Below are 58,893 nucleotides of genomic sequence, written 5' to 3' on the forward strand. Positions count from 1 at the left end.
TTACCCTCGATTCCGCCTACCATATTTGTCGATCCAGGTATGGTTTCTCATCCTTTCAATGTGATCTAGATGATGGTTGTGTTGCATTGGATTGATTTTGAAGTTTTGCTACTCGTTTTATGATCCAAGTTTTGGCGGGTTTTTGGCTCGTATTTCCAGCAAGCTCCGGCCACTTTTTAAGCATGGCCCAAGAACAAAAGTTGCTCCACTAGTTGTCCTCATCACATAGGTAGGTATTGTTGGGTGTTTTCAGAATTTTCCGGTAGCCGAAATTTTCTCAAGCCGCCACACGCTTGTGGGCCATGTTTGGGTGGCTCATTTGTTCCTAAAGGTTCCTCATATCATCCCGAGCACAACGGTATGCTAGGATTTTGAATTTGGTTATCATTTGATCGTCGATTGGATTTACGCATATTATGCGTTATATATTCGGACCGTTGGATCGATTCCATTTCCAAATATGTTGATCTAGGTACCTCTAGGATCGTGTAGGAATTCACGGATCGAGAATCAAAGACCCGGATGCTTCGATTTAATGATTCAAAGATTACGTAAAATAGTGACTGTCCAATCATGCGATTGCGAGCAATCCGACTGCTCGATCTGGACTAAACTTGCAGGACGTGTTTAGTAAGCTTTGTTGAACCCGTAGGAACTTTCGGATAAAAAATAGAGGGTCATGGACCTTGCGGGCCTGATGGACCAAATTTGAGAAGTTTGACCACTCGATTGACCGAACATCTTCCAAGGTTAGTCCACCATTCGAAACACGTAATTGGACCTTAGGAACTTCTGGTTCGTCACTCACACACTTGGAATCCCGGGAAAACTAAGAATTTATTTTAAAGTTCTCATTCGAAGTATTTTATTTTAATCTAGTTCTTGTTCGAAATATTTTATTTTAATATAGTCCTCGTATTCTTCAATAGGTACTCTAGCTCAGCGTACTCAACAAGTGGGACCCTCTCAGGGTCAAGCAGCTTTGAATTATCTGTGTGTGACTTTGTTTTTAAATAATAATCATTATTTTCAAGACGTAAAACTATGCATAAGGAGTTATATGATTATTGAGCCTATTATATATTTAATGATATAATATCATTATAAAAGTATTGGTAGTATATTGGATATTTTGGATTATGATTATCTTGAATTAATATGTGCTATTTTTGAGAGTTATTATCTATACTTGGATGTGTGTTGGGTACAAGGGAGTGTTGGAAAGAGTTTATGGAATGTGAGTTGGATTGTGGTTTAAGTCAGTTTTGAGTGCTATTAGCACTACTCTATGTACCTCCCCGACTTTTGAATAATTGGATTGGATACTTGGAATGTTGGGATACTTGGTTATGTCGTCACCCAGGCACCCTTGACGGGGTGTTTCGTAGACCCTTAGTGGGGTTAGTTTGCCCACGTAAGACTTGTCACAAGCTTACAAGTATTGAGGATTCTGTTGTACGTGTTGGTAAGCCAATCCCCCCGTTGGACAGCTCGTTCCCTAGCCACATAGTCAATTGAGGATTCTTCCATGTGGTCTAGTCAAACAATCAATCAGTTGGATTGTTTCCTTGTTACAAGTTTGGTAGTGGTCATACTTATGTATATATAAAAATATTATATATATATATATATATATCTATATACACTTTTGTTCTTGTTCATTAGTGAGGATCCTTCCTCGCACGAGGTGCCAACGTGCATGCGTTTTGGGTGAGGGTAGTTTGGAGAAAATGGGAAAGGTTTTGAGTGGGATGGGATATATTAATGTGTTTTGACAGGTCAAATTTTTTGGGAAAGTTCATTTTTCAAGGGAGACTTTGCGCCAAAATTTCTGCAGAAAGTCTCATCCCTCTTTTCCTTGATTTGGAAAAAAGGCTATAACTTTAGTATGTGGGCTCGGCATCAGTTTGAGGTTGGAAATACCACAGGATCCGTCACGGATTCCAAGAAATTCGAGACGGGTCCCGTCAAGGTGAACAAAGAAAAGTGCGGGGTTTAAATAGAATATGAAATTTTGACCCGTAATTAATTAATTAATTAATTATTAACTTAATAAAAGAGATTGATAAAACTCTCTCCAAGGGAGTATGCAAATGAAGTAGGCAAAATTGTATTATAACAACCTAGGTGGCATGTTTTGCCTATTCATTTGCCTCATGAAAAAAGTTGGTCACTCCAAGGGACTTGGTAATGCAAGTCTACAAACTATTATTATATTATTTATTTGTAACTTTTACATTTACTATTATATTTTGTAGAAAGTAAGTGAGACAGTGTAGATGGTATTTTATTAAAAGCAAGTGGGGTTCAATATACCTATTCACTTTGAAGTAGGCAATATTGTCTTGTTGGGGGAGTATGTATTTTTGCCTACACATTTACTTCTTCCTTTAGAGCATGAAAATACTGATGTGGCAAGGCAAATTAGGTTTGCCTACTCTTTTGCCTTTTCCCTTGGAGATGCTCATGGGTGTATCTAGTTCAAACTTTTAGGGCCCATTTGATAACCATTTCAATTGTAGTTTTAAGTTTTCATTTTTTGTGCTAGAATATAGAGAAAAAAAAATAGGGAGAATGGAAGTGAGAATGAGAATGAAGATGGAATTGAGAGGGAAGAAAAGAAGGGAGGAGGATGAGAGGGATGATTAACAAAAGTGAAACCCAAAACTAAAAGGTGAAATCTATTTGAAATGTTTACACTTTTCAAGTTTTTGTTTTCACTTTTGTTACTCCTCTCTCCTATCATCCCCTCTCATCCTCGCTCTCATTCTCACTCTCATTTTCCTTTATACTCTAACACAAAAAATGAAAACTAAAAACTAAAATTGAAATGATTATCAAACGAGTCCTTAAAGACTTTTATACAGTTTATCGTGGTTTCTATCAATGGTATGGCACTCAAGGTCATAGTGCCAGACGCTGCCCCCAACTCCAATCTGGACCTCACAGTTAGCCAGTGGTCGGTTAACCTCTTCTCCAACATGGTTGCTTGATTCCAGTGCCTCTCACCATGTTACCTCCAACGTCAACACTCTTTCTAGTGTCTCTACATATGATGGTCCTGATGAAATAATTATTGGTAATGGTTTAGGTTTAGGTATCACTCATGTCGGTTCAACCACTTTACCCTTCTCATCCACCTAATCTCTCAGCTCATCAAATGTTCTCTGTGTTCGTTCTATGCAAAAAGACATTATTTCTATTTTCTAAATTTAATAAACAAAATAATACCTATATTGAACTTTTTCCTAATTTCTTTCATGTTAAGGATTCGAGCACGGGGGCAGTTCTTCTTCAAAGCCCGAATAAGGATGATGTGTACGAGTTTCTCCCAAATCTTTTTGTCAACCACAAGCTATGGTGGGTGTGGTGGTCTCTCCCAACCTTTGTCAACCGCACCCCAGCCACAAAACTCTCCAACAAGTCCTTTGTTTGTCTTCCATTAATGTGTCTTCCAAGTTGTCCGAGTCTATTTGTCATTCGTGTCTATGTAATAAAAGCCATCAACTCCCATTTGATACTTCGTTTCTCACAATTATGGTCCATTAGACCTCCTTTATAGTGATGTTTGGGGCCCTGCTCTGTACTCTTCTATTGATGGTTTTTCCTACTATGTTATCTTTGTTGACCATTTTACAAAATACATATGGCTCTACCCTCACAAAAAGAAATCTTATGTGTTTTCCACTTTTGTCACCTTCAAAGCACTTGTTGAAAATTACTTCAAAAGAAAAATCACTAGATTATACACTGATGGTGGGGGATAATTCATCAAACTCCAAAATTTTCTCTCATCCACTCTCGTCTTCGTACCTTTGGGTGCTTGTGTTTTCCTTGGTTATGTCCTTACAATTCAAATAAATTACTTCCTCGTTCCCGCCCTTGTCTCTTTCTTGGTTACTCATCTAATTAAAGTGCCTTCTAATGTCTTGATCCTTACTCCAACAAACTTTTTATCTCTCGGCATGTTCAATTCGATGAGTCTACTTTTCCTCTTGCCAACCTCCATTCCTCCATTCCCCCATGTCACTATTGATAACTCTTACACTTGGGTCTCCTCTCTTCCTCCCCCATGTCATCATCATCAGCAGCATATGCCCTTGTCTCAGAGCCATCATAATTCGTTGCCCAGGCCCTCATTGCTACTACTACTGCTCCTTTCTTACCATCACCCAACCCTCATGCCTCGGCCCCTACCTCCACCGCATCTATATTCACCACCCGCACATTCTCTAGTCTAAACTGACCTGGCCCAGCCACTTTCCCACCTCATCCCAACTCGTACATACACTAGAAACCCTCATAGGACTATTGTCACCTTTCCATCCTCTAACCCACACCCTCCCAACCCCCTGTACCCGCTGTGCTCCATAATCATTCCATGGCTACCTGTGCCAAAGTAGGTATCCACAAACCTAATCCCAAGTATGCTATGACTGCTACTAAACAACCCATTCTCTCCTCAGTTGAACCGACATGTGTTTCCCAGGCCTTCAAGTCTCCCTTCTGGTGACAAGTAATGTCCAATGAGTTCAATGCATTAATTCATAATGGTACATACGAGCTCATTCCTTCGATTCACACTCAAAATCTTATTGGTTATAAGTGGGTGTTTCGTATCAAATGACATCCTGATGGCACTATTGATAGGTACAAGGCACGCTTAGTTGCCGAGGGTTTTCACCAACACCCAGGTGTTGATTTTTCAGGTACTTTTAGTCTGGTGATCAAACCTACTATCATACAAATTGTTTTGCATCTTGTTGTGACTCATGGTTGGCCAATACGTCAGTTGGATGTTAACAATGCTTTTCTTCATGACATAATTCGTGAAAATGTCTATATGCTCCAACCGCCTGGTTTTGTTGATTCTAATCATTCATCTCATGTGTGTAAATTGAGGAAAGCCTTCTATAGCCTCAAACAGGCTCCCCAAACGTGGTATAAGAATTACACATTTATTTCTACTCTCCCATGGATTTGTCAATGCCATCTTTGATGCCTCGCTCTTTCTCTTGAAAAATGGGACTACTGTAATTTATTTTTTTGTTTATGTTGATGATCTTCTTATTCTATGCAACAATTCCTCACTTGTGGCGAAGTTCATTTAACTTTTAGCCACTTGGTTCTCTATCAAGGACTTGGGCTCATTACATTACTTTCTTGGTGTTGAGGTCCTTTCCATAGCCACTAGTCTATTCCTCTCTTAGCAAAGTACATTCATGATCTTCTCATCAGTGCTAAGATGTGGATGGTGCAAAGGTTGTTAGTACGCCCCTCTTCACCACTGACTCACTTATGCTCCATGATGACTCCTCCCCAATGGATGCCACTCCCTAACCGTCGTCTTGTTGGTGGTCTTCAACACCTAAGCCTTACACGCCCTGACATCTCCTTCGCAGTTAATAAGCTTTCTCAATTTATGGATTCTCCTTTCGAGACTCATTGGGCTAGTGATCGTGATGGTTGCAAGTCTACGACTGGCTATGTTGTCTACCTTGGTGAAAATCTGATCTCTTGGAGCTCCCATAAGTAGGGGTTCTTATCTCACTCCTCGAGCGAAGCCGAATACCGGGCCATTGTTGCCACCACTGCTGAACTCACATGGATTCAGTCCTTACTGCGTGAACTTGGCATTCCTCTCCTCATAACACTGGTTGTCTCATGTGATAACATTGGAGCCATGTTCTATTGTGCTAATCCTGTCCTACATTCCCGTATGAAACATATTGATATTGATTTTCAGTTTGTACAGGATCATGTCACTTGTGGTCTTCTTCAAGTGTCTCATGTCTCCACTATTGATCAGCTTGCTGACGCTTTCACCAAACCTTTGCCGCGTCCCCGTTTCCATCTCCTTCGTTCCAAGATTGATGTCTTTAATGGTGCTACTGTCTTGCAAGGGCGTTTTATGGAATCTCCTACATCAAAGGAAATCAGTTCATCAACAACACAATCTGCTCCGTCAACCACATAATTGGCTTCTCCGTATGAAAGTCAACTATAATATATGCTCAGCTGTCTTTCCTATTCTATTTGATTAGGATTGATTTTGTCATTCAAGTCTGATTGTATTTACCTTATTAGGATTGTATTCAAACTATATATAATTATAGACTTGTACCTGTAAATATATCAATGAAATATACCAATTAATCTCAGCTCTTATATGTTTTACCTACATGTCAAACAAAATCTCCATAGTTGTAATAATGTAAATTAGTCATTGACCTGAGGCACCACAGTTATCTTGTGGAAACATTGTGAATCTTATATCATACCAAATAGTTGACTTATCTTAAGAGCATGAATTTACAGTATGGTTGGGATTCATAATCAATCCATAGAGGCAGGTGAGTGTACAACAAGATATTTCTATCTTCAGTAAAGAAGGAGAATGCTCTAACGATATGATTCAGGAGTCTTTGGCCGAAGCAATAATGTGATTGAGAATATAGATTCTAATCACACTTGTATGAGTCATATAAACTTGGAGTTCTCATTTGGGGCTTGTCATATTTTATGTGCCCTAATGATGCAACCAAGAGCATTGAGTTGGAGAATGACTGCATTTCATTGTAATTCCAATTGAATAGGTTCTTCACCTTATTCTACATTGGCTTGGGTAACCATGCCATGTTGCTAGACGTCATTCAAGGTTCATGGAAGCCCTGAAGACATACTATAATTGGGTCCTCATAATAGGGAGAATTAAAAATGAGGTTTAATTCACAATTGATTAAGGAAGAGTCCAAATCGCCCACTGCCTCGCCAATTAGAGTCTAATGGATCTCACACCCATAAAGGTAAGGGATGGAAATTAATTAGGAGATGATGAGCAATGATTAATTAATTAATTGATCAAAGCTCGAGAATTGTATTGGGCGTAAAATTAGTTTTGGGGTTCGAGGTTCATTGGGCTTATAAGATGAGTTGTAAATGACAACTTAACTAAAGAAGCCCAAGGGGCTCAATAAAGAACCCACAACCGACTTGATGACTCACATGGGTCATTTTAAGTTGGATATGGGTCACGGGTGACTCAACTTAAAATCTGTAGCTTATAAATATATAGTTAAGCCTTGAGTCATCTTAAGGGATTGAGTGAGGCGAGTAAGGCAAGTAAAGCACTCTCTCTCCCCTCTACCATGGCCGACAACCCAGGGGTGTTGAACACTAGCATCTTCAACCCCTAGCCTTCATCTCCTTCTCTCTTCATTGGTGTGTATGAAATTAAAGGCCATGCACTTGTGTGGTTTTCTTGGAGAATCTTTTGGTGAACGCCCTCATTGGGTAATCAATTGTATAAAGAAATCTCCTTTCTATCTCTAGTAGTGTTTAGAAGAGTCTAGGTGTTGCAATGACTTTAGGCTTAAAGATATGGGAAAATATTAGATTTTGAACTCATGTTTTTGTATTTAAGCTTCTGTTGACATAATAGAGATTATGTATGCATGTATGTTCAAATGATTTTTAAAAACTACAAGGTTTCCTTCAATCAAGTATTTGGAAAATAAACAAAATAATAATATTGTGGGGAATGAATTTCTCACGTAGTTTGTAAAATCTTTTATGAAGTCTCTTGCTATATGTAGCTAGGCATAAAATGCATCACCATATGAACATGAACATGAGTTCATATGAATTTTCATGCAAAAAAATTTAAGCTTTCATTGCATAGAGAACTAGATTTTTCCCTTCTGTTGAAAAACTTAAAAATTAACAAACAATATGGCACAATCTTATCTATAGGAATATATGTCAGTGTGTGACTTCGGTGCTCTGCGTTTTGCCACACAAGAGGACACCTGACATGTTCTGTTGCTTCAGTTGTGGGGAATTAATCTCTCCGCGCTTGGAAAGACCTTTGTTCCCTAAAACTCTGAAGAAAGAGACAAGGCTAAGTCTAAGATAGATGAGTGTGGTGTGAGCCGAAGAGTATACGATGCCAAAGTTAGTTGTGAGCAACGAGCAAAATAGCGTTTCTCGGTTTGAAGGAACATTTATCTTCTTCTTAGGAAAAAAGTTGGTTTATATATGACTTTGTCTTGGCTACTTTGTTGTCATAGGTGCCTGCATGTTGAACTTTTATTAGGGGTGTTAAGACTCATTAGCCCATATGTCAAGTCAATTAGTCGTTCAACTTGGGGTTTGTAAGATAATTACCCAAATTAGGTGAGCATAATCTCCTTAATTATTGCTACCGTAATAAACAATGACTCGAGGATTTGGACTGATTCATCGGAGGTGGCTACCTAGGGAAGATTTCTGTCGGTACCATGACTAATCTAAAAACTAACCAAGCAAGATCAGCCACGTACCATGCTCTGAGAGATCATCACCTTAGCTAAAGGAGCCTTGCCACAAGTCATAACTTTAAGCAATGTCAAGAGTCCCACATTTGAAGACTATAAGCGGTAGAGACTCCCCTTCAAGAAGGCCACTCTCCACTTAAAATGGGGCTTGATCTTTGGACCCTTTAGTCTTGAGTCTTGACTCTTGGGCCTTGAACTGTTGGGCTTTATACCTTAGGCCTTGGGCCTTCGTCCCCTTATCTTTGGTTCTAATCCCCTTGTACAAATGTAAACAAACATTATCATAATGATAACATTCTTCTCCTTGGACATAGCCCATCATTCGGGAGAACCACTTATACATTGTCTTTTGCATACTTATTCACTTATACTGAACGTACGAGCTCTTGAAGGCACATACACATGCTAAAGGCCCACGTCTTCACACATCGTCCACCACTTTATATTTATCTAAGTTGAACCCCATTTTGGGAGTCAACAACTTCTATTGGGCTCATCCCTCTGAGCATATGCAAGCCTTATCTAAGGCCCGTAAGGCAAGAGGGGTCATGTTGAGCTATATTTTCATTTAGTCTATCTTGGCAACAAGCCTTGCAGGGCCTTCCTATGTGATGTGGGCTCATGCATAGCCACGCATTCCTTATTAACCTGTTAAAGGAAGCATCATCTGCCAGCTCGTGAGCAATTAATCTTATCGCCCTCAATTAACACATGATAAGATGTATCCAACTTTCTTCGGCCTTTAACTAGGGGTAATTTAGTCCATGTGGATGTCTCTCTATGAACGTGGCGTCTAGTCATTGGTGTGTGAATATCTACTCCTGTATCCGTAGATATCGGAGTAGCAAATCATCCGTCGTGTAACACAAATTATAATCTAGCCAAAATTACAAGCATTTTATTATCATCTTTCGCTGCTTGGACACGTGTGACACATTCGCCAACTATAAGTTAAGTTGTGAACCCGTCTCCATAACTCCTAATCATTGTGTGTATTTTAAATCTTACTCTTCTTCTTCTTTCTCCTTGTCACTTGTTCTAATCATGTAGCTTTCTGTCTGAGGCTTAGTTTCCAACCTAATTTGCTTAAGGTAAAGGAAACCAGATTTGGGGAGAACATTTTCCCAGAGAATCTTCTTCTTTGAGCCCAATTTTCTCCACCAATTCTCGATCAATCTGAACACTTTCAATCTACTTGAATTTCGAGCCATTCTCACTTTGTGATCCTGGACACGAGATCTACAACTTGAGGTAAATCTTTATGAGTTTTTAACAGGTTTCAAAGTTTCCCCAATTTGGATTTATTAACTAATTAAGATTTAATTTTGTGAAATAAGGTATTGATTGAGGATTGAAGAACCTTTTGGAGAGCTTAAGGTAATGTTTTTGATTTGTTTTGTTGTTAGAACCTAGATTGAAAGGTGAAAGTGGTAGAATTTTTCACATAATGAAAATTTTGAATGTGTTTATCAATTATATGGAAACTTTTGATTTCGTTGGATTATGAGGAGAATTAAATTAACTTGAGGTGCTGAGCACAAAGTTTATTTGGAGATTTTATTGAATTAAATGAGTTGTTAATGTTATAAGAATCAGGAATGATATGTGAAAAAGAAAAATTATTGGAGTTGAAAGACGAGTCTAAAATGAATAGTTGAATATATTTTTTCCACTATAATAGAGGGATTATGCTTCATGGGTAGAATTGAGGACTCAAGTAATTATATTAGATGATAATTACATTCTTCTTTAAAATATTGATAAAATGTATTGACATTTATATAATTTCTTAAGTGAATATTTGGTAATTATTCTTAAAGATGATGAAAATTTATATAGCTAAACGAGAAAGTAAGCACGCATAGTTTGAATATTATTAGGTGGAGAGTTTTCTACTCTTGTTAGTGGTTTCTTGGTGTATGATGCCCCATTTATGAAGTTTGCATTGTTTTTTGTTGTTAGAGTGCATGTTATGGAAAATTCTTTTGTTTTTCTAGCATGTTGTGTGTTGTTACGATGGTGATATTTGATGACATGAGAGTGAAGAAATATGTGTAATTACCTTATGTTTCGATCCCTCAAACCTTCAAAAAGGCCTATTTGAATGAACTTCGAATAGGCTATATGTATGTAGGTAAGTGTAGTCAATTGTAAGAACTTGTCTACTACTTTGTGATAATTTTGTACATGTATAGTATCATACTATGGATGCATGAAACACAAATTAACTCAACCAAATTTTTTATTATTATTGTGCATTCTTTCTCTATACTTAGTAGTTAATACTTATTTTCAAACCTAACTGCGGTGACATCTTGTGGGGAAAATAATCGTACATGATGATCAACATATGTTCTCAGGTACTACGTTGAGCAACTCTAAAATATCAAATTAAGATGATCAATTTTGAGTGTTTGTGATTTTGTCGACCCTTTTTTTAGAACTTTACTTTTGATTTTGTAAGGTTTAAAGTTAATCTACTTCTTTCCTTTTGATGATAACCATAAATTTTGTCATAAGAGGTCAACCTTAAATAACTATATGATTAAAGAAAAACATAACAAACTCATCTAATAATACTTTGTATTGATTCATAAATCATTAGAAATATCATTGAAATCTTATGAAGTACATAATTCATAATTTGAAATTAAAAGAAAAATCATCAATAAACAACTCATAACATATATATTAAGTCACAAGAATAATTATAAATAAATTGTATAGCCAAGTCAAGGTGTTTACTTTTTTTTTTTTTTATAAAAAAAAGGGTAAATGTTCACTTTTATGGTTTTATACATGGGCTAGAAGGGTCAAAGCTAAGAATACAATATATGAAAGTAAAAATGCAAATATGTGTTTAAAAGGGTCAAGTGACACTCCCGAGCCTTCATTGGGTTCGTAAGTGAACTAGAGAACTTTTCACATTTGTGTTATCTTTCACATTTGTGTTATCTTTATTTTGCTAGTTGTAATTTAGTATTTGTGAAAAGAATTTATAAATATTTTCACTCATGAGATTTTGTAGAACATATAATTTCTTGTAATTTGTGAAGTGTGCTTTTGTTTTTGTCACTATTATGCATGTTAATGTGAGAATTTTCTTGTTTGTTCAACATACTGAATATAAACTGATGCGTAACTAAAATTTTTATCCCAGCATTCTCCATTTATGTAATTTCTTACCTTGTCTTAGTTGTCACAATTTCAATTTCCTAATATTTCTTTATTATCACTAGCCACTGGGAGTTGCAAAATGGACTACATTGTGGATTCCCTAGAGAATGCATACCAAGAGTTCGTCATTGCTGCAACTGATGTGCTCGAAGCCAAGGAAACTTCTAGTGCCCAAAACACACCAGCCATAGAAGTTGCTCTTGAGGCTTTTAAGCATAAATGGGAACTTTTCAAAGTCGCTTGTGATCGAGCTGAGGATTTTGTGGAATCCATGAAGCAAAGGCTTGGTTCAGAGTTGCTAATGGACGAGGCAAGTGGCCCAGTGACAAGGAAGTCTGGGCAAATTGGACCAATTGGTCTTCCACCCATTAATGGAGTTAGGTTGCAACATATGTTTAAATCAGTTCGACGACTTCTCACAGAACTTCAACATGGTTCTGTAGCTACTGAAGGCAATGGAACTCCTGCAAGTTCAACACATTCTCATCCATCAACTCCTTTTGATGGTAGATTCTCTGAAGATTCAATGTAGTATATATGAAGGTGATTTTAACCTTATATTGAGACGATAATAGAATTTATTGGAGGCATTTTTCCTAAGAATAAGAAGACATCTACCCCCTCAGTCGAATGATTTTGAAGAAAGCTTTAAGCAGTTGTAATTTCCTTATTCTTTTGCATTTGGGTTATATCCCCTTTGACATTTGTAGTGAACTTATTACTTATGCAAAAGATGGAGAAAACACAAAAACCTGTTGTGTCTTAGTTTTGTTTTTTGGGTTTTTCTAATCTTTTTTATTTCCTAAGAAAGCAAATGTGAGTAATACGTGTGTCATGTCATTATGTTACGGATGTTTGGCGATCAACCTAATAGTATAATCACATCAAAGCAATGTCGAAAGATACGTAACCTAAAATGTCACAATTGAAAACATAGGTAGTAACGTGCATTATGGGGGAAAATTCACAATACTTAAGTGCAAAATAATAATAATAATAATAATAATCACATTTGAGCTAAGACTAGATGTGTCAAACAGATCGGGCCGGCCCGAGCACGATCCGATTAAATAAGACCCAGCACAACATGACTCGTATCTTTAGATGGACCGGAACAAGGTAATTAGGTCTAATGGGCCGGACTAGCCCATTTAAAGCCCATTTATTAAATTATATTTGTTATAGACAAAAATTATACATAATATTATTATATTTATATCTTAACTTCAAGTATATTTCTTTTCTATAATAATATATATTAAAATTTAATATTTTCTTTATATATAAAATAATAATTTTATTTTTAAAATCCCAAAAATAATTTAGTCATTTTCTATTTAAATATATTTTAAATAAGAGTGATTTTATTGGTATCCCATTATTTGCTCTTTGCACCTTGTACTAATTTTAAACATGAATAACCTATTTTATCCTTGTACATAATTACTGTAAATGACTAAAAAATTTAAAATTAAAATTAAATTTGCTCACTACACCCCACATATGTTCCTACAACTCTAGTTAGACTTTTTTCTCAAACCATCATGTTCCTACAACCCTAATGAGGTTTATACACTTATATTGATGAAAAAATATTTTGTATTTATTCATGAATGGTGAAATTGAAGTTAGAGAGGCTTTAAATGAGGTATGATTTTATTTTTTTGGCATTTTTCAAATTTAGGATTTCATTATGGTCGTTGGTTGGGTTCAGCACACCAGTACCAAATGCAATAGGTAAATTCAGTGGGATGCCACTGAAATATTGTACCTATTTCGGTTGTGTTTGACCAGTCGTTAACTTAAGATGCGGTGGAGATCCACCGTAACATGGAACGATGTTCGGTGGTGTATTACCAAATTTTTACCTACAATTCAGTGGCAACGAACCGAAATATACTTATTTTTCGTAATTTATTGTCAATCACAAATTTAAAGTAAACTATTTTGACCTTACTCCCATTGAAGGAACAAAAACAAGGTGATGCCAAAATAGACGACACATCATCCAATGTGATGGTCATCTCACCAAAAGGCATGTCAAATATGTTTATTTCGAGATGCCACCTCTCAATGAAGGTAGATACAACAATCTTATCTGCATTCCGATAAGAACACTTAATAAGTTGCTCTATTCCAGACTTCTAAATGTACCATTTGAATATACTATTATTTGGATTAGCCCACCAATTCCACTCACGAAGAGTAGATGCCTTTGACATGCACCTAAGGGGCTCACGTTCCCAGTCAAATACAAAAAAATATTTAAGTTAATTACCATGAACTATACTTATATTCTGCTTTCTATTGTTACAATAAAACGACTTACCTAGTTATTCCAAATTGCAGCTACTATGTAAGTTTTAAAACTCGTAAGTAAAGATTAATCAATGGGACTTACTCGAGATGGCTCAGTAGGCTCGACATTTACCTCAACATTACTATCATGAGTAGCAGCTACATCTTCAACCTCTGTAGTATACTCAAAGTAGTTCGGGGGTCCATGCTGGGGTTGGTCCTCTTGAGGGGCTTATCTCGCCGCTTTATGTCTCCTCGTTGAGGTTGTGAGACATTGTCTATCAGGTCGAGATGATGAAGCCTTAGTAGTACCTCTACAAGTCCTTTTCATATCTAAAAAACATTATTAAGTACAAACTCAGTAACGAATTTGGAAGATGATCATTGAAACAAGAAACAAATTCAGTAGATTACCATTAAAAAATGGAAACAAATTCGGTGGAGTACCGCTAAAAAATTGAAACAGATTCGGTGGACTACCACTAAAAAATGGAAACACATTAGGTGGACAACCACTAAAAAATGAAAATAAATTCACTGGACTACCATGGAAACAAGGTAACGATTTCGTTGGGCTTTACACAAGTAAGTTAAGGAATGAGGTTCATGATGGCAATTTAGGAAGAAAAATTAGGTGTAGTGAGTAATTTTAAATTTAACTAAAATTCAATGGGGTGTAAAGAGAATGTGGGATGCAAAGAGCAAATTTTGGGGTGCCAATAAAATCATCATTTTACAAATAATAAATATATATAACTAAAAAAAACTATTTAAATGATATTGTAAAAAAAAATAAAAAAATGCAACACATAAGTCAAATTGGCATAGGCCTAAATTGGCCCATTTAGTGGCCTAATAGGAGCTCTGCCCAATCTCAAATGGGCTAAGACCGTGAACTTGGACCAAAATTGATGGTTTTCCTAAATAAGAGGTCCGTCACGACTCATTTATTAAAGGATTAATACACTTTAGTCCCTAGAGGTTTAGTGTCAATATCGAAATGGGCCCCAAGGTTTCATTTAAATCAATTTCATACAAAACATTTCGAAGTATTACCAATTTACACCCGCCGTTACATTGACCGTCAAAGTCAAATGTTAAATGCTGACGTGGCAGTCGTGTGACCCACATCATAACCAAACAACAGTTAGAAAGAGACGAGATGAAAGGCAATTTCGGAAAGAAAAAAAAAACCAACGTTCACCTTCTCTCTCCAATGCACGTGTTCCAAGGCGTGCTTCGATTACCCAGGCTTGAAAAATCAAAGAAACTCAATTTATGAGTTTTGTTAGTGTTTTGGTGAGCAAAGATAAAAAAGAAGCAAGAAAAAAAGTGGAGAGGAAACTAATTGCACACACCTTGGAGGCTTGCATCTTTTCTTTAGGGTGCTTGGACCACCAACTGGAGTGGATGCATCAGATGGATCAATAATGGTCTACAACATAAAAATGCTTGTTAGTTAGCAACAAAAGCTTAGGGTTATTAAGGGAAAGAATTGAACAAGATTGAGTTGCTATACCTGGGTATTTTCAATACCCCTCTTCCTCTTACTTGCAGGTTTGGCTTTTGGGGGAAGATTCCTATGGCAAGTCCTCTTATTGTGCCTATTTTTACCACATTACCTACATTTGAGAGAGTCATGTGTGTTGGGAATGCTAGACAATGCAATTTCAGCTTGGTTGCTTAACACTCTCATCTTCATTTTGCTCTTATGCTCTCCCTCTTCTTCGTTTCTACATTCTCCATCTTCTTCGTTTCTACATTTTCTTGGCCTTCCAGACTGTTTAGAGTAAGACGGAGGAAGACATGGCGGAAAGTCACTCTTATCTTACATATCCATCCCATTCATAGGCAATATGAGATTATCATATGTTTTCAAGTAAGTTGTTGTCAAATAGTAGTCATCCACAAAATCTCTGACATTAAGACCCCTTTATGATTTATGGCTGCAACAGCATGAACACAATGCCATCTCTGCAAATCCCAAGCTCTACGAGAACAAGTCCTCAATTCTAAGTCCACAATATATTGTGCATGGCCACTAGCTGACACTGGGAATTTACCTCCACTTGACCACATTGCCACGCAAGCACCTGCATTGGCTGTATTTCCCTCCACCTTCTTAAATATTCTTGGGCAGATAGGCCTGTTCCATTTCAGCATTTTTTCCCTTATTCCTTGTATTCTCCTCATCAGCTTACGTCTATTATACTCAAACATTGACAGAATTGATCTATCCTACATTCCAATATGGTAGCATTGAAAGACTTGCTCAGATTATTCAACAAACTTCAAATGAGTGTTGAAGTGTGACTTGGCCATTCCTATGCATCATTGGACAGTTTTTTCAGGTCTTCCATAGCCCTTGTAAAGTGGGGGACAGTGGTTGCATATGATGTTTCCCAAAACTTGTCTCTTAGGCTTTTTGCTTTGAACAATATCCTATAGTTGGAAAATAGGTGTCTTGCACAGAACCTGTGGTCGCAATTAGAGACCACTTGCTCAAAAGTAGGCAATAAACCTTTTTGTTTGTTGGATATAAAGGTGAAGCCAAATTGATTAACAATTTTACAAACCTTAACCAATAGCTCCAGAAACCAAATCCAAGAATCCTTGCACTCTGATTCCACAACTGCATACTCAATTACCTAGGTTTTATTGTTGGCGTCTATACCCACAGTAGTTAACAGTTGTCTTGCATAAACACTCTTCAAAAAGCACCCATCTAAACCTATAATAGGCCTGTACCCAGCTTTGAAGCCTTCCTTAGCAGCTCCTAAACAAACATACAACCTTTGAAACTTTGGTTGCCCCAATTGTTGTTGGAAATCACACTTAACCATTGTTGTGGTTCCTGGGTTACTCTTACTTAGTTTCTCAAAATAATCTCAAATTCTTGAATATTGTTCATTGAAACTGCACTCAATCAGCTTTAGTGCCTATCCTTTGCCCTATACACTTGTTGTCTTGACACCTCTGTATTATAATCCTTCTTAACAGTCTGCTTGAATGACCTAACTGGTCACTGGGGATTGGACTTCAATGTCTCAATATATTTCTTACTTATCCATGTTGACTTCACAGTAGGGTTCTCCCATAACTGTGTACATATGTGCTCACCTACATATGTCTTCACTTACAATATGTTCTCATGTTGCATTTTTGAAGCATATATCATCCACCCACAATCTGGGTCCCCACAAACTGGCTTCAGCTTCAAAGCCTCATTCTTAATAAATACAACATCCCTATTCTGCAAGATGGAGTATTCTCTGACAGCGGCCCTAAACACCTTACAATCATTAACAACATGTCAATCTTAAACTTTGGATCTGCCATGTCAGCTGCGGCATTGAACTCTGGCCAATTCTTATCAACTTCCTTGTCAGAATTATACTTGGCATAATCCTTGCACTCAGAATTTTCAGAATCCAATTCAAAATCTGTAGGCCAGTCAGGAGCAGCCTCATTCTTAGTTTGTTTAACCCTTGTCCATTCAGTTTGGTCATCCACCCATTCATAAAAAATAAAAAATAAAACATCATCTTCATACTCATCTTCATCTTCACTAAAGTTCTTAGAAATCATATAATCTGAATCTTCACTATTAGGAGCATCATCATCTTTATCTTCAAAATCTGCAGCATTTGCAAATCTTCTTCCACTTCTCAACATCATGGAATGTCTTTTGGACTCGGTCTTGATGACATCAACCTTTCCCTCCATAACTTTTTCATTATGGTGAACATTCTTTGTCCTCCTCAAACTGCCGCATCTTTTTTTTTACTAAAAGCACACTTTGCCCTATGTGACATGTCTATATCCTTGCCTTTGCCTTTATCAAAGCAACCCTTATTTGGCTTTTCTTGGCCCTTGTCAGAATTCTCCTCATTATTCACAGTGGCAGATTCTTTGCCTTGTTTAGAAGCTTCATCAGTCAACCATACTTGATTCAACCCTTCTTAATTCAACTCTTCTATTACAACACTTATTTTTTTTTCACCTTTTGCACCAAGGATACTCCCCCACCCACTGGAACAATGGCACCATAATTGTCATCAAGCTCTTCAATCACTACCCTAATGTTAGTCCCAAAATCATCATCCAAATTTATAAATATGTTTGAAGCCACTTGACCGTAAAACTGCTCTTGACTGCATGTCAAGACATGTTCTAGGAATATATTTATCAACCTAGTGTCTGACACAAATACTAGCATGTCTAAGACATTTGCATCCTCACTTAGCTTAACTAAGTCACGATCAAAATTATCACCTGGAATACTGTACCAATAGTTAATCAAACCTTCGTGCCCTAACTCCTTTACCATGGCATCTATCTTAGTCATTGACATTCTATCCTAATCACAATAATCGAACCAATCAACAGACCCATTCACATAATAGTTATCTCTTATTTCACCATTGTGGTACATCTGAATAGAAAATCCTGCCCCATCTCCTACATGTCAAAAGCCACACATGAATTTTACCAAACAAAAATACATGAAAGGCTATTTAAAAATACACACATACAAATACAAATACAGACAGACACATACGCATACACACATACAAGTACAAACTTTCTATGTTAGTACACACATACACAAAAGGTAAGATTCCCAGTGGTTGTAGGACCACATACAAAAGCCAAAGTTTACTTCCGCATACAACCTGCCATTCACACCATTCCATCTACCAATTAAATAGACATAGTGATACTGACACCTAACTCGAAACTCACAATCCATTATAAAAACCAAACTTTCACTCGACCCCAAACTCGAAACTGAGACTCTCTATTTGAAAGTTTTACTCGAAAACATCACCTACCAAAAACCTTAGAATAGTAAGTCATACATACCGTAGAAAGGTTCTCCATATCCTTTGGGACGAAGTTCCCAACTCATATTTTTCAGATCTTTCAAAAACTCCGTTTCAGTTTGATTTTTGTAGTCTATTTCAAATCTTTGCTCTCCAAAACACGAACAAACCCTCTCCTCTATGTCTCTCTTAGTACACGAACAAAACTCAAAAACTGAGTTTCTTTGATTTTTCCAAGCATGGGTAATCGAAGCATGCCTTGGAACGCATGCATTGGAAGAGAGAAGGTGAACATTGGTTTTTTATTTTCGAAATTGCCATTTGTCTCGTCTCTCTGTTTGATTATAAGGTGGGTCCCACGATCGTCAAGATTTAACGTCCGACTTTGTGATCAATGTAATAACGTGTAAATTGGTAATACTTCAAAATGTTGAGTATGAAATTGATTTAAATGAAACATTGAGGCTCATTTCGATACTGACACTAAACCTCTAGGGACTAAAATATAGTTAATCATTTATTAAATGTACAATACTGGCCGACACATCCCATTTGACACCTCTAGCTAGGTGAAAAAGCCCATTTGGCCGAAAAGAAGAACGAATAAAATCTCAATGACCAGACCCAACCAAACCGTTTGTGTATTTTCTCAGCTCTGGGTTCTCACTCTCGGGTCCTGAGACTTCATTCACGTTCAAGGTCAGAGAAATGGAAGCTTCTTCTTCTTGTCCTAGAAGAAGTGCTACCTCTTCTCAGGTTCCTTCTTTGCCTAAACACGCTGACATCTCCAAAGACCAATTGAGCTTTCTGAACCAACAATTCCGAACCCAAGAAGATGTTCTTAATAAAGCTCCTCATCTTTTAACAGCCCTCCACTCTCACTGCTCTGATTTGACTTCTCATCTGCTAGATTTCCAAACAACTCTCAACCGACGCACCGTTTCATGGATTTGCCGCTCTTTTTCAGCCAAAACCGCCCTCCACAATCTCAACCTCAGCCTTCAGAATCTGAGCCTCCTCACTTCTCAACGTTCGTATACTCGTTATCTCCATCTGGGTTTTCGCAGTTTCATTATCTTCCTTGTTTTCTACTTTTTTTCTGAAATTTGGGTCTTCTTTTTTTATCTTTTGGGTTTTGTAGGTGGGAGTGCTTCAAAGAAGTTGCATAGAGTTTTAGGTACGGAACTGCCTCGACTTGCTAAGGAAGTGCTGCGAATTGAGACCATACGCAGTTATCTTGGTGAGTTAGGAACTCACTATTTTGTTTTATACGTTTTTTCGATTTGTTCGAATTCATGGAAAATTTACCATTTTTGTCAAATGAAGCTTTATGACTATAACCATTACCAAATCCAATTCTAGCTGTTGTATGCGAAACGTGGGTTAGGACAGAGCCCGCCCCCTTGCACTCAAGTTCGAGTCCCCCTCCCCGTAGATTAGATTAATTTAGAAACTATTACTTGTATAAAAAAAATTAAATAACCTACCATTTCAGTGCTACTTTATTGAATTAACTAAACCAATGTTTAAAGCATTTATTCACATTCCATAATGTTCGTTTGAAGTATGTAATTTGTCAATCATGGTTGAGGATATTTTGACAAAGCAATGCAAAAAGGGAGAGTGTAGTAGATTAATAATGTGACTGAACTCTGCGATTGTTTAAATTAATTGTTTGAGGTGGCTGCAAATTATAGCTCATCTATGTCTTTCCTTATGGAACTACGTTTATTCTTATGAATTTTCCTGTACTCTTTTTCTACTTTTAGGGCCACAAAATGCTTAAGGGTTCATAGCTCAAATGTAGCAGATATGATGTCCCTGGTAAATTTCGTTCAGTGACCTATCCAAAACTATCTTGAACATTTCCTGCAAAGATTGAAGAATAAAAGGCTCTGATTTTTTCAATTATATATATATTTATTTAATAACTCTGTAGTCATTGCTATCTGCATTCTCCAGACATAATTGCAGTTTACCCTATTACCATGATTTGCATTACAGGGCTTATTATCATATTACAATGGTTTTCTTTGTACACATCACTTCATCACTTATCTAGTTACATCCAATAATTCTTTAAATCACATAATATATTCTACAAACCTTACCATATAATATTTGATCTTCTAAAAATGGGACTGCATAAATGGAAGGGTAATTTTTCTTGTCTTGGCCTACCTTGATTTTTGTCCCTTCAATTCATTCTTGTGTTTTATGGTCACAATGTTTACAACTAAATCCAAATCTCATTTGTTTTATTGCTGTCATTATTTTTTGAACTTTGTGTTTTTCCCAAAATGCTTGATATTGAACCTAACCTCATTTGTTATGATGCTAACATTGTTTTCCAACTTGTGTTTTCTTCAAAATGCTTGTGGTATTGAACTCCCACATAGTGATGTTACTGCATTATTTTCTGATTTTCAATTCTCTTTGGTATGTTTTTTAATCTGTGATGTATGTGTATATTTTGTTTTCCCTTGGAATCCATAAGTTGTATATTTCACTGCTGGATGCTTGTCATGCCTGTCATGTTTGATATTGTTTTCAGTAATTGTCCTTACTCTTTTCTTGTTCAAGTTGTTTACCTATTAGCAATTTGTTTGAGGCCTATGCTTTGTTAACCTATTTGCCGATGTTTATTCAATACTGTCTGTGCTCTCTCTATCTCTCTCTCTCTCTTCATATCGTAGAGAGTCTCAAGCTAAACTACCTCTTATTATTTCAGAGACTACTCTACAGTTAGAAGCTCTGGTTGGAGATCTAGAAGATGCAGTTCTCTGTTTTGTGAATAGCCACAGTGGAAAAATGTTCTCTGCAAATCCATCAGTAGCTACTGGAACAATTTTGCTATTTTTTTTCTTATATTTCAATGCATATTTGAATGGCGGATTAATTGACAAGGGTCAATTAATCATTACCGTATTTCTGAAATGCAGGACTCTGGAACAAAGCAGGAAAAGTTTCTTCAAGCCATAAAAGCGTTGAATGATTTAGAAGTATTGATTGATCTTCTGAAACTTCGACCACAATGGCATCATCTTCTGAAATCTGTGGATACTAGGGTGGATAAAAGTTTGGTTATTCTTCGCCGACAAGTTTTTGCAGATCATAGAGCTCTTCTCACTTCTCTTGGATGGCCACCAAAACTTTCCACATCGCAAATTGAAAGAGAAAAATTCTCAGGCCTTCCAAACCCATTAGTTTTAATGCAGGGAGATAAAAGAAAGAGTTATTCAAATAGCTTTCTTGCTCTTTGTGCTGTACAGCATCTACAAACAAGGAGGGAAAAACGACAGCTCAATCTCTTAGGACAAAATGTGTGCAAGGAACAGCTTTGGGCCATTGATGAGCTGGTGTCTCCTATTGCATCACGGTTGGAATACCATTTTTCAAAGTGGGTTGATCAACCTGAACTTATATTCGCTCTTGCATACAAAACTACAAGGGATTTTATTGTAGGAGTGGATGATGTCTTGCAGCCCCTGATTGATAGAGCAAGATTGGGAAGCTATAGTGCTAAAGAAGCTTGGGTTTATGCCATGGTGCAACTGCTTTCTGAATTTTTGGAGAAAAGAATATTCTCTGCTCTTGCTGAAAGATACAAGGAGAAAGAAATAAAATCTGAAGTTATAGAGTCATGGCTTCATCTCATTGACCTCACTGTTGTATTTGATAAACAATTACAGTCACTTGGAAGTTCGGAAATCAGTCTATTTCTGGGAGAGTCAGAAAGGGTGGGAAGTCCCTCAGGAAGCATTTCAGTGTTGATGCTGTTTTGTAAAAGGCCAGATTGGCTCAAGATTTGGGCAAAGATAGAGCTTGAAAATGGTTGTAAGAAACTCAAAACAGATTTGAAACATGAAAGGGCATGGTTAGTTGATGATAAATATCAAGATGAGTTGCATTTTGATACAAAATCAGAGCACTTTCTTCTTTCGACTAGAATGGATTATAGAGCTCCATTAATTGCAGAATCTGCGCTTGGAATCACATGGGAAATGGTTGAAAGATGCCAAACTATGCCTGCCACTTCAGCACGTATACAATTTGTTAGGTCAGCTGCTGTCAGATTCCTCTGGTACTTTTTTAAAGTGCTGCTTTTACAGTGCAAGAGAACTGAAATTCTTCCAGACAATCCTGATGATGATGCCTTAGTTAGAGTCTCTGGATCAATTAATGCTGCCAAATATGTCGAATCCAAACTTCGCCAGTGGAGTGATGACGTGAACTTCTTGGAGATGAAAGTTGCTGAAAATGATACCAGTGGCCTGGGCAAAGATGAGAGTACTGATTTCAGTTTTTTCGGAGAAGAAATAAAAATCTTGGCCGAGCTCGCAACCAACTGGTTGATGGAGATAATTTCTGTTCTTCTTCGTCAGTTCGAAACTCTTTCAAGGGCATTTGTGCAAAAGTTGAAACATGACGAGCAGCGGCTAGAAGGTTCAACTCGTGTGGAAGTATCAGCAGCCATGGATTTAAGTATATCAGTTGAGTTTATCGAACCGTTGGATGTTTTGAGAAGTCATCTTGTTCTTTTGAGAATGAGTCTCAATCCCAAAGACTTCTTAGATCTATGGAGATGTGTTGCTGAAGGGCTTGACCATTTCATATCTCGTAGTGGTATTCAATCTCTTGACAATGTGAGCAGTCAGTTTGAAACTGATATGCAAGCTTTGTTTTCTGTTTTCCAGCCTTTCTGTGTTCGGCCAGACGCATTTTTCCCTTGTACTAGAGAGACTTTAAAGCTATTGAAAATGAACAAGGGAAGAAGGTGAAGCATTTGCAGGTATTTCTTTTTAAGTCTTAGAATGGTGACAATGGAACAAAATTCTCGATCTGGAGTTGTGCAGTTATCTTTTATGAAATTGGTATTTTTATTGAAAGAAAATTGCATGAAACGGAAAAAAAAATTGAAAGCCACTTGTTTCATAATAATTCACAACTTGAAAATTATGAAAGTCGATAGGAAAGTTGGGCGAAATATTGAAAAGATTAAACTTTGTTAAGACTACATGCAATTTTTTTCAACTGAAGCCTCAACTTAGTGCTACATTGTGGTGACAAGTTTTGCTGCGGCTCTATCATCTTTTGATTACAAGAATAGCTGAGGATGAGGAGCAGTAAAAGATATGTGCCAAAACTATATATAAATTTTGAAATCTATATCTAAGCTGCATCCGTATGACGCTGTAAACACCCAATGCAGTATAAAATTTGGTCATTGTCATTCCAATTGAAAAATGGTTTGGTATATTCTTAATGGAGAATATCTCAAGTAAATATCATGATATAATATTAGTTTTTCGAAAGATAATTGGTGGGGTTGTGTAACTCTTGAGCCTTTTGCCATTAGGCCTCTTGGCCCTGATATGTAAAGTCAAACTAGGCTTATTTTGCCCCAAATGCTCTTATTGTACTTGCACTACAAGAAAAAATGGCAACAGTTACCATTATTTTGTGACTTTTTGTGGGGGTTACTAAGACTTTAGTCACTAAATACAGCAAAAAAGGTGACTAAGAGGCTTTTTAGTCACCAAAAAAGGAGATTAATGCATTTTGTCACGGCCATAAATGTAACCAAATAATGGTGACTGCTGCCACTTTTTTTACTAGTATTGCTTGGTTGAATGAAACTCTTTAGCACTTATTCAAGGGCTTTACCGCAATTTGAAATCCTCATCGAGGTTTTCCTAGGCTTTTAGCATTGAATTTGTAATCCTCCGGAAATGGAGGTGTAGTTATCTTTTCAATGCTCAGTTCACAGTTGCTTCATGGCCACAAAACATTATAATTCAATATGCTTGAGATTGGTTTGATGCTAAAAAGTAACAAGAGATTGGTGTGGCAGAATAATACGCTGAACAAAAGGGTTAATACACACCTCAAGGAGTTATGTGAAAACACGAAAAACTTCAGTGGCGTCGGTGTAATTAAACTCGAGAATAAAATATAGTTACAAACCAATTAAGCCAAGATGAGTCATACGTTGTGTGCAAATCTTGCCACCAAATCAAAATCACCAAAAGATGGTTCATAAGTTGGACTTGGGGATCACTGTCATGGACTCTCCTCCCTCCTCAATTGTAGGGCCTAATGCTGATGCACAGCACCAGTACGCGACTGTTAGGAAACAGAACTCTAGAGGAAGGATCAAATAGGGTAATCTCAAAGCAGGAAAAAAATATATATATATATATATATTTAGTTATACACCTATTCTTAGCATTAAAACTATAAATAAACCCTACACTATTTAATTTCTATAAACAAACAAAAAAAAAAACTTAAAAATTAACAGCTGACCTTATTGAATTTAATTTTGATTATTAAATTACTTTAATGCCCTATTGAGTGTTTTGTGTTTTTTTATGAGATTTTGGGTTGGATTTGTTTTAAAAAATCAATGGTAGTTTTGTAATTTAAAAGAAGTTAAAAGCCTTTTTGTTTTGTTGTAAATGGGTTTTGAGTGTTTTTAAAATCCATTTCATATAGAATTTTTTTTATAATTTGGGCTCTTATCTTGGATATAATAGTAAATCTCCAAAAAAAAAAAAAAACCAAATAGTGAATCTCCCAAAAAAAAAAAACCAAATTATGAATAAAATTAAATGCATGAATAAATAAGAAAGACTTGAATGGCTTCCATCTCCGTACTGAATTGCTTGCACCTTTTTAACCTAGATAAAAGAAGAAAAGGAAATTGTGGACATTAAACACATCATTTCTTAGGGATTGTGAAGTACTTGTATTCTAGAGAGCCAGAAAATTCGCTACTGAAAAATAGATTACATTTTCAAAGATACTTTTACACATCACATATTAAGATTACTGATGTTTTAACTGGGGTAAGTTTCCTATACAGTTTCTGTCTCTGCTCAATATATTCTATTCAACAAGATGATTAAGTGCATTTGGTATCCACTGTTGTATATCATTGTACAGGGAATGATACATTTGCTTGCCGCAACTCCAAATTTGCAGCATCTACAACATGGAAACAAAAAGGAATTTGCACTTCCAAAAAAGAGTGCTGCCCCTACTTCTTAAGAAGAGTGATGATCTCCAGGAGGCCAAGCCTTTTCCCATACTGGATAGCCAGCCAACTCATAAAAGAGATGTATGCCACAAGAAAACAAGTGCGCCTGAAGCGGATCATATAGAGAGGAAGCACTCTTGCAGCAAAAAGTTGAGGCAACCGAGATTTCATTTGTTGCAGGAGGCTAATAAAGCTTATGGAGATTAATGAAGTCGAAAAACCAGCAATAACTCCAGCTATGGTTTCCCACCTCCAAAACCCAGCTCGTTCCTGGCCGACAAACCAGGAGTGTAAAATCTTCGTCGCACTGAAAAGTAGATGCATTACTAAGACCATACTACAAGAGCAAACATAAAACATATCTAGATTGAGACTTTTATTTAAATGCAACTCAAGTACTCGACCTTTGTTAAACAGAGAGAAATTCTCTCAGAAATATAAAAATGATACCTCAACCAAGAGAGAATTATTGGACTAGTTATGATTATTTCCTACTGGAGAGAAATGCCTGAAGCTTATGAAAATAATGTGGAAAAGCTTATGAAAATAACATACATGCTAGAGATTATGGAAAAGCTGGAATAGACGTGCCATTAAAAGGATAACCTGGCTACACATCGAAAACATGTAAATGTAGTAGGGTGACATGGGAAGAAGAGAATGGGATGAGACTTAAAACACTTTTGTGAGAAACAACCATGATAAGAAAGAGTACATGCACCATATGACAAAGATAGTGATATGACAAAGACAGTGATGGCAGTTGTGTGCCATCTCTTTCTCTGCATTACAACACGGATACTTCCTCCTTTCCTTCAATAGTTCCTTTTATGGAACTAGCATTCTTGTGCCAATGTAGTAGTGTGAGCAGAAGTTCTGCAAGAAGACACTGGTAGCAATGACCTCCGAAGAGGAATTGGGGAAGAATGGCAGTTTCTGCCATTTTGTGTTATTTCCATACTCCCCAATTGAGGAAGAATTCAAGCTGATGTAGGACACGGGTGAATTGAGAATTTAGGTAGTTTAGCGGAAGCGAAAACAATGGAAAACAGAAAATATAACAAACAAGGATAGGTCTGGAATCACTCCAGGGGTTTGGCTTCACACCAAGTAGTCCCCAATCTCTGGAAAATAAACTTTTCTTTATATCTCTACAACTCAACTCCATAATGAATTATATGAGAGGGGTATTTATAGCAAACTAAAACCTAGAGATAATAGGTTAAAAAATCCCTTGCTAAAACAGAAATTCTAACCTAAATAAAATAGGAAACTTATCAATCCTACTAAAATCTGGAAAACTTAAAAATCTTACTAAAATCTGGAAAACTTAGAGAACAAGTCAGAAACTAATTGCAGGAATAAAACATTGCCAGATTTGAAGACCAAATTAAATGACTTCCTCTTCCATCTCCTTCTTTTGTAAACCCTAATGGGTTTGACAAAGATGTCCTCATCACAAGCTCTCACGTACAAATGTCCTAAGCATCATCTCCAAGCATTTATTTTTATATGAAAGATGTCGTTCGTATGTGTATAAATCCATGCAATTATACACATAAATCACATCACCCATCACAATCACTTATTATGGGATGAAACCAAGTACCTAATCATGCAAACAGATGACTACAGTCACAGACAAAATTAATCAGTGCCCTGATCATACTATCACTACGAGCAGAAACAAGCACAACCAATACAAGATTCATACATCTTGTTTGGTAATGACTGCAAGCAAACTCACATGGAGATTGTTAGTTGATAACTATTCTTTACAATATGCCACACTACACAGAGATGATGAAGATAGTAAATCCCTTCTTCTTTTTCGAAAAGAAACATGAATTTCTAGGAGCTATTAGGGGCACTCCAAAAAATTCATCACGCACTCCTCCTTTGTAAAAATTTTGGGAGTGCAGGATGACTTTTTTGGAGTGCCAATAATAGTTCCCTCTTTATATAAAGAAAATAATACAGTAAATCACAGCAGACAAGGTGGACAAGTAGTCAACAAAAATCAAATAAAATAAAAAGAATCCAAAAAAGAAGAAAAACAGAAGAATTCTCACTACAAACAGAACCTCAACCAAAAATACACTATTAACTTACTATTTCTTTCTGAGCTCCAATTATAAAAGAAAGCAGCATATCCCGAAATGCAGATGAAACGGAAACCCAAAGTGAAGACAAAAGTCTACCTCTACCCCAAAACACCTCAGCCCAACCCACATGATTCTAAAAGATCCAGTTAGTCCTCTCCAACCAAATAACCGAAAAATTGCTAAGACACAGAAACTCCATAACTCTATTGGCTGTTTTCCTAACAAACACATTCTGCCTTTCACAAACAAGAGAAAATCAACCGGCCGGAAATACCCAACATATATGCATTTCTCTGAACCTGAACCAAAAATTTAAAGTTACAGGACAGTGAAGAAAAAGATGATCTGCACTTTTACCCTTTCCTTTGGGACATAATGCACCAAATGGAAGAAAGAAAAGTACTCTTTGGATCAAAGCACAGGTATTAGCCCTCCCATGAGCAATTATCCAAGCAAAAAATTGCACCTTAGGAGGTACTGTACTCTTCCAAATAAAAGAAGAGGTAAAGTGGGAAGAGATGAATTAACACAACTCTCTAAAGTATGATTCGCATGAAAAACCACACTTACTAGAATCCGACCTAGCAGCTTTAAAAAAGAAAAATTACCATTCTCCAATAAAGACAACCTAGAAGTAAGCTCTACATTTTCCAGTTTGTTTAAATTTTTCTTAAGTATAATAAACCGCTAAGAACTCTATGTGGTATCCATTGCTTGTCTAATTCACTATGCTAAGTATAAAGCGTAAACAATTGTTTAAAATTAGTATAATGAAAATTTTAAATATATTCAGTCCAATTCCATTGAGCATTGAATAGTTTAAGTAGAAATGTCTCTCACCATGCACTGTATTTGACCTAGATAATACAAATCTATAATACACCTATGTTTTTCTTTCTTTTTAATCAAATGGTAGATGGTTAAATCTCTTGAAGTTTCATTCAAAATTTTCATATTTTTCTCTTATTTTCATTGTTTCTCTTGTGTGCTGTTATCAATGTTTCCATCTTTTGGGACCCGATATGTGCATCTATGCCAATATTTTCCCTTGCGTATGAGATAAGTTATTTATCTAGAAGAGTATCCTAATGTGTTCATAAGATTAAGTGAAGAAATCCATAAAGACACAGCACACCTGATTAGATAAAAGGAAAAACAAAAAGAGAAAAAGAGTCAGTTTGCTCACAGGATGAAATATCTTCTAATCATCTCAAAGGTAGACGGATCTTTAGCTTGGCAACTGAAGAAACCATCATGATATAAGCTTACTTTGGAAATGCCATATGTGTACCAACAGTCATAAGTTTCATTGACCTGAGCAAACAAAGGTGAGAAAATGAAAAATGTCTATCAAGGAGTTACGGACAATGATGTTTCCTCATAGTAAACTTAATATCATATAAATATCAAATTTTACCAAAGTGCAATAATAATTTCAACCCTGAACCACACCATAATTAAAAACTTTGCAACTTACCTTGAACTTATCTTTGGTCAACCATGCAGCACCAAAATTAGGTCTGCAATCAAGAGGAAGGGCCTCATTTGGAGCCTCAGCCAATGCAAGCTGAGTCTGACCAGAAGACTGATCTTTGTATTCCACCTGCAAACAGGAAAGAAAAGAATTAATATTTGACTGAAGAGACCCATATAATTAGACTTAACATTACGTGTTTTAACTCTTGTCAAGTTAATCATCATAGCATGACTTTAAAGCAGAATTTCATCAACTGAAACAACTGTGGCACTACCAGCTCACCCATAAAGCCCGCATACCAACTATCTTTTTCAGCCAAGAAGGCTTCAAAAATGTCATTTGACCACCCCACAAGGAATCTTTCATACAACTCTTTTGGTTCATAGATGAACTGCATTTACCTCAAACTTGAAAAAAAAAAAAAACTAATAGACATGCACTCTACTCCAAACCTCCAATAAAATAAATTTCTAATTACAAATTGCGTGTAAAGGTACGATCCAGAAATTGCTAATATTAGTTGCATATAATACAACAATATGATAATATATACAATTTGAGAGTAAGGTAGGCTAACCTTAAAAACTGAAGCCCAATAGTAATCATAACGACATCGAAATCTTCTTCCTTCAAAAGGATAAAACACATGCTTGGCTTTGTAATTGAACAGTCCAAGCTCACACACCTTAGATGACTTAAGATCAACACCTGTAAAAAGGAAGAGCAATGCCTATTATGATTTCAAGATAGGTACCACAATAATAACGGATCTTCCAAAAACATAACACTAACAGAAAAAGGACAAATGCAACAAAAGTTTATATCGAAAAATGCACTAAGAATATTATATGTATTATGCATATATAAAATTTTCAGTTCATATATGATCTCAAACAGTTGAGAAAGCTGACTTAAATTATTTAAGGACCTCAGAGAGAAGAACCCTGTATATGTATATATAAGAATAGGAGAATTACCACTCCATAAGACATGAATTTCAGTTAACACACTTGTATTCATGAGAGAGCAAAGTAACATACTGAGTACATAGTTTCAATGCACCTTCCTTCAAAATGCCAGTAAAACTCATGAAAGCAGAATAAACTAACCAGAGAAAAGCAAGCAATTTTGGTCATAGCTCCAACAATCAACCCGGATGATATCTTTGGCATATATACCAAATTGCAAACATCCTAATTTTCTTATTCCTATTCGCAATTTTAAGTCAACCAAACAGTGACATTCAAGCATCCAAACAGACCCAACTCAATTTTCATTCAGAACATACAAATTTAATATGTATTCAATTTTGAAAAATGACTTACTGCTGGAGACGATCCTGCACTGAGAGGACACGGAAATTGGGCTAGGAACTGAGGAATTGGCGACGAAAATGGCTACGAAGCCGACGAAAAGTGATAGTGCAAAGATAGCAACGATAGGTAAAACGAGAGCCAGAGACCACCGCAGTATTAAATAGGCCATGTTACCCTTCTCAGAGACCTCCTGAGAATCCATTAAGCTTGGTATTTCCCGAAAATTAGAGGGAATTTGTGGGCTTTTCTGTGTAAGGTCCGGCCACCGGAACCATTTATCCGGTGATCGGAGTGCCCTCGCGCACTGAGCAGAACAAACAAAAGGAATTGATGGTCTTTTGTGTGTGTTTTTTTTTCCTGCAGGAGTTCAAATGAACTGTTGGTCTTTTCGCTTCTTTATTTGTTCTTTCCCAATTTTTGTTTTGGGAGTCTTCTTTTTCATTTCGTTTTTGTATTCTAGTCAATTCTACCTGAATTTTCCAAAATTCCTTATTTCAGTATATAAATTTTCAAATCAATCAATATGATCCTTAATTTTTAAATCAATTCCGATATCTGAAAGTTTCGAAATCAAACATTCATAAAGTAGTTGAATTGAAATTGGAATGTTTCTAATATATTGGGATTTCAAGGTTAACTTGCACAAAATAACTAATTTCATGTTGAACTATATATAATCTAATGACCATAGACAAGTTGTTCTATACCCCTCCGTTTGAAATTGGAATGTATCTAATATATTGGGTTTTCAAGGTTAAATTACATATAATGACTAATTTCATGATGGGGTGTATCCAATTTAAACTTTTAATGACTTTTATAGAGTTTAAAAGTCTGGATGTATTCAATTTAGATTTTTGATGCTTTTATAGAAAGTTTAGTGGTATTCAATTGTGACTTTTAAAAAATTTATTAAATTGCGCATATAAATCCCGTGAGTGGTTTGCAGCCTCTTCCATATAAGCTTGAGGTTTACCGTGGATATAAGAGTTGCGCACCTGCCATACTTTCCAACAATAGCATATGAAAGACTCAAACTTCAATCTCGTTAAAACATGGGCAGCCTAATCCAAAAAATATGCAAAAGAGCCACCCACCACCTTCACCCTATTCCCAAAACAAAAACAAACGCCAAAACTGTTTATTTCCCTTGCACTATCAGAGAGGATGCATAGTAGATTCCCCTTTCCTATCACACCTGGAGCAAAGCGGAGAAGGAGCCACTTTCCTCATAAATAAGTTAACTGCAGTTAGAAGGATATCGGACGCAGCAAGTCACAAATAACTTGATTTTATTCGGAATCTCCAACCACCACAATCTCTTCCAAAATGCCATATGAGCTTCCCATATCTGAAGGACTCCCTTCCCCTTCGTCACATAAATTACTCTGTCGTAAGGCAAACCAATAACTCGATTTCACAAAATACTTACCATTCTTCTCAAAAAACCAAAATTGTCTATCACTTCTCTAAATCAATGAAGAAAATGGTATACTCAAAATAGCCTCCTTATCCTCATCATAAAAAATCTCATCAATTAAAGATATATCTCAACCCCCAGTAGGCGTTATCATATTCGAGATTGTTGCGTGTTGAGGAAGCCCATTTTTAAGGAGAGGCTTGAAATTAAAAAGTTTAGGGATCCATTGATCTTGGAACACCCTGATAGACTTTCCATCATTAACTCTCCACACCAGACCTTGCTCAATGACTTGTCTGCCCTAAACTATAGCTCGCCAAACTAAGGAAGGGCAATTCCCCACCTCTGTGCGTAAGAAATTCTCCGCAGAAAATATTTTGCCTTCATAATACGACCGACTGAAGAGTCGGGATTCTCCAAGAGTCTCCATGCTTGCTTCGTCACCATGGCTTTATTAAAAGCTTCACCATTTTTGAATCCAAGCCCCCCAAAACATATGGGCCTACAAAGTTTTCGCCAACTCATCCAGTGGATACTGCGTTTCTCTGCTTTCCTCCACCAATAACGAGCAATCATTGTCTTCAAATCCTGACATAAAGCCTGCGGCAGTTGGAAAACCTCATATTATAAGTGGGAAGTGCCTGAGCCACCTATTTGATGAGAACCTCTTTCCCAGCTGAAGAAGGCAACTTGGAATTCCATCCATGTAGTTTATTCCACAACATATCACGTACATGTTTAAACATCTTAGAGCGGCTTCACTGCGTAACTATAGATAAACCAAGATAGAGCTCACGACAAGGGATAATACTCACCCCAAACATACTGGAAATTACCTGCTGCATCATTGGATCAGAGTTTAGACTAAAACAAGCCGTTGATTTATCAAAATTAATTTTTTGTCCAGATGCCCCTCTCATATGCCCTAAGAATAGTCAGCAAGGAATGACAATCAGATAGATGAGCATTAAAAATAAAAAACTATCATAAGCAAAAACAAATGTGTCAGGGTAGGAGCTCCCTGGGCAACATCAACACCTTTGAGTTGTTTTTGCCGATGTGCATAGTTCAACAAAGCTGATAACCCGTCCACGCATCTTAGAAAAAGATAGGGTGATAGGGGATCCCCCTGCCTAAGACCCCTTGTAGGATGAATTTGCCTCATAGGTGACCCTATAACCTGAACATAATACATCACAATAGTAATACAATCCATAATCAAATCCACCAATCTGTCATGAAAACCCAATTTGCATAGCATGCCTTCCACAAAGCTCCACTCAACCCGATCATAAGCCTTTGACATATCCAATTTAACTACCATTTTCTTCATACCACTTCTCCCTCTTCGTTTAATCGCATGAATTGTCTCAAAAGCCTTGTGGAACGAAAGCACTTTAGGCACTCCGAAATGACAAATGACATAACCTCCTTTAACTTGTTAACAATAGTTTTCGGCACTAGCTTATAGAGCACCGAGCACAAATTGATAGGCCTATACTTAGTGACTTAAGAAGGATGAGCAACTTCAGGAATCAAAGTTATTAGTGTATGATTAACTTCCTGAACACTGGCTCCTCCATTAAGAATGTTTAAACAAAATTGCTCAATATCAGTGCTAGGCATACGCAAACTGAAATTGTGCTCAATAGTAACCATAGACCGTACCTTCTCTAGAATAGCATGACAATCCGTAGACCCATTAGTCGAGAATAACTCCTGAAAATAACTACAAAAAGTAGCACCAATAGCCTCCTTAGTCGTACACCACGAATTTTGTTGATTAAAAATACCTTTCAACACATTTTGGCTACCCCCCTGTCCGGCTTGCTAATGAAAAAAATGCATATTCTTATCACCCTGCTTTAACCAATTGATGTGCACCCACTGATGGCATAAAACTTCTTCCCGTTCCATAAATACATCCATCTCCTTTGCTAACCTTTTATGCTCATTAAAAAGCTTAGATGTTGACGCTAGCCCCTGCAAATCATCAGTTCTATTTTGTAAAAACCAAACTTTCCTTGGAATATTGCCAACATGTTCATTGTTCCACCGTTTTAGGGCTAACTGACAGGAAGAAAGTTTAGCCACCACAGATCCTGGCGTATCTTCCCAAGCTTGAACTATTGTCTCTTGGCACCCCTCAATCCCAATCAACATCTCTTCAAACATAAACCATCGTGACCTTTGTCTTGTGGAGTCTCAACCCATCGCAAGCAAAATTGGTAGATGGTTAGGCACCAAAGAGGTAATATGGTGAACATATAACAAAATATCGATAATTTCGCCGATATTTCGGAGAAATTATCGTTTTTTTGGGGCAGCGATATTTTAGCACATTTTTATATATATATCGTCAATTTATCGATAATTTCCTCGATAATTTCGCCGATATTTTAGTAACGATATTTTCCTTCAAGTTGCAACTTTAAATGGACAATATATCGCAATATGAACTTACAAAATTAAACTCAGCCTTCAGGATGAATCCTTCAGCCTCCGAAACTCAGCATTTCTCTGTCTCTCAACTCAATCTTAACTCAACTCAGAAAAAAAAAAACAGAAAGAGGAGAGCGAGAGAGAAGGGAAGAAAAGGAAAAAAAAAATTATGGAGTGGGTTTTTATATTTTGCTGTTTTGGATTGTGATGAAGCAAGAGAGGGAAGAGGAAGTAGGGAAAGAGACGGAGAGATAGAAGAAGAAAAGGAAAAAAAAAAAGCAGATAGAGGAGAGCGAGAAAGAGAAGGGAAGAAGAGGGAAAAACGTATGGAGTGGGTCTTTATGTTTTACTGTTTTGGATTGTGATGGAGGAGAGAGAAGAGGGAAGAGGAACAAGAGAAAGAGAGGGAGAGAGACGGAGAGAAAGAAGAAGAAAGGGAGAGAGAGAGAGTGTAGAATAAATAAATAAAATAAAAAGGGAGAGATGGGTGAATGCCCAAAAGAGAGAGAGAAGGCACGTTGCATGTATCTGCAACCTTGGGAAGTTCAGACAAAAAAAAAGGAAATAAAAAAACGTTGGGAAGTGGGAGAGGGAAGTAGGGAAACGTGAAAGTGTAGAATAAATAAATAAAATAAAAAGGGAGAGATGGGTGAATGCCCAAAAGAGAGAGAGAAGGCAAGTTGCATGTATCTGCAACCTTGGGAAGTTCGGACAAAAAAATGGAAATAAAAAAACGTTGGGAAGTGGGAGAGGGAGGTAGGGAAACGTGAAAGTACTTGGGAAGTGGGAAATGTGACTTAATTACTTAATATAATTTATTTCTTTTCTATTTAATCCATTTAATGTTATTGATTATTTTATTACTCATTATAAGTACTTACATTATTAAATTCTCTTTCAAATTGTTGCTTAATTACTTAAATCTCTATAATCATTTTCATTATTTGCTATTTAATTCTTCCTTGTATAAATTTATTTATGTTCTTAGATAATTTTCAATCTTCACTATTATTTTTTAAGCATGGTAAAGTGCCTAATTTTCATGACAAATCAAATTGGTTTACATCTTTAATTATTTTTCAATTTTTGATAAATAATAAATAAGAACGTGTACCATGTCCAATGAATAATGTGAAATAAATTGTTGCTTAATTACTTAAATTTCTATAATCATTTTCTTTATTTCCTATTTTATTCTTCATTGGATAAATTTATTTATGTTCTTAGTTAATTTTCAATCTTCACTATTATTTTTTAAGCATGGTAAAGTACCTAATTTTCATGACAAATCAAGTTGGTTTACTTCTTTAATTATTTTTCAATTTTTGATAAATTAATAGATATAACAACGTGTACCATGTCCAGTGAATAACGTGAAATAAGGTTACTCATATATCTTATCATGTAATTTATAAAGTGTAAAATATTGTACTAAAAAATGATAAATAAATTACTAAGGGGTGTTTAATTCTCTTTCATTAATTACTTCAGATTTTCTAAGTCATAGAGTTTGTCATATCGTAATATAATCAACTTAAATCACACAAACCCACTATGCAATGCATTTCCTTCCAATTTTTTGTGTCAAAATAATAGATGATTGACTAAATAAACTTCTTCTAAAGTTTCATTAAAAATTTCCATGTATTTATCATAATTTCCGTGGTTTTTATCCAATTTTTATCGATATCGATATTTTCCTGATATTTCCATCGATATTTCTGTGTTTTTAAACCACCGATATTTCTGAAACTATCGATATTTAAGACCTTGATGGTGAATAAGCAAATCAGGAAAGGCAGACATCATCTCATTATTAGACACACATCTATCCAACAAAAGCTGAACATTTTCTTCCCTACTTCAACAATTGGACTACATGTATTTGTACCCTATATAAGGAATGAGAGTCAAACCATACTTCTCCAAAGCATCTCCAAAATCCCTCATTTGAGACATAGGTCTAAAACGCTTTCCCATATACTCATGGGCTGTCACAATCTCATTGAAATCTCTACCCAACACCCAAGGACCTGACACATCCCTGCAAGCCATCTTAGAAGATTTGACGAATGCTTCCATAAATTAGTCGAGTTACCATAAACACCTGTGAATTGAAAATCAACAAGTTCCACTCCTTCTATATAAGCATCAATATGACCTACCAAGAATGACCGAATAGTCACATGCACACCTTCCTGCAAGACCCCCCGATCTTCCCTTGCAATACACACTGAAGAAACCCGCCACCCCTAACTGCTGTTGAATAACTGCCATATGTCGTGTAGTCTTTTTGGTTTTAGATAAAAAGACCACACGGGGTTTCTTTGCTATGATAAAAGCCTTTAGAGCTCATAGTGTCCATGGTGAACCCAAACCACAGACATTCCAATTGAGGATCATCATTTCTTGTGATGGGCCCTTGACTCGAGATCCATCACAGATTCTCTAGCATTGCTAGATCGTTCAATTTCCTTAAGAACCCCTTGTCGTTGTGCACCAATCTCAATCTTAGGATCGTGTCATGGACGAGCTCCCCTTATATGGAGCCTCTTTTGTTTTTTCCAAGCGACTGGTTACAATGAAGAGGATACACCATGTGACCCAGACTCCAGACTGGACCTCCCACCTTGCAAAGTGGACTTCAGCTTCGCCACTCAAACCATAATAGGGACTCATTGAACCTGGACTCCCAGCAAGCTCAGAGCACAGCTGGACTGAGGCCCCACTCAAGTTGACATTCTCAACTTCTCGCCTAGTACTATACCCCCCCTTCAATCACATCCACCTCCAATCTACGTTTCTTATTTGGATGTGGAGACATCGCCTTCAATTCCCCATCCTCCATCGAAGACGTGTCCACCGCTAGAGAATCAAAGGCCACCATAAGTTCAACTAAGCCCATTAATATTAGGAAAAGGTTCACGGACTTATGTTAAACATTTCGAAGTATAAGTATGTATAGTTTGACCAACAAGAATTGCCAAGCAATGTGGTTCCAGCAAGACATGGTCTTTCTATGGAGCATTCTCCATCATCAAGATTTGTTGTAGTTTGTTGCCGAAGACCTTTTGGTGGGTGAAGAAAATTTTGAAAACAGAAGATGGTTAGCACGGAAAAGAGAAGCAGCAACGTGCCCTGACTTTCCTCCACCCAACCCTTATGTTCGAAGAATTCTATCAATTTACTCACAAATATGCTTGGAAATCTTGCATTTCTTCTATGTTGCCAACAATAGCAAATGGTGTTGGGGGTTGGTGATGACTTTCAATGTTTCCTTTGGCCTCCATTAACTTGACAGAACCAATCTTGGTTGCCTCGGACAAATTCTTTGCATCTACAATAATATGCAAAGATTCTTCACTCATATCCATTCTTCAACAACCTAAAAAAATGAAAACTAATTTCCACACTTGGTCACTTCTTACTCTCTGAAATGAATTCAACAAGAACAAAAAGACTCGTCACTCTTCTCATTATCTCAAATGAATTCTGAATTCTCTCAAATGCCTCAGAAGATGCCTTAAAACAAAAGCTAATGCATTCTCAAAAATTGTGGTGGTGTTGAGTTAATGCACACATTCCGTAAAAAGGTGTAATGGGAAGTTGGCTCTTATATTGCCTGTTTTTGCCAGAGCCTAGGGATGGCAAAGGGCAGAGTATGGTCCAGGTATGCAAATACCATCTCCACCCCGTCCTCGTTTAGTACGTTTCGAGGAATCCCCACCCTATACCCGTCGAGGGACCATCCCCCATACTCGCCGTGATTCCCCCAATTTTATATTAAAAAATATTTATTCTCACATTAATTTATCATTAAACACATTTAATATAATTATAAAATTCAACTCAAATACTCAAAATCGCTTCAATCTCAATAGCACAAACACATTTAATAGTTGAAAGCTTCATCAACTTATAAAGTTCATCTCAATCTCACAAAAACAAATAAATACACAACGTAATCAAAATAAGCACAAATCAATCCAAGTCCACAACTTAGTAAAAAAAAACATGCTTCATTTATATCACAATAATTTTTGTGAATCTTGTTAAAGTCTCATTATTTTTCTTCTTCTTCTTTCTCAATACCAAAACCGTACATGGATATGACTATTCCTCTTCCCTCCATATATAGATATGGATACCTTGATTATGAGAGTACTTTGTGTTTCTTGTCTACCTCTGTCATAGAGTGGTATGCGATTACCAATCTACATTAGCCATCAAATTGATGAGGACTTCTAATCTACCTCCTACATTGATTCACTTCGAGTGTTTTTGTTACGGTAGTATGTGTAGTAATTGTCTAATGTAAAGATGAGGTTTGGAGTTTGATTATTTACGTAATCTTTGGATTGTTCGAATTTGTTGATTATACATGTTTACATATGAATTTTGTTTTAAAAATCAATATTTTTTATGGTGTTTGACTATTTCATTATCTTTTGATTTGTTGATTACACATGTTTGCATATGAATTTTGGTTTTTAAAATCAATATTTGTTATGGTGTCTGATTGTTTTCGTTATCTTTGGATTGTTTGAATTTGTTGAATATACATGTTTGCAAATGAATTTTATTTTATTTAATCAATATTTGTTATGGTGTTTGATTATTTTCGTTATCTTTGAATTGTTTGAATTTATTGATTATTATACATGTTTGCACATGAACTTTGTTTATGAAATCCATATTGTTAGTTGGAACTGGAATGACAACTATTAAATCAATTCATTATTTAGTTACAATACAAGGAGCCTTGATGGAGTATAAGGATGACAACTGGCCAGATATGATCCGGGTATGCCAATACCATCCCCGCCCCCAGTCCTGTTTAATAGGTTTCGGGGAATCCCTTCCCCGTACTCGTCGGGGGAACATCCCCCACATCTTGATTCTCCCAATTTTGTATTAAAAAGTATTTATTCTCACATTAATTTATCATTGACACATTTAATATAATTATAAAATTCAACTCAAATACTCAAAATCACCTCAATCTCAATCTCACAAACACATTTAATAGTTGAAAGCTTCATCATTTTATAAAGTCCATCACAATCTCACAAAAACAAATAAGTACACAACTTAATCAAAATAAACACAAATAAATCCAAGTCCACAACTTAGTAAAAAAAAAAAATGTTTCATTTATATCACAATAATTTTTGTGAATCTTGTTAAAGTCTCATTATTTTTTTTCTTCTTCTTTCTCAACACCAAAACTGTACATGGATATGACTCTTCTTCTTCCCTCCATATATGAATATAGATACCTTGATTGTGAGAGTAATTTGTATTCCTTTGTCCACCTCTATCATAGAGTGGTATATGATTACTAATCTACATTAGTCATCCAATTGATGAGTACTTCTAATCTACCTCCTACATTGATTCACTTCGAGTGTTTTTGTTGCGGTAGTATGTGTAGTAGTTGTCTAATGTAAATGTGTTGTTTGGTGTTTGGTTATTTACATTATCTTTGGATTGTTTGAATTTGTTGATTATACATGTTTACATATGAATTTTGTTTTTTTAAAATCAAGATTTGTTATGGGGTTTGACTATTTCATTATTTTTGGATTTGTTGATTACACATATGTTTGCATATGAATTTTGTTTTTTAAAATCAATATTTATTATGGTGTTTGATTATTTTTGTTATCTTTGAATTGTTTGAATTTGTTTATTATACATGTTTGCATATGAATTTTTTTTTTTAAAATCAATGTTTGTTATCGTGTTTGATTATGTTTGTTATATTTGGATTGTTTGAATTTATTAATAAACCCGTTTCTCCCCTGAAATCTTGATCCGATCGGGCTGGGGACTCAACAGGGACTCACCCCCGCAGGGATTTCTGCGATCCCTGGATACGAATAAAAAAAACCCATTAAGCTTTCAATGATCTTAGTTCTGATTTCTCAACAAAAATAAAATATTTATACTGGAAAACAAAAGCTTGCAGAAGTTGCTTACTCTTTCTTTTGTTTCTTTTTCTTTTGTTCGTTTAGCACTGCGTTCGTGTATATTTATCCTTAATAGTCAACATAAGACAAAACATCTTTACTAAATGCATCAATCATCTCGTTTAATTGCTGCTTGATAAATAGATTCATAGAGACATGAAAGGATTATATATATGATTACAATTAAATTGCAATATGCATTAAGTTTACTTTCTCCGAATATGAAACTATAGGAAATATAACAGAAAACTTTAATTTTGTAGTGAACTAGTCACTCGATGAATTATATATGAAATTCTGCACTGCATGAATTGCAAGTCAAAGGAGTAACCATCAGCAGAAACTAGTTATATCATCCTCTTATGCATCCAAAGCTTGATTCTCCTCTGAGCCACCTTCATTGGCACCTTCATTGGCACGTGCATTGATGTTCTCGTGGTGTAGCCTACAAACCTTAACCATTTTCACACACAAAATTACCACTCGAATAACATGGAAGGCAAAGATCACCAGAATCATAACAAACCAAATTTTCGGCCATGAGGGGATGGAAAACAAAGATTCATCCTAAATCCCTTCGGGTATCACCAACCAAGTCAATAGCATAAACATGATTGACATCAATATGAGACAAGCACACATAAGCATTAATGAGATGAACATGAGTATACAATGTTTTGTAGGAAATTTGTTACAAATCATAAGATTAATTGTCTGACAAGTGCAAAACACATCATGTTAAACATGCCGAAGTAGAAGTTGGTATAGCTTGACCAGCGCGAATTGCCAAGCAATGTGGTTCCAACAAGACATGGTCTTTCTATGGAGCATTCTCCATAATCAGCATTTGTTGTAGTTTGTTGCCGAAGACCTCCTGGTGGGTTAAGAAAATTTTGAAAACAGAAGATGGTTAGCACGAAAGAGAGAAGTAGCAACTTGCCCTAACTTTATTCACCCAACCCTTGTGTTCGAAGAATTCTGTCAATTTGCTCGCAAATATGCTTGAAAAACTTGTATTTCCTTCTATGTTGCCAACAACAGCAGATGGTGTTGGGGGTTGGTGATGACTTTTAATGTTTCCTCTGACCTCCATCGACTTGACAGAGCCAATCTTGGTTGCCTCGGACAAGTTCTCTGCATCTACAGTAATATGCAAAGATTCTTCACTCATATCCAAAGCTTCTTCAACAATCTCCATTCTTCAACAATCTTCATACTTTAACAATCTGAAAAAATGAAAACTAATCTCTAAACTTGGTCACTTCTTATTCTCTCAAATGAATTCAATAAGAACAAATAGACTCGTAATTATGAATTCTCTCAAATGCCTCAGACAGATGCTTTAAAAGAAGAACTAATGCATTCTTAGAAACTGTGGTGGTGCTGCGTTAATGCACGCATTCTGTAAAAAGATATAATGGGAAGCTAGCTCCTATAATGCCTGCTAGCTCCTATATTGCATGTTTTTACCAGAGCTCGCAATTGAATCCACTCTAACTTAACATGCTACTAACTATACCATAAAACTTTTTCTATGTCCTAACATAATTTCTTATGTTATCCGCACTTACTTCAATATTGAATTGTGCGGACAATATAGCTGCATTGATGTTATAAGCAACTGCTTTCTAACCACCATCTCCCTTGTGACCTATTTGACGTTCTTTTGTAAGTCTATATGCTAAAGAACGCTCCATTTGTATGTTCCAAGAAAAATAACCTTTGTGAGTTACTTCATTTTCAGTACATTGCTTCTCTTTTATTTTCATGTGCTTTAGTTTGGTTGCTTTCTGCCATCTGTGTATTTGAAATGATTACAACAACTACATTAATTAAACAAAATCAACAAGAATTAGCTTTCCTCATCCAATCTTAAGAAATTAATATGAGTTAATTGTCACCTCACTTTACTACATACATGACAATGACATAACTTGTTCACACAAGTTGCCAAAGAATGTGGTTTTTAAATTGTGATGTAGTGGTTTGGAACATAGTATAAAATATCGATAATATCGATGAAATATCGAGGATATTATCATTTTTTCAAGTTACGAATATTTCGAAATGTATCCATACACATATCGTATAATATCGATAATATCGGAAAATATCGATGTTGATAATTTCGCTTACACTTCAGCAATATTTTGTCAAAATATCGCTATAATATCGATGTAATGGAAAAAATAAAATAAAATAAACACAAAGCACACACACAAAGGGAATTCAAACCCTTGCCATTTCTCTCCTCCAACGCATTAATCACCATGTTGCTTATGTTTTTATGATAATATGCTAAAATATGTATATTTATATTGTTTTGTTTTGAACAATTACATGCAAAACTATTTTTGGGGATTTATCATTTGATGACTACTCTACACATAGAGATGATGAAGATAGTGAAAATTTTGAACCTCATAAGAACTCTGAGTGGTACAAAGTCACTCACGTATCTTACCATACAATATATAAAGTGTAAAATATTGTAGTTTATCATAATATATAAATGATTATGGTGTGTTTAATCTTCTTCATTAATTACTACATATTTTCTACGCTCACAGTGTTTGTCAACTCGCTATATAATCAACTTAAATCTATTAACCCATCATGCAATGCATTTCCTTCCAATTTATTGTGATGAACTAATAGATAATTGACTAAATAAACATCCTTCAAATTTTCAATAAAAATTTCCAAGTTTTTCTTACAATTTCTGTGATTTTTATTCAATTTTTATCGATATCGATTAATGGTGGGCACGGTCCGGTTTGGACCGGTTTTGGCCTCAAATTAAACTGAATTTGGTACTATTTATCTAGTTTGGTTCGGTTTGGTTTTGACCCCGGATTATTAAAATTATTATTTTTTCAATTATTTTTTAATACAAATTTCAACTGAAATTTTATTTTTTTGACTTGAAAATTAATAAATTATTTAATTTCATATAAAAATAAATATTAAAGCTAGAAAAGAGAGATGTTTTGAAATTGAACTTGGATAAATATTAGTTATCAGATTAAAAATATAGCATTGAATATAAATAAATATTGAAATTATATATTTTTTAATTTGACTGGTTTGGTTCGGCCCGGTCTGATTTTTGAAGAGATAGAACCGGATCTAAAACTGGTCCAAACCGGTTGGTTCGATTTTTGACCAGTTGTTGGCTTTTTGGTCAACTCGATTTTTTCCCCTTTTTTCGGCGCTGTTTGGCTCGAATTTCCGGTTTGTCGGTTTGAATGCACACCCTTATCGATAATATTCCGATATTTTCATCGAAATTTTCGTGTTTTTGGACTACTAATATTTCCGATACCATCGATATTTTAGACCTTAGTTTGGAGCAATGGTTCCCTTAAAAAAGATTCAGAGTTCAAGTCTTAACATTCATATAATGTGTGTGAGTTTAGTACATTATCGCCGCTCTCAATAGATTACTAAAAAAAAAATCAGTAGAAATATTAGAAAAAAAAAGACAAAAAATTAAATAAAAGAAGAAAAGAATTAAAAGTGGATGACTGTATGGTTCGCTGTGAAGATCAAAGATCAAATCCACACCACACGTGTGGCATATTTACTCCGTGTACGTGGCGTACTTGGCAAAAGTAGGAGACATATCCGGTATTTAAAATGAAGATATACCCTTGAAAAGTGAAAATGCCAGGGAAAAGCCTCCCCACTACTTTCCCACTCAAATACAGTTTCTTGCGCTTTCCATTTCCTCAGTTATTTAGGGTTTCAATTTTCCCTCCCAATTACACTCCCAGGCTCAATCTCTCTCTCTCTCTCTGTCTTCATTTTCCCGAATCAATCAACTTTCTCTCTCTTTCTCGGCAACCAAACAGTCGCATACCCTGTTTCGACAATGGCTGTGACGCTAACAGAGGGGGCGATAATGAAGATTTGCACAGGGGAGTACCATGACGAGACCTGGAAGCCCATCTTGCAAGTGCTCGACGTGAGGATGGTCAATACAGCGCGCAGTGGGGCCCAGCCGGGCCCCGATAACGAGAGATACAGGGTTTTGATCTCGGATGGTTCCCACCATCAGCAGGGGATGCTGGGCACCCAGAAGAACACACTGGTTCAGCAGGGTCTGCTTCAGAAGGGCTCCATCGTTTGCTTGAAGCAATTCACCTGTACCCAAGTCCAAAACCGCCTGTATGTGATATTATACTATTCCATCCTCGTCAAACTTCACTCCTTTGTTGTTTCTTTTCTGAAATTTTATTGATGGGTATTTTTGTTTCGTTTAGTTTTTTTTTTTCGTTGGGGGGGTTGGGTCAAGGGAATTGAGGGAGAAGGGGTTCTCAAATTTATGGTTTAGTTGATTAAGAATTCAGGAATCTAGTGATTTTGGTTTCAGTTAGTTCATTATTTGCAGTCATGGTTGGTTAAGCATTGATGATGGAAGCAAGAAGGAAAATCTGTAACATTTCTAGAAGAAATTAATTTAAGTGCACCCGGTGATTGAAAAGTACATAATTTTATATATATATTTATATATATTATTGTTATTGTGTGTTCTTTCAGCTTGTATTATTTGTTTTCTTTCTTTTTTTTTGTTATGTTAATTAAAAGTTGTTCTGCTTTAATGCCATGCCAAGTCTACCTTTTCTCTTCCTCAAAAAATATTCGAATTCTGTTTACTGCTTGCAGGATCATCATTATAATTGAATTGGATTTGGTGCTTGATAAATGTGATCTCATTGGAGAGCCTGTAGCAGGACCTAAATATCTGAATGCACAGTCCTCAGGGCCATTACCTGGAAATGCCCAATCTATTGGTGGCAATGCACATTCTGGTGGCGCAGTTCATCAAACTGTGACTAAAGCTACTCCTGAACAACCTAGAGTAAATCAATCATTTGGTAGTGCTTATTCTGGTGGTTCTGACCCAGGAAGACATGTGACAATGAGTACTACTCCCAATCAACCTAAACCAGAGCCTGGTTTTGGTTTTCCTGGATCAGCACCATTAAGTGGGTCATATAGCAATCAGAACACAGGTTTTCGCAGCCCTAGACCTGAGGTTCCACAGCCAACTGTAAATGCTTATGCTCGGCCGCCTCAGCCAACTTATCAACAGCCATCTCCAACGTATCCTAATAGAGGACCAGTTGTCAAAAATGAAGCCCCTCCTAGAATAATGCCAATTGCTGCTCTGAATCCATACCAAGGGCGGTGGACAATCAAGGCTAGAGTGACAGCTAAAGGAGAACTTAGGCACTACAGCAATCCTCGTGGTGATGGGAAAGTTTTTTCTTTTGATGTTCTTGATTCTCATGGTGGAGAAATTCGAGCAACCTGTTTTAACGCTGTGGCTGATCAATTCTACAACCAGATTGAAGTTGGCAAGATTTATTTGATCTCCAAGGGTAGTTTAAAAGCAGCCCAAAAGGCTTTCAACAACCTCAACAATGACCATGAAATTACTTTAGATCACACATCGATAATACAGCCATGTTTTGAGGATGATGACTCAATTCCAAAGCAGAATTTCCATTTCTGTCGTATAAGTGATGTTGAAGGCTTGAACAACAACTCTATTGTCGATGTAATAGGTGTGGTATCCTCCATCAATCCCCCTGCTTCTATACTGAGGAAAAATGGTGTTGAGACTCAGAAGAGATCCCTCCAGTTGAAGGATATGTCTGGTCGTAGTGTTGAGGTAACTCTATGGGGAAATTTGTGCAATGCAGAGGGACAAAGACTGCAAAGTATGTGTGATTCTGGTGCATTCCCAGTGCTGGCTGTAAAAGGTGCTAAAGTTAATGATTTCAATGGGAAGGCGGTAGGGACCATTCCTAGTAGTCAGCTTTTTATAGAGCCGAATATCGAAGAGGCTCGTGAGATGAGGAGTTGGTTTGACAAGGAAGGAAGAAATACCTCATGTATCCCTATTTCCAGGGAAACAGTAGGTGTGGGTAGAACAGATATCCGAAAGACTATATCTCAAATTAAAGATGAGCGGCTGGGGACTTCCGAGAAGCCAGACTGGATCACAGTTAGTGGAACTGTTTCATTTATAAAGGTTGATAGTTTCTGCTATTCGGCATGCCCGCTCATGAATGGTGATCGACAATGCAGCAAAAAAGTTACAAATAATGGAGATGGCAAATGGAGGTGCGATAGATGTGATCAGTCCATGGAAGAATGTGACTACAGATATTTACTCCAGTTACAGATACAGGATCATACTGGCACAACATGGGTAACGGCATTTCAGGAGGGTGGTGAAGAAATCATGGGTATACCTGCAAAAGATTTGTATTTTTTGAAATATGAAGAGCAAGATGATGAGAAGTTTGTAGAAATCACTCGGAAGGTTCTCTTTACTAAATTCAATTTCAAATTGAAAATAAAGGAGGAGATTTATGGTGATGAACAACGTGTAAAATCAACAGTTTTGAAAGCAGAGAAGATGAACTTTTCATCGGAGGCTAGATTTCATTTGGAATTGATGAATAAACTTAAGATGGAGACTATTGGTTCTTCTGCCTCCGAGGGGGATAATGTAATGCCCAGTGCTGGGATGAATGCTACTGGATTTGGGAACAATGCAAGTAGACAACCTACACTAGATGTGAATGTTGGTTACAACAACAATGCTGGTAGAGAATTTGGAGGACCAGAAAGTTCAGGGGGTACCTATCGAAACCAGTTTAGTAGTGCTAGGTTTCCTTCAACTGGCTCTGTCGGTTCATATCTGAGCTGTAACAGTTGTGGGGATGCTGGCCATAGCTCCATGAACTGCCCAAGTGTAATGAATGGCCCAGGGCAGTCATCAGGAGCGAGCTATAACAACAGAGTATCTTCTAGGCCAGGTGTTGGCAATACTTCTGGTGACTGCTACAAATGCCACCAACCTGGACACTGGGCAAGAGACTGTCCTGGCTTGAACACTACTCCAGCTTATGGAGGCAGTGGAGGCAACCCTGTGAGATACGGAGGTGTTGCAAACCAAAGGGTCGGCGGCTTTTGAGGTTGCTGGGACAAAACCTTGTACAATATGATGAAAATGTTTGGTCAGCATCATTTCCTGGGTGTTGGATCTAGTTTTGGGGTTTGAGTTAGTGAACTTTCCTCATGTAGCAGAAGGTTCTTGTAATATGTTTTCTTCATGATTTCAAGGATTTTGGATTTTAGTTTAGTTTCTTCAAAGTATTGTTTGTACTGATTGGAGAAGCTCAATGAAATCATATGCTATATACCGTCAAAGAATATGTACCCGTTTCAATAATTTTGGTCATGGGTCTGAACCGGTATGTTTCTCTGTATGGTACTGTAAGTTCCTTATCTTACTGCAGCTGCTTCAGAGCAACTTGTTTCCTGTCTACAAATGTTTATGTAGAATCATATCAGTCGAGACCGAAGTAGCAAATTCAAAATTTTCTTCTATATTTTCCTTCAAAGTCAGACGAGTGAATTTATTTATTGTTTACATTTAGTGCTTCCAGAAAAAGCTCCCAAATTCTTTGAAGTTTACTTAGATACAGATTATTATCCTCCTAAACCTAAATTGTATGTATGGTTGTTTTGGCTTAAGTTGCTTGTGTGATATTGCTGACAAGGTGGAAAAATGCTGTTGGGTCGCATGAATTCTAAATGCATGAATGTGATGATGCAATAGAAAATCTGCGGTCCTGTAGTGAATACTTGGGATGATATTATACCTTGGCATGGAAGTTAATGGCGGCTCTTTTTTATTTTGAGTTTTTGACCATCATTGCAATTACTGATTTTCTACTTGCTTTTGAAGAAGGTTATCTCTTGACAGAAGGAATACAAATTTATGAACAAGTGAGATTTTTATTTAGCAAAAGTCAAATGCTTTTGTCACTGAATTACCGTTCACATAATACAAGCAGCACAACACATACAATGTTGAAGACATATTACTAAGAGAATTACTTCTTCATTTTATTATCTCCTTACACCTTGTGCACTGATGTCAAAAGCACACATTTGATGATGAAGTTGGCCCAGTACTCTTTCGTGGGTGAAATATCATTCCTTCTGCAGCACAGTGACCACCTGTTGTGCCATCAACCTGGCTTGGGTTATAGCCAGCAACGGTGCTTTCAATTGTTGTCTGTGCTGCTACTCTCTCTTTCTCAGCTACTGCTTTCAGCCGGACTCGCTCAGCTCGAGAACCGATAACCTGTCCTAGGATAGAAGCTGAAATTGTCAATGCCATAGCAGTTTTAGGCATCACGACTGATTTCCTGAGCATGGCTATGAAGGGAACAGCAGCATGCACTGCTACAAACCACGAGAGCGAAAATTTCAGAGTGTGCTCCCTCCATACACCTAATGGAATATTAACTGCCATGCCTAGGGCTGCAATGACAAGCATTTTTGCAGGTAGTGGCTGAGGCCGTAGGTTCTTAACAAGGGCGGTCCGTGCGAGGGCTGCCCTTGCAGCAACTACGGCAGGCGGACATCTGAGTTTCATGCTAAGGGGTGGCTGAAGTGCTGTCGCAATAAGTGGTAGAACATGGCTCACAGCTCTATAAGACTTGGCAATTGGGCAGTTACCTGTTTTTAACCACTCATTTCCCAGCGCCTCATGCTTTGATGAATCTCCATTCTGGGACATTGGAAATAGAAAAGCCAAGTCAGGTTTTCTGTAACAATCTGATAATATTTTCCAAAACCACGAGCAAGGAGCATGATTCAGACAAGCAGCATGTTCACAACTTAGCGAGTCGTACAAGCACACATTATCCAAATTATATAATGGGTTTATACCCTAAGTCAAATCTCTTTCCTCTCTGCAGGACGTCCCTCCTTTATGAAATGGCAAATTTGCAATAATGTGTTGATAACGTGTTGGAACATGTCAATAATTCATTGATACATATATTGAGACGTTATTGTCATCCTTTCTTTAATAAAAGCCGTACATCCTGCAGAGAGGAAAGCTCCTAAACTGAATATTCTAAATCCCATAGTAATCTTTAAAATTCCACAACTTGTTTCATGCTAGCAGACATGAGGCCTATTTGCCAAGACGGCCTTCCGTAAATGCCTTTCGTAAATGAGTTTTACTTTTTTCTCCCCTTCCAACATCATTTCTGTTCCCATTAAATTGATAAAGTTGGTAATGGTTAAAAAAACTACCTGTGTAGGGGTTTCCTTCTTGCTAGATGAATCGGAGTTATTCTTTTTCCATTTGTCAGAGAAAGAACCAAAACTGAAAGGCCCTCCTGGTCCAAATGCTGACAGACTTATGGTGGCAGCCTTGGCTGCTAAAGGATTGAACTGAGGTTCAGGCTTGGGTTCCAGAATGTCCAAATGAGAATAAGATCTCCCTGATAGTGGGACAACACCATCCTTCCCGTGAAACAGCTTAAAAGCCATATCAAAATTTGGAGCATCCTCAAATATTGGACCTTTTGCTCCATGCACCTGAGAAAACAATCAATTCAAAGTTTAAACACCCTTTTACTTCATATTACCTTAATTAAGAGAAAAAACCAACTACAATGGAGTCAAACAGGACATTAGGTGACAAAGAGAGACAACTCACAGGAATGGGGAGACTTATAGGAGTGAAGGAAAAACAAGTGGGTTTGTTTATGTTCCTCAAAAACGGACATCTTTGCATGTCCTCAGCAGAGGGGCACTCAGAGGCATCTCCATTCATTCCTTTAAACAGAAAATCCATTGAATCCTCTGGTCAATGCAACAAACCCTGCAACGAGAACAAGGAAGAATCAAATTACATAAAATAATTTATTTTAGGATTCCGTAACATGCACAGAAAATTTGTCTAAGAAAATAAAATATTTCAAGGCCAACGACAAAACAAACATGAAAAAAATTCCCCACCACATCAAAACAAGAAGAATTATAAAATGGTTATCCAATTCAAATAGAAATACAGTGACTTACTGTAACATTCCATAGATGCAGTAAAATTTCAATTTTAATGAGGTTGAGCTATTAAAAGAAGATGATTCTAGAGGGGTCATCTATCAAAATTAAGTTTATAAACATATACATATATAGGGTTCAAGCCTTTTATAATCATAAATTGATCAGAATCGAAAGGGAGAGAGGCCTCTTTCACATGAGTAATGAATAAGGAGGGAAACGGATTCAAGCTTTTTCTGATCATAAATTGAACATAAAAAAATTTGGGCTGTCTCGTACAATATGTACTCCATCATGAGCAGAAGTAACAGAGGTCAACAAGGTGCCTCTGAAGATACAATATAAACATTATCATCCAACTAAGATACAGAACAACTAAAAGATACAATCATCTTGACAAAAGAAAAGCCACCTATAACCAAGAATAAAGGAAAATGACTTATCTCGAAATTCAGTGGACACTGTGCCCACAGAAATGCTCAAAATTGGAGTCTATCCTACATGAAATCCACCTCCTACCCGCATCTTCCCTCGAAAATCCTTCTATTCCACTTCAGCGATACAACTGAGAAAGCACGCCATAAACTTTGTTGCTGAGACAATAACAAACTTAGGCTCATCAAAGCTGAGCTAAAAAATTCTTTGTCAGGCAAATGCATCTGAAGGAACCTAATTCCACCATCATTGCTTTTGCCCCCAAATTCCCCAATCCAATGATAAGTGATATTTGTCCTATAGCATGCTGCATGTCTCTCTTTGAGATTATTGCTAATAGGAGCAGAAAGCTCCTGCCTCAGCTAATTAGTCACTCTCACATTAACTTTCTATTAAATTAATAAGTCACTCTCAGACTACCTCTGCAGTTGGAAGAATAGTATGAGACAATTTCTTCATTGTGCAGGAACTAATTACGAATTACACAAGGACTGGGGGATCCCTGGGTGTGCACTGCTCTCAAAGTGGATCTTATGAAGGCCTATGACTGCTGAGCTAGGACTTCTTACTGGACACTCGGGCTGCTTTTAACTTCCCCAGCACCATGATTAATTGGATTACTTTGTTAGTAGTAGAAGTCATAGGCAAGGGGACACCATGTTCCATTACCTATGTCATTGCCATGGGCATCCTTACAAAATAAACCATCACAAAATACAGGCTTCTCCTCTCTTCAGATATCACTGGAATTTGTCAGCGTTTCACTAGGGATAAACTTATGGAAGAGGTGTTTCAGTAACTAAAAACAAACCTCAAGCAGTCTTTTGTTATATTCTTTAACTACATTCAAGTTCAAAATGCGCTAAACCTCATGGTTGTTTGTGGAGTTTAATCATAAATATGACTATGCGACGTTGAAAATGGCAAGACTATTACATTAAACAATTGCCATTAACAATTCATTGTCGTAAGAGTGTTGAGCCATTACTTCTTGTGCAAAGAAAAAGATCCACAACATCAGCAGTCAAAGGAAGTTTCTCTGGACTAGAAAGACAGGAAGCAAGTATGTTCCTATAAAGCAAACACACAGAAAAACCTAGATTGAATTTGAAGCTAAAAGGTGTAATCAAACAGAGTGATACCAAACTCATATGCTTTAACCGATATTGATGGCATATATGCTAAACTCAAATAATAATCAAAAGATTAAGGGAGTAAAAATGCAACAAAAAAGCAAAAAAACTAGAATTAACAGAATATCCTGTGGGGATTGAAAAGCCATTCATCACTAAAACAATACCCCAGAAGAACAAAATGAAACTGTTCCACTAGCTCTGAGGTATTGAAAATTTGTACATCAGCTTACAAGACTCCAATTATAATAGAAAAGAAGAAAACTCCAATTCAACTACAAAACTTAAGCATAAATTTTAAAAGAGAAAATCTATAACAAGAAACGTAAAATCTATATCATTCAAATATGAACAGTTAAAATTCGAAGCAAAAATCTGAGGAAAATAATTCGAGCTAAACCCAGCAGTTACTATTATTAGGCATGCAAAAGATTACCATCAATGAAATCATAAACCTTAAAAATCAGTGGGAGGTAAAGAATAAGAAGGAAATTGCATTGAAAAGGGAGAATGAAGGGGGTGCTCTGGAAGGAGAGAAATTACCTGACACAATGAGGCCGGAAAATCCAGAGTTGGAAGAACGGGAGTTAGAGCTGGAAATTGGGAAAGACGTGTGGAGGACACGGACACGTACGCACGGTTCGGCGATTTTTGTTGGGATATGTTTCAACAACCACAAACGAGTTAATTTTTCGCTCAGCACTCACTTTTTTGGGCTTTTTTTTGCCCAGGTGATACATTCCATTAAGATGAAAGGGATTACACAATTAGAAAATGCAAAAATAAAAATCAGCCCAACACTAACAGGTACAAGGCCTCAACCCAATAGAAATAAAAAGAAGCCACATAAAGGAAAAACTCTAAAACAAACATTTAGCCTAATACAAGTACAAAGGAAGAACCCTAAATCTAAGAAATTACAACCGTCACTTCCTCCTTGTCGCGCCACCGTCGCAAATCCACAACCTCCAAAGATGAGTAACCAATAACCAGACAGACCATTGCTTGAACGGAGAATGATGGTGGACAAACCATCCAAGCAAAAAGCGCTACCATAATCCTATAAACAAGTGCAAAGAGCACATTTGAAGCATCCTCATCCATAGAGTCAAGGAATAGTGGCTAGTAGTTGAGATCTCGGGTAGGGACACAACCAAAGGGAATGTGTGGAGGACACCATAACAGAGAAGAGGCAAGGGATGTAGAGGTGAGAAGTGTAGATTGAAGAACAACATCTATGGGTGGGAAAGAAAGAGGAGAGTGGAAGTGCATATATGGGTTTTCCAAATGTCAGCATAATTTAAGGAAATTTAAGGTGAGGGTGAAGAGAAAAAAGTAGACAAAGTCAATCATAGGGAAATGGGAATATGAGAACTTGGGGAAGATGTAATGGATAGATGGGGGTGTTTGGAGACACAAGGAGTCAGAGATGAGGAAGATCAGAGGGATGGGAAGGAGTGAGAGAGGAGATCCAGAGAGATGAGGAGTAAAAACAAACAAATAAAAAAGTAACATAAACTCTCACAGAGCAGAGGAAGAACTCTCACAAAGCAGATATATATATATATATATATATATATATATATATAGAGAGAGAGAGAGAGAGAGAGAGAGAGAGAGAAATAGGAGGAGGAACTAAGGCCTCCTCCCCCAGTGCGGCGCTGAAAGTGCACTCACTTTGTTGGGTAAGTAATGAAATATACATCATATCCTTCACTCAAATTATAAAGTGAAATAGTAACATCATCGGATGATGTTACCTAGGTTTAGGCATTTAGAATAATAAATCGAGAAAATTGGATCGACTAGTCTAATTTGGTGCGGTTTATTTTCTTTAAGTTGGTTCGAAAACCAAATTGACCCAAACTAAATAGGTTTGATCTACGGTTTGAAGGTTCAAAACCAACGGTTTAAACAAACAAAATTGGCCTATTATATTTAACTTTTTAACTAACACGCACATTTTTTTAAGATAGCATATGGCCTTCTCCAACCCATTTGGGGTAAAACCCAAATTTTCTCCTTCTAAAAAGTAACTATTTTGATTTAGACCGGACTCAAACCATTTTTCCCCCCAACCCTCCAAACTCAAATTTTAAGTCCACAAATTTATTAAATTGTTTAAGAATAGTTTAAGTCTAATTTTTTATTTTTTTGTTTTTGTATGGATAACTTTTCTTCATTTAATCTTTTTAAATAAGTTCATAATTTAATTTTTTTGAACAATTTGACCTAAATAAAATAATATTCCACAAATAAAATTTTATTCCAAAAGAAAACACACAATACTTCAAATTCACAATACATGAAACCCAATAGGAATAAACTAATAACCACCATCGTGGGGGTTTGGATAATAGTCCCCTAAGTTGTCTTCAGGATTAACGGCAAACTATTGACCATGTGCATGTTCTTGCATAATTTCATCTTGTTTATCCCCCCAATACTTCTTCTTTCTTGGAGTAAATTTGGACATGTCTATGGACATTATTTTTCATTCTTAGGCTCCCTTATCTTGTTGCTTCTGATACGCATAAGCATCAGCTTGATCTTGGACAAACTTGTCCAATATATTGAGCTTTCGTCTCCTATCCTCCTCGAAAGCAATGTCTTACTCAACCAATGCTTCCAAGCACTTATCCCTTGTTTATTGAGAACGGTCAGCTGATCCCTTTTTTTTTTTGGGCAGCCTTTTGTTTTATCTCGCCCCTCATGCCTTGAACTAGGCAAGGATGGTCGTGATCTAGGCATGGTGATATCGTCTGCATCGTTATCTAAATTCACCATACTTGCACTAGTTCCAAAAGAACATTGTGTGGGAGGCTCATTTATATCGTTCCACTTTGGGCAATCTTTTAAGATTTTGCAAGCATGGTACAACTTGGAAGGCCTATTCGGAGGCTTATTATCATTAAGAAAGATCGTTTTCGCATGCACGTCCTACACATGAAAAAAAAATTGAAGTTTGGAGTTGAATAAAATTACAAATATAAATTTAAAGCTTTAATAAGAATGGGTACTTCTCACATCATGTAGATTTGAGCCACTTTTGTGGGTTCGTATTGGCCTTAGTCAATCATGACTTCCAAAGAGAACATTATTGGTTGATAGTCTTGAATTGAGAAACAATCGCTTGGTATGTTCGTTGCTCGGGTCCACTAATGCCCGGATCATTTTCCATAAACTTTTGATATACATGATGCCAAAATGTATTGCTTAATTGATTGGTGCCAATAACCCCATCTTCACTTATGGAAACCCACCCTTTGCACAATGCCTTATCTTCTTCGGGCCTACAATTTACACCTCTTTGAGATTTTGTGGACATCTTCCACAAGAAAATGAAAGGTGATCGATGAAATTGATAAAGGAAAAATAAATTGAGAAATAGAAAAAATATTTTTGGCAGATTATTTGAGAAATGGGTTGTTATTTATAGAGTTTGAAGTGAGTTTTGAGTTGGATCTGATTTAGATTAATTTAAAATATTATTTTGACCATTGGATTTAAATTTCAACGATTGGATATTTTCTTTACCGTTAAAATAACTTGAATTTAATATGGATCGTTGATTTGAGTTATTATTGGAATTGTAAAAAATAAAATAAAAAAAAGATTTTGAATTGTTATCGTTGGATTCCAACGGCAACCGATTCTTGCCACGAGGCAAGACAGTGTCATAAAGCAACATAGCAGCAACGCCCGGGGCCTACAACATCTTCTTTGCACATAGGATGCGCTGCTACAATGGGCTCCATAAAATTTCCAATCCGATAGTGGATGTATTTGGCCCAAGTTTGGTTTTCCCAAATTTTATCCCTTAATTTTCTTGGGTTAGGAGAGAAAATTGGCTAAAATTTGGGATATTTTGGTTTGGCCTCATAGGTTGGAGATGGCCTTACTCTAATGGGTTTGGCCCCAAATTTTGGCCCCTTGCCATGCACCCTAACACAATTGAACGCTCTCTTCGCCTTCTCTCTCTCTCTCTCTTATGTCGAGCCTCAATCTCAACTCTCACCCTCTCTTGAGCATACACTGAATTTGTGCTTTAGATAAAAATAAAAAATAAAAAAATCACACCTTCCTTCTACAACACTATTCAACATCAAGAAAGATAGAATGCAGTGACTCCAAAGTGAGATAAATCAACAAACCATCCCGGAGGATGAAAAAGTCTCACAAAGACCAAGGGCTTATAAGCCCAAAAATATAAATAAATAAATGGTGGATCAAAGGGTTCACCTACTGAGTAATTTTTTAGTGTTTCGGGAACACCACGTGGTTGGTGTATCATCCAATAAACGTATGACATGTGGAACACTTCCAATGCAGCCAGCCACATGCCATAAAAAGCAATGTAGTAAGTTGAAAAGTAATTTCACATGTCATATGTGTATTGGATGGTACACCACGAAAAATTTCTCTTACCTAAATAGAAGGCTTATAGGCCCCAAAAGAAATAAAAGGCCCATAACCTTTTTATAAAAAAAAAATTTATTATAAAAAAAATTTAAAAAAAAATAGCTCAAATGGAGTCATTCTATAATGAGGGCCTTATCTAAGACTCTATCTCTTAAGTTATCATTGGATCGAATTGGTTAGCCGTTGGATCAAATTGGTTAGTTTGATCCAATGGTTAAAAAATATGGCCTCATCTAAGAGCCTTATCACTATAGAATTTTATTTGTGCAAATATTCTCATCGGACAATATCCGCTTGAAGATCCTTCAACTCTAGAACTTCCTTCTCTCTCTTCCTTGGTTCCTGTAAAATCAAACCTGAGTAAAAGACCACACCGGGGAGTGTTGGCCAAAGCCCTTTGATGCCTAAGTTAGTTCGATTAAATCCTTGAGAAATAATAGCTAAAAAAGGGTACATAGTCTTCTTTATGGGGAGAACCGGGTGACCATAGCAGTTTGTGGTGGTCGGAGCTGCATGTTGAGGAGCGGCGGCTAAAGTGGCCGTCGGCTAGGAAAGAGGGAGAGAGGGATTTCAGGTATTTTACTAGGGTTTCGGAATTGAGTTTCGAATTACCTTGTGTGTTGAACGTAGCCATGTATTTATAGGGCTCTACGAATCTGTTTTCAAAGAATATCTTCTTATTTTGAAGGAAGATATTCGTTCCCCAAATTATAGAGATTCAATCAATTAGGGATTTGATTGGGATTAAATCACTAAATGATGATGATATCTCCTACATAGGATAATACCCTAAATTGGTGATATTACCTTTTAAAGAAAGATAAGATCACATATTTAAGATAATATCCCTATTGTTAGTAGGGCTCGTCAATGGGCCGGGCTTTAAAGAGGAGAGAGAAAATATCGGGCCGGGTTTTTTAGAAAATTCAAAGCCCAAGCCCGACCCATGAGCTGGGCTTGAAAAAGCCCATCGGGCCGGGCCGGGACTAAACGGGCCTACTTCATTAAAAAAATCATAAACTTAATCATAAAGGCATTTTAGTCCAAATTTGAGATTAAACTCACTTAATTCCAATATTTTCACATCAAACCAAATTCATAAAACGCCCAATAAAGTCACACAACTTAATAAGATTTTCCACAAAAATTATAAAACCAAGTATTATTTTTGAGGTTATTACATAATTAGATCGTAATACGTTTTAAGAAATAATTTTAAAAAATAATAAGTATCAAACAAATATTTTTTTTAAAGGATGGTATGAATAAATATGCAAATATTTGGTGATGTGTTCAAGAAAAACATGATTATATTTGGTGGTACAATTATGTTTCGTGATATGATTATATTTGGTGATGTGATATGTTGTTCGTCTTATTTATATATATAATTGTTGAATTAATAATTGACACAAATTAATGTGTGCTAATCATCCAATTATAAACTAGGAATGAGTAAAGAAAAGTAAATGAAATGAAACAAATTATATATGTGATTTAGGTGATAAAATCCTAAACCTAAACTCTTATTTATACATAATTATATATGTATGCGGGCCTAACAGGCCGGGCTTTTGGCGGGCCGGCCGGGCTTTCTTGGGCTTAATCGGGCCGGGCGGGCTTTCTTGGGCTTAATCAGGCCAAGCCGAGCTTCAGACACCCAAGCCTAGCCCGGCCCAAGATGGGCGGGCCATCTCAAAGCCCATAATGGGCGGGCCGGCTTTTTTGATGGGTCGGGAGGCCCCATCGGCCCATGAGCCCGCGGGCCAAATGATGAGGCCTAATTGTTAGTATCAATTAATTTGCCAAATAAATGGGCTCAATTAATTGACCTATGAGATATTCTTCTTATTCACATGGCGCTTCATGATTGGAAGCCAAATTTTTTTTTTTTTTTTCCACAATGGCACCCAGCTTCTGCATGGTGTTTGTGAGGCATGTAGGAGATATTCTTTGGGCTTTCCAACATTCTTCTTTGAGTTGGACTCCTTTTGCAAATTGGGCTCCCAATTGAAGTGGACTTTTGACTTTTCTTGGAGTTGGGCTCCAATGGGAATATACTTGTGATTCCTCCTTAATCTAGGGTGTCCAGCCTTTATAAATACAAGGCTCCTTGTCACTCTTCTTCAAATTGCAAACTTGTCTTCTCTACTTTCTAACTTGTGAGAGATTTTGGAGAATTGTACTGCTTGTTGAAAAAATGAGTTGTTGTGTATCCTAAGGTAAGTCGAGCATTTTTTTTCTTCTTCTTCTTTTCTTCTTCACGGTGAAGACTGGTCGGGTGGGCCTAGCCAGTTGTCATCGTGATGGAGACAGTACAATGAGATTTGCCCGATACAATGAGATTTTGATCCAATGGTTAAAAGATATGGCATCATCTAATAGCCTTATAATTATAGAATTCTATTTGTGCAAATCACGAGAGAATATCCGCTTGAAGATCCTTCGACTCTAGAACTTCCTTCTTTCTCTTACTTAGTTCTTGCAAAATCAAACATGAGTAAAAGACCACACTTGAGGGATGTTGGTCAAAGGCCCTCTGATGCCTAAGTTAGTTTGATTGAATCCTTAAGAAACAATAGCTAAAAAAAGGTACGAAGTTTTCTATATAGGGAGAACTGA

At 36.6% G+C, this 58,893-nt stretch overlaps 4 protein-coding genes and 1 pseudogene across 6 annotated transcripts; 3 read left to right on the forward strand and 2 right to left on the reverse strand.

Moving 5' to 3' along the window:
* Positions 1-7,494: 7,494 nt before the first annotated feature.
* On the forward strand, positions 7,495-12,113 carry LOC148915531 (mediator of RNA polymerase II transcription subunit 32 pseudogene; annotated as a pseudogene). The gene is made up of 3 exons (XR_016122031.1): positions 7,495-9,566; positions 9,653-9,692; positions 11,555-12,113. The product of XR_016122031.1 is annotated as a mediator of RNA polymerase II transcription subunit 32 pseudogene (transcript).
* Positions 12,114-19,200: 7,087 nt separating this feature from the next.
* On the forward strand, positions 19,201-23,510 carry LOC103336738 (RINT-1 / TIP-1 family). The gene is made up of 4 exons (XM_008239837.2): positions 19,201-19,646; positions 19,758-19,856; positions 21,348-21,448; positions 21,559-23,510. The coding sequence occupies exons 1-4, from the start codon at positions 19,325-19,327 to the stop codon at positions 23,395-23,397; spliced, it is 2,361 nt and encodes a 786-aa protein (XP_008238059.2). The 5' UTR covers positions 19,201-19,324; the 3' UTR covers positions 23,398-23,510.
* Positions 23,511-25,343: 1,833 nt separating this feature from the next.
* On the reverse strand, positions 25,344-30,953 carry LOC103336739 (exopolysaccharide production negative regulator). The gene is made up of 5 exons (XM_008239838.2): positions 30,566-30,953; positions 29,818-29,948; positions 29,241-29,366; positions 28,950-29,077; positions 25,344-25,965 (listed from the first exon to the last, which is right to left on the reverse strand). Exons 1-5 carry the CDS (start codon positions 30,756-30,758, stop codon positions 25,659-25,661), a joined length of 885 nt encoding a protein of 294 aa, XP_008238060.1. The 5' UTR covers positions 30,759-30,953; the 3' UTR covers positions 25,344-25,658.
* Positions 30,954-44,055: 13,102 nt separating this feature from the next.
* Positions 44,056-47,814, forward strand: LOC103336936 (Replication factor-A protein 1-like protein). Its single transcript, XM_089041089.1, has 2 exons — positions 44,056-44,560; positions 45,059-47,814. Exons 1-2 carry the CDS (start codon positions 44,265-44,267, stop codon positions 47,382-47,384), a joined length of 2,622 nt encoding a protein of 873 aa, XP_088897215.1. The 5' UTR covers positions 44,056-44,264; the 3' UTR covers positions 47,385-47,814.
* Positions 47,815-48,191: 377 nt separating this feature from the next.
* LOC103336778 (zinc finger B-box protein) lies at positions 48,192-52,548 on the reverse strand. 2 transcript variants are annotated; one of them, XM_008239874.3, is made up of 4 exons: positions 52,393-52,548; positions 49,935-50,099; positions 49,526-49,813; positions 48,192-48,992 (listed from the first exon to the last, which is right to left on the reverse strand). In XM_008239874.3, exons 2-4 carry the CDS (start codon positions 50,070-50,072, stop codon positions 48,354-48,356), a joined length of 1,065 nt encoding a protein of 354 aa, XP_008238096.2. In that variant the 5' UTR covers positions 50,073-50,099; positions 52,393-52,548; the 3' UTR covers positions 48,192-48,353. The 2 variants fall into 2 exon arrangements, with proteins under 2 accessions (XP_008238096.2, XP_016651403.2); XM_016795917.2 differs by lacking the exon at positions 52,393-52,548 and adding an exon at positions 52,286-52,376.
* Between the last annotated feature and the right edge of the window lie 6,345 nt (positions 52,549-58,893).

Source organism: Prunus mume, linkage group LG7, assembly GCF_029339155.1.
Source record: "Prunus mume cultivar Tortuosa linkage group LG7, ASM2933915v1, whole genome shotgun sequence".
NCBI classification, from domain to species: domain Eukaryota; kingdom Viridiplantae; phylum Streptophyta; class Magnoliopsida; order Rosales; family Rosaceae; genus Prunus; species Prunus mume.

What these genes read in the sequence shown, in the direction of transcription:
- LOC103336738 (XM_008239837.2), top strand. Translation starts at nt 19,325, where the DNA reads ATGGAAGCTTCTTCTTCTTGTCCTAGAAGAAGTGCTACCTCTTCTCAG. An exon ending in GAGCCTCCTCACTTCTCAAC is followed by an intron (nt 19,647 to 19,757) that starts GTTCGTATACTC and finishes TGGGTTTTGTAG; the next exon opens with GTGGGAGTGCTTCAAAGAAG. An exon ending in GACCATACGCAGTTATCTTG is followed by an intron (nt 19,857 to 21,347) that starts GTGAGTTAGGAA and finishes TTATTATTTCAG; the next exon opens with AGACTACTCTACAGTTAGAA.
- LOC103336739 (XM_008239838.2), bottom strand. Translation starts at nt 30,758, where the DNA reads ATGGATTCTCAGGAGGTCTCTGAGAAGGGTAACATGGCCTATTTAATA. An exon ending in GTGCAGGATCGTCTCCAGCA is followed by an intron (nt 29,949 to 30,565) that starts GTAAGTCATTTT and finishes TCCTTTTTACAG; the next exon opens with GTGTTGATCTTAAGTCATCT. An exon ending in ATTGGGCTTCAGTTTTTAAG is followed by an intron (nt 29,367 to 29,817) that starts GTTAGCCTACCT and finishes TCCTGTTTGCAG; the next exon opens with GTGGAATACAAAGATCAGTC.
- LOC103336778 (XM_008239874.3), bottom strand. Translation starts at nt 50,072, where the DNA reads ATGGATTTTCTGTTTAAAGGAATGAATGGAGATGCCTCTGAGTGCCCC. An exon ending in CTATAAGTCTCCCCATTCCT is followed by an intron (nt 49,814 to 49,934) that starts GTGAGTTGTCTC and finishes TTGTTTTCTCAG; the next exon opens with GTGCATGGAGCAAAAGGTCC. An exon ending in AGAAGGAAACCCCTACACAG is followed by an intron (nt 48,993 to 49,525) that starts GTAGTTTTTTTA and finishes CCAATGTCCCAG; the next exon opens with AATGGAGATTCATCAAAGCA.
- LOC103336936 (XM_089041089.1), top strand. Translation starts at nt 44,265, where the DNA reads ATGGCTGTGACGCTAACAGAGGGGGCGATAATGAAGATTTGCACAGGG. An exon ending in ACCCAAGTCCAAAACCGCCT is followed by an intron (nt 44,561 to 45,058) that starts GTATGTGATATT and finishes TACTGCTTGCAG; the next exon opens with GATCATCATTATAATTGAAT.